The sequence below is a fragment of the Cricetulus griseus genome (assembly GCF_003668045.3).
Source record: "Cricetulus griseus strain 17A/GY chromosome 1 unlocalized genomic scaffold, alternate assembly CriGri-PICRH-1.0 chr1_1, whole genome shotgun sequence".
Taxonomy (NCBI): domain Eukaryota; kingdom Metazoa; phylum Chordata; class Mammalia; order Rodentia; family Cricetidae; genus Cricetulus; species Cricetulus griseus.
In genome coordinates this window covers 98,456,334-98,511,222 of record NW_023276807.1, presented here as the reverse complement: position 1 = coordinate 98,511,222, position 54,889 = coordinate 98,456,334, and the positions used below count along the sequence as shown (strand labels likewise).

The window sequence follows — 54,889 nt, the reverse complement described above, 5'->3', positions numbered from 1 at the left end:
TGTTGATATAGTAAGCTTCCAGTTAGAGCAATTTTACATTAGAATTGGCTAATCGGACAGAAATGTTCTTATTTAGAATTCCTTAATCCTCCAAACTATTTCTAGGTGACTGCAGGGTCACTATGCCTCTTCTCCACACTTCCTTCTATGCCCCTGTCCTAACCTGCCATCCCAGGTTGCCATGAAGCCCTGTTAATCCACCAGGTTCCCAGGTTTATTCAGGTCCCTAACTAGCAGGTGCCTTTTTGCTGGAGTGGATGGGCTTGCCAGCCATGTCTCTCACCAACCCTTCCCTACCCCAGAGCTGGCCCCAGCTAGGCTAGTATTGTCTTGGGGACCCACAGCCTGGACAGCCTGAAAGGAGTCTCTTCCCACACCAAACCTCTGACCTGGTCAACTAGGAAACTATCCGTGGTGAAAAGTGGTCCTGGTTGTCAGATCAGTCCACCTGTGTTTGTCCTGTCCTCTGCTTTATTTCCCTAGAGCCACCTCAGCTGTTTAGTTCTGAAGGTTAGCCTTAAGAACAAGATTTAGAGCTGGGCGTTGGTGGCGCATGCCTTTAATCCCAGCACTCAGGGAGGCAGAGGCAGGTGGATCTCTGAGGCCAGCCTGTTCTCCAGAGCGAGTGCCACGACAGGCTCCAAAACTACACAGAGAAACCCTGTCTTGAAAACAAACAGAAAAAGAACAAGATTTAGATGTGGTAGCGCACACCTTTAATCTCAGCACTTGGGAGGCAAAGGCAGCTGGAGCTCTGGGAGTTTGAGGCCAGCCTGGTCTACATGATGAGTTCCAGGACAGCCAAAGTTGCATAGTGAGACCCTGTCTCATTGAAAAGAATCCTGGTTAGTTCTAGAGTTAGCAATGCCCAGAGCTTGAGAATGAATGGCAGTGTCCTGACCCATCTTGTATGTGAAAAGGCCCTTACAGATCCAAAGAAGTAGAAGCTGCACTAGGAAATGTTTGGGGTTGAGGGAGATAGGCAGGGCTTACAGATCAGGTGAAAACTTAGGGAGGGAAATAGGTGTTGGCTCATCTACCATCACATAGAATCAAGAGCAGGCCACAAGGAGTGGCAGAGGCAGATGGAAATGGCATGGAGGCCATGGACTGTGAATCTGAGTAAGGAATGTTCTTTGGGCCCTGTGAGTCATTGGGAAAGGGGTCCTGTTCCAAGGACATGGGAAAGGGAAAGATGAGGGAAAACTGGTCCTTACCACCCCCACACCAGATACAGGTGAGTTAGTTCCCCCATTACCCCACACACACACACACACACACACATACACACCTTGCTGGTCTCACTAGGATTGAATGAACTACCCTGTTACTCCTTAGTCTTCAAATTCAGCCTGGATCCTATGTTCCCTGTAGAAAGCCAATGGCTTAAGCCTCGAATGGTAGCCCACACCTTTAATTCAGCAGCTGGATCTCTGAGTTTGAGGCCAACTTGGTCTCAAGTCTTATAGGGAGTTCTAGGATAGCCAGGGCTATATAACAGATACCCTGTCTCAAAACTGCCCACCCCCAAGGAAATCCAGAGGCTTGTATCCTTAGCAATGGGTCATATGGGGAGCCCTCCTTCCCTCTCATTGGGGCTGTAGCACCCTACAGATGTGAAAAGGATGGTCTAGTACCCCCTTTGGACTTATCCACACTTACCAGGGTCCATCACCTGCAGCTTCAGCACACAGGCTACAATGACCAGCGTGAGGCACGGGTTTTCCCGACCTCTGAGATGAGTGAAGATAGTTTGTGAAACAAAACTGTGGGAAGATAGACAGCATGTTTGGGCCTGGTATCCACAAGTTTCTCAGGGCTCCTCAAGAGTTATCTAAACAGGGCCCCAGTCTTGCCTATGACAGAAGAAAATTCCTCTAGTGTATCATCAGGAGGTAATTGATGAACCTTGCTTACCACCAGATGTTGTGCACAAAAACAAGTGTGGAAGACATGCAAAAAAGGAAGGCCCTTGAAATTATAATTTTGTAAAAATAAAAAAAGGGGGGGAGGCCCAGTATGCCATAGAGCCAGAATAGCTACTTTTGGATCTCAAGGAACCACAAACACATTGATTTCTTTTTCTTTTTTTCTTTTTTTTTTTTTCTTTTTAATTTTTGCTTTTTGAGATGGTTCCTTTATGTGGCCCTGGCTGTCCTAGATCTCACTGTACACCAGGCTGGCCTCAGACTCACAGAGATTTGCCTACCACTCACTACCTGGCAAGTGCTGGGATTAAAGGTGTGCAGCACCACCCTCCAGCCATGTTGATTTCTTAGCCCTCTCCTTAGCCTCTCACCCCAGGGTGCTAGTCATCTCCGCTTTCTCACAGGTACTCTGAGCACCCTAAGGCAGGACTGACTCCACTTTTTTTGTTGTTTTCAGTTTCATTTATATGCACCTTCCATAGTGTCTGCCCTTACCTCCTGTCTCCACACCACCCCTTTCCCTCCCCACAAATCTCTCACATTCTTATCTTTTTGTTTTGTGACCCGCCATGATTAATCAGAGCCATCTCTGTGAGCATAGGTTGGAAACTACCCATTGCAACCTGGCGGATTCAGCAGAGAGGACACAAAAAAGACAGCGAGGCCTTCTCCCAGAGTCTCTCAGTAGCCAACAGTTAAGCAGTAAAGGGTAGGGTTCTTGAGTATTGATAGGGCTGGTCTTCTGTGGGCCAGGTAACAACTATGGTTGATTACAATGGTTGTGTCAAGTCTAAGGAAAGTCATTTTGTAGTTCTTTACCCTGTCTTCCAACTATTACATACTTCTTGCCCACTCCTGCAATGTTACTGCACCTTCAAGATGGTGGTATGAGTGACTTGTTTAGAGCTGGGCCCATGTCTGTTGCTTATTTTCTGCATCATGGGCAACTATGCATCTGCCTTCATTGTTCATTCACCATAGTTAGTGTAAGAAGAGGCTTCTCGGGGCCGGAGAGATGGCTCAGTAGTTAGAGCACTGACTGTTCTTCCAGAGGTCCTGAGTTCAATTCCCGGCAACCACATGGTGGCTCACAACCACCCTGAATGAGATCTGGTGCCCTCTGCTGGAGTGCAGGCAGAAGACTGTATATATAATAAAATCCTAAGAGGCTTCTCCAATTAAAGCTAGGCACCTCTTCCCCCCCCCTCCCCCCCCCCCCCCCCCCCCGCTCCCAGACAGGGTTTCTCTATATTGTTTTGGAGGTTGTCCTGGAACTCGCTCTGTAGACCAGGCGGGCCTCGAACTCACAGAAATCTGCCTGCCTCGGCCTCCCAAATGCTGGGATTAAAGGCATGCACCACCAACGCCCGCCCGGCCCCCAAATGATATCTTCATACTTCTTTTGTCCTAGTTAATCTTTCCTTCATCTACACCTCAGTACTCCTGTGTGAACTTCCCCCTATGAGATTGATGACTGACTTATACACCACCTGATAGCCCTCATCCAGCAGCTGGTGGAAGTAGAAGCAGACACCAACAACTAATCGCTGAACTGAACTGGAACCCAGATGCAGAGAAGGACTAGTGAAGAGAAAAGGGGTCCAGACCAGGCTGGTGAAACCCACAGAAACAGCTGACTTAAACATCAGAGAACTCTAGCTCCCCAGACTGATAGCTGGGATACCAGCATGGGACTGATTCTGACCCCAAGAATATGGGTTTCAGTGAGGAAACCTCGGAAATCTACAGGACCTGCTGTGGTAGTTCAGGACTTATCCCTAGCATAGGTGTGGACTCTGGGAGCCCATTCCACATAGAGGAATACTCCCTGAGCCAAGACTCACGGGGGGTGGGCCTAGGCCCTATCCCAAAGGATATGATAGACTCTGATGACACCTATGGAAGGCCTCACCATCCAGGGGGAGCAGAAAGGATATGTGATAGGTAGGGTTATAGTTGGGGGGGGTGGTAGGGGAGGAAGGGAGGGAGAAGGGAACTGGGATTGTCAAGTAAAACAATCTTGTTTCTAATTCAATTTTTTAAAAAAGCTGAAGAAGAAAAAAAAGTAAAGCAAACAAACAGAAAACAAAAGCTGTCTTTTGGCTGCCCTAATTAACATGCCCAATCAAAACGAAGCAATTCACCCACAGGGCGGTGGTGGTGCTCGCCTTTAATCCCAGCACCGGGTGGGGGTGGGGGTGGGGGCAGAAACAGAGACAGGTGGATCTCTGTGAGTTCAAGACCAGCCTGGTCTACAGGAGCTAGTTCCAGGACAGCCTCCAAAGCCACAGAGAAACCCTGTCTCGAAAGACAAAACAAAAAAATTAAGCAACTCATCCTAACACTGGGTTTCCCCCTTTTCCTTTATAAACTGCCATTTGCCTACAGATAGCATTTCTCTCTTGTCTATTGAGAGGCAGTCTTTTGTCCCTCTGGAGCAAATATTCATCTTCCTTGTTCCTTTTCCCTTCTCCCCAGTCCTCTGTCTCCTGTCTTTGTCTCTTATTCCCTGCACTTTGTCCCTCTGGGGCAAATAAATCTCCTTTGTGCTGAGAACTTGGTATTGGTCCTAGGCTAACTCTGGTCCTTTCACAGAAATGAAAGTTGATGCTCAGCTTACCTTTTCTTCTTTTGTTTTTTGCTTGTTTGGTTACTTCTGTTTTTGTTTGTTTTGTTTTTTGAGACAGGGTCTTTTTACATAGCCCTGGAGTCCTGGAACTCATTATGTAGACCAGGCTGGCCCCAGACTCAGAGATACACCTGCCTCTGCCTCCTAAGAGCTGGACTTAAAGGTATGTGTCACCACCACCCAGATACCTTTTCTTCTTTAATTTTTAAAAATTTTATTTGTTTATTTTTATTTATCTATTTTGGTGGGTTTTGTTTTCTATGTGTTTGTGTTTTCAAGACATGGTTTCTTTGTGTATCTTGGCTATCCTGGAACTCTCTTTGTAGACCAGGCAAGCCTCAAACCCAAAGAAACAACTTGCTTCTGCCTCCCAAAAGCTGGGATTAAAGGAGTGCACCACCACTGCCTGTCTTATTTTGGTTTTCTGAGAAGAGTTTTGATGGGGGAGGTCCTTCTGTGTATATGATTGCCTTATTGGTTAATAAATAAAGTACTGTTGGCCAATAGGAAAACAAGATAGGTGGGGCTAGGAGTCAAGGAGGATTCTGGGAAAGGTAGGAGAAAAAGAGGAGTCACCTTGTGAGCCTGGGAAGACAGGGCGCTTACTGCTGGCGTCCAAGGAGATAAGTCTTATAAAATATATAGATTTATGATAATTAAGATTGAGCTAGCAGATGAGAAATCCTAGTCACTGGCCAAGCAGCATTTGTACTTAATATAAGTCTCTGTATGTTACTTGGGACCTTAACGTGGCAGTGGGCGGAACTTGGGCAGCCTGGCGGAAAGCACCCACATAGCAGCAGGCAGCTTGGCAGAAAGACTTGTTGTTACAGGGTTTCTCTGTGTAGCCTTGGCTGTCCTGGAACTCACTTTGTAGACCAGGCTGGTCTCAAACTAACAAAAATCTGCCCACCTTTTGACTACTGAGATTAAAGGGAGGAGTCAGCACACTGGTCATTTTATTAATTTTTGAGACAGTCTTTTTTATTTAGTCTGACTGTCCTGAAACTCTTTATATAGACCAGCTCAGCTTTGAACTCAACTGAGACTCACATGCCTCTGCCTCCTGAGTGCTTGGAATAAAGGCATATGTCACCATAACCAGCTTTCCTTTTCATTGTGTGTGTGTGTGTGTGTGTGTGTGTGTGTGTGTGTGTGTGTGTGTGTGTGTGTGTGTATGTGTGTATACATGTCATGGCACACACATGGAAGTCAAAGGCAGCTCTGTGGAATCAATCCCAAGGATCAAGGCTCAAGTTGTCAGGCTCGCACTGTTGGGCAGCAAGCTCTTTACCTGCTGAGCTGTGTCACTGGCCCAGTTCCCACCCACATTTGTGGTTGGGTTCTTTTGGTTGTTTGTTTTGTTTTGTTTTGTTTTGAATCTAGATTCATCTTGGATAATTGTATAAGAAGTGAAGTTTAGGTTACAGTTCTTTTGTGGCCATTTGGTCTATCAGTTTCAGCACCATTTGACAAAAAGACCAAGGTTTCTGATTGAATTTGTTTTGTTCCTCAAGCTGAAAGCCAAACCAAAAGCCTTGTACTTGCTAAGTAAGTACCCACTGACCTAAATTCCCAAGCTGTAGGGGAAGCTGTAGCCACGCCTTCTTAGGGGCTGGCTACAGCTTCCCCTACACCAAGCCCTTGAATTTATTTTGTATGTTTGTAAGAAATAAACTGAGCAGCCAGGTGTGGGACTTCACACCTGTAATCCCAGTGCTCAGGAAGCAGAAATGCAAGGTTTGTCACAAGTTCAAGACTAGCCTGATCTACATAGTGAATTATGGTCCAACCTGAGCTACAAACTCCCAACCCTAAAAAACAAATCCGATGGGCATTCTCTCTTCCTTTCTTTCTTTCTTTTTCTTTCTTTCTTTCTTGCTCACCTCTGCCTCCCAAGTGCTGGGATTAAAGGCATGCGCCACCACCACCTGGCATGGACATTGTTTCTACGCGTCTATTTCTAGGTTTACTATTACTATTACTATTACTATTACTATTCTGCTCTTTGCTCTCTATTCTCTCTCTACCAGTAGTTCACTGCATTAATTACTTGTGCCATGGTTTTGATATGGCTCATTTGCCCCAAAAGGCTCAAGTATTGAAAGCTTGGTCACTGGTACAAGCAATGTTTAGAGATGGGGCTTGGTGGAAGTGACTGGATCATAGGGCTGTGTCCTCAGGAATGGACTGATCCACAGATAGATTCAAAGTGTGAATAAACTACTGAAGGTAGAGAACTGGAAGTATGGCCTTGAGACTTGTTCTGGTCCCCAGTCCTATGTTACTCTTCTTCCTGGATGCCATGCTGTTCTCCTCATCACAGGCCCACAGCAATGGGCCCAACGAAGCACCAACTGAAACACCTGAACCCATAAGCCAGAACTTGAAGCTGTTCTCTCTAGTATTTGGTCACAGGGCCAAAAGGTCTACTGGGTGTCACAGTGTGATGAATCTTGAGACCAGGAAGACTGATCTTGTATCTTTTTCAGAGGGTGTGCTATTGGACAGCAGTGACATCTTACTACACACTGGCTATCGAGGCTAAATCCCAAATACTGATATCATCAAATGAAGACAAGGGAGCAACAGGAGGGCTCATCTACTGCTTCATGGAAATGCAAGATGGCACATGTTCTCTGGAAAACAGAACAGTAGTTTCTTACCTAACTTGAGGGGGGTTCCTGCAGGAATCATAGCAGCCAGGGAAATGAACTGCAAACAGAAGAGAACAAAAACTCAATTCAGCCAGAATTAGTCTGCAAGACTGGATCACATTTTTTAAATTTACTTTCTGTGCATTGGTGTTTTGCCCGCACGTATGTCTGTGTGCGGGTGTCAGATCTTGGAGAAATAGACAGTTGTTAGCTGCCCTATGGGTGCTGGGAACCGAACCCCAGTCTCCTCTGGAAGAGCAGTTGGTACTCTTAACCGCTGAGCCATCTCTCCAGCCCCTGGATCAAACTTTTATAGAATGTCTGATGCCAGGCAGTTTATTGCCAGAACATTTAAAAAACAGTAGAATTTGGGGGGGAAGTTTCCAGGTAACAATCATTCAGGTTCCAGATACACAATAAAACTTAATGCATGACTACGTAGAAATTCCTTTGATAGCTTGGCAGTGGTGGCGCACACCTTTAATTCCAGGACTAGGGAACCAGAGGCAGTCAGATCTCGGTGAGTTTGAGGCCAGCGTAGTCTACTGAGTGAGTTCCAGGACAGACTCCAAAGCCACAGAGAAACCCTGTCTCGAAAAAAACCAAAAAATGGAAAGAAAAAAAAAGTCCTTCCCAAAATACATGTGAACATGAAGATGGGTTTTATAGCTTAAGGGCCTAGGATCTGGTATGGTTTCTGACTGGAATAGCACAGAGGTCAGCAGGCTATAAAGTACATGTGACATCTCCCCTAAGGATGGGTTCTATTCAGAGAGCTAAGGATAAAGGTCTTGAGAGGGAGAGTCTGGGGTAAACATTCCGGGGTGAGTGAGGTCTGCTTCCACAGATAGCAAAAGGGTCACCAGTCATTAACAATATTCACTCCCAGCCTTCTAGATGGAAAACAGATAATTTCTCCTTTGAGGAGCTATCCCTGTGTGATTAACACCCCTGGTTTCTCTAGTGATCTATGGGCACAAGAACCTTTGTGCCCCTAACAAAAACTAAAATCCTCTTAAAATGCAATCCATTGCCCTAGGAATTCACCCAACTGAACAGAAGACATGTCCACACAAAAACCTGGCCATAATGCTTGTGGCAGCTTTGTTCATACTTGCAAACACTTGAAGGGAAAGATGACCCTCAGTAGGTAGGTGAATGGATAAAATATATAGTAGAATATTCAACAGTTAAATAAAATAAAAGAAATAAGCTATTGAACCATAAACTGAGTTAGAGGAATCTTAAATGTACATTGATAAATGAAAAAAGCAATCTGAAAAGGACCCATAATGCATGACTCCAACTCTTAGATCTTCTAAAAAAGGCAAAAGTCTGAAGATGGTATCAATGATTACCAGAGGCCAGACAGGAAGGGGTGAACAAGGGGCCATGGGTATTTAAACACAATAAAACTACACAATAATAATATAATAGTGGACGAAAAAATTATACACTTTCCAAAATGTATATAGCCACTCAGGAGGCAGAGGCAGGTGGATCTCTGTGAGTCTGAGGCCAGCCTGGTCTACAGAGCGAGTTCCAGGACAGGCTCCAAAGCTACACAGAGAGACTCTCGAAAAAAAAAAAAAGGGGGGGGGGCTGGAGAGATGGCTCAGAGGTTAAGAGCACTGGCTGCTCTTCCAGAGGTCCTGAGTTCAATTCCCAGCAACCACATGGTGACTCACAACCATCCGTAATGAGATCTGGTGCCCTCTTCTGGTGTGCAGATATACATGAAAGCAGAATGTTGTATACATAATAAATTAATACAATCTTTAAAAAAAAACACAAAAAAACAAAAACAAACCAAAATCTGATTCAAGATTGTCTCTAGCTGGGCTTGGGATGTAGCCCAGTGATGGAGCACTTATTTAATATATGTGAAGTTTTAGGTTCAGTCCCCAGGACTGTAAACAATACAACAAACAGAAATTATTCCTAATTGCTTTGAAGCATTTTACAGTTTTTATTGGTATGTATGTGTGTATTTATGTATATATGTGTGCTACCTGTGTGCTGGTGTCTGCAGAAACAGGAAGAGGGCATTAGATCTCTTGGAGCTGGAGTGACAGGCAGTTGTGAGTCACCCAACATGGGTGCTGGTGGAAACCCAACTCAGCTCCCCTGGAGGAGCAGCAAGCATTCTTGCTGCTGAGCTGTCTCATCAGCCCCATTGCTGAAGCCCATTTCAGATAAGTGTTGCTATCTATTAATTGTCTTCACAAATTAGATTTGAGATCTTCCTGAGTCTTGGTATGATAAATGATCTTTGATCGAAAACTAAACATCTGGAGGCAGACACAGGTAGATCTCTGAGTTCTAGATCAGCCTGGTCTACATAGTGAATTCCAAGACCACCAAACTACATAGTGAGACCCAGCACTCGGGAAGTAGGGGCAGGCGGATCTCTAAGTTCAAGGCCAGCCTGCTCTTCGAATGGAGTTCCAGAATAGTCAGAACTGTAATACAAAGAAACCATCTCAAAAAAAAAAAAAAAAAAAGGAAGGAAACTAAATATTTTGTTTCGTGGGCCTCTGAAGCTGGAGAGATCTCTTGGTGTTTAGGTGCACTGGCCACTCTTGCAAAGGACCAGGGTTCCATTCCCAGCACCCACATGGCAACTGTCAACCATCTAACTCCATCTCAGCTCCAGGGGATCCAGTGCCCACTTCTGACCTCTTAAGACATAACACACAAGTGGTGCGCAAACATACATACAGACACTTATACACATAAAATTTGTAAGCCTGAAAAACAAAAGAATGCTGGAAGCTGTAAAACCCTGCATTTTAAACTGCTTGACTCTAGTCCAGCAGGATGTGCAAGTTCCTAAGCACTGCCTACTGGGCCTTTGGTGACACCTGGAGAGCAGGGCTGGGACTCCATGCTGCTGGATAGAGCAGGAGTGGTTACTGCTCAGGACCCATTGCCTCTGTCTCTGTGTTTGTGTGTGTGTACGTGTACGTGTGTGTGTGTGTGTGTGTGTGTGAGAGAGAGAGAGAGAAAGAGAAAGAGAGAGAGAGAGAGAGAGAGAGAGAGAGAGAGAGAGAGAGAGAGAGTCAGGGACAGTCACTGTCCTTACTTTCCAAGCCTCCTCTGAAACCACAGGAACAGAGGCAAACTTTGCCACATGAAGGCTGGCAGGGGTAGGAGACAGGTTCCACAGCCCTTTCTGGGTATTTGGGCTGGGATGGTGCAATTTCTGTTTAGTTGCTAACAGGCTGGCCTCAAACTCACAGAGATCTGCCTGCCTCTGCCTCCTGAGAACTGCTAATATCTCTATCTTTTCTAAGCTGCCATTTCTGGGTCCTTTGACTGAAAGCACAGGCTCTCTTGGTCTATCTACACTGTTACATTCCAGATTGTCAGCTTCTCTAGCACCTATCTTGGGATAGCTGAGGAAGGAAGGAAATGGGGGGGGTTATCCTTGGGTTCTGGGGTTTCTGCTTGGTATTGCTTCACCCCTCCATTTTTTCAGAATCTTCTTATATTTTTCCAACATAATATTTTTATTGATTTCTTGGGAATTCCATACAATGTACCACATCACCCTCGCTTCCCATTCCTCCAAGGTCCACCTTCCCACCCTCGTACCTCCCCCCAAAAAAGAAAAATACACCAAGTCCAGTCTGTGTTGCCCATATACTCATTGTGCATGGTCAAACTCCCAGTGGCCAGTCCCTTAAAGATAACTGAGTCGCTGGGTGTCGGTAGCGCACGCCTTTAATCCCAGCACTCGGGAGGCAGAGGCAGGCAAATCTCTGTGAGTTCGAAGCCAGCCTGGTCTACAGAGCAAGTGCCAAGATAGACTCCAAAGCTACATAGAGAAACCCCGTCTCGAAAAAAACAAAAAAATAAAAGAAGAAAACTGAGTCCTTCCCACCCCATCCCTGCTGGAAGCCATCAACTATGAAGAGCTACACTTCAGCAATGTTATCACACTTTTAAAGAACTTGCTTCAAAGCTTCCTGTCTGGACTGTTTCTTTTTCCTTTCTTTTTTCTGGGGGGAAAGGGCGGGATGAGGTTGCCCCAGAAGCCTCCAATGTTTCGTTCTCAGTTATGAGTCTGCAGTCATCCACACCACTGCACAAGAAGCTTCCTGACCCATAACAGCCAGTGGCAGCATGGATCTTGGCCCTCCATATGGACTCCAGGAGCAGGACAGAACACAGACCTCAACATGGCCCCCATGGCAGCATGGATGATGGACATCAACATGACTCCAGCAGAAACAGAACCAGGGAGGGACATCTACATGGTGTCTCGAGGCAGTACAAACCAGGGAGACCAGCACCCACCCCTGTCTGCAATGAGGACCATGGACACCAACATGGCCTCCTCTTCGAGTAGGCTTAATCCAGAAAATAAATGTTCTTCATGTAGGATATCTTGTTGCTCAGAGCCCAGGTGATGTGCAGCTGGGCAGAGACTTTGTGAGCTTCAGACTGCTGTGCACCACCCTGCTGACCCCACTCAGCGATGATGCTACTTTGTCCACTGTAGCCTCCTTCCCGTACCTGTCAGTGCAGCCTCTGTTCTGTCTTTCTGCACCTCACAAGCATTGCTCCGTTCCACCACCTTTCCCACCTCTCCATCACATATTCATTCACCAAAGTGGCATTGTAAACTGCTGTGTGTCACACTGTTCCCCCCCCCTAACAACTTTACATGCAAATACTTACTGCAGTGAGTCATTGGTCTGGTTCAAGGTTTCTGGTTTCTGAAGCACCATAAACACTGAGACTCATCTGGGATATCCTGTGGTTGCCCAGAGTTAGTGTGATCTTGCAGCTGGACCTCTTGATCCAGGGAAAGATCTTCATGAGGTCCAGGTCACTGCATGGGGTGTCCAGGCCACTGCAAGCCTCCCTGCCCTCAGTGGCAGCTGTCCCTCAGGCTCACCTGGCATGACCATCATGCTTGCAGCCTGCAGGCAGAACTATGACCACTTAGCTCTTCCTCCTCCACCTAGCAGGGTGAGCAGCTAGAGCTGCAGCAGTGGCAGCTTCAAGGTACAGGCCAGGACTGCTGGCCCAAGCCTCCCAGGGGGTGGAAAACATACTTGGCAACAACGTGCTCCTTTGCCTCCGTGGATAAGCTTCCATACCCATCACCAACACTGCTTCCCTCTGCCTTATGTGAAATTCTGCTCCACCATTTTTTCCCTCAATTTCATGAGACCACTTTTTAAAAGCATCTTTCCATAATACTTTCATGTTTGTTTTAGTTGTTCAGGAGATACTGGATGCTCCTCAGACTCATCCTCTACCACCGTCTCTCTGTTCAAAGCTTCCATGGGTCTCTCTGAGTGGCTTTACAGTCATGTGGATGCCTTCAGGTGCAGCCAGCTTGAATCTTTATTTTTTTTTTCTTAAATTTTATTTTGTTTTTTTTGAGACAGGGTTTATCTGTGTAGCCCTGGCTGTCCTGGAATTCTCTTTGTAGACCAGGCTAGCCTCACAGAGATCTGCCTGCCTCTGCCCCCTGAGTGCTGGGATTAGAGGTGTGTGCTACCCCTGTGTGGCTCTGAACTATATGTTCTTTCTGTCTTTTTTTTTGTGTGTGTGAGTATATGTATGTGTGTGTGATTTTGGGGTGTGTGTGTGTGTGTGTGTGTGTGTGTGTGTGTGTGTGTGTGTGTGTGTGTGTGATTTTGGTGTGTATGTGTGATTGTTTGTGTGTGTGTGTGTGTGTGTGTGTGTGTGTGTGTGTTCTGAAGGTTCTGCTGTGCCAGGTGTGGCTGTCTGGGGAAACATTTCCCAGGACTGTCAACTCTAACAGTAAAGTTCACTTCCAAGAACATGGCCATTACATGCAAAGTGTCTACCTAGTCCCCATCCCCAACCATTTCGTCTCAAACATATACCAAAAACACTCCCCCTGCCCTAAACCAGTCCAGAAGCCTACTCCTGCTACCGCCCTGCTCTGCCTCACGTTCCCGTAAAACCCCAGTAATGGCATGGGCCTGCCTTTTCCTGGGACTTCTAGCTCCTCCATGGCCCACTGCACCTCTGATTCCCAGAAAGTTAAAACATTAAACTTTTCTGTGACAGCCCTGACTCCACACTGTGTACAGATATTAAGATAATGTGAACAGATGAGCCAAGAAAGGAGATGTCGTAGGACAGGGGGCATGTGAAGTCAAAAGCCAGCAAGTTAGCCACCCATGTGACATGAAGAGGAGGGGCAAGAGCTGGGCCACCATGGAGACACTGGAAGGCCTCGAGTTCGCCTCACTATAAGGATGGGGTTCTGAGAAGGGCTCCCTTGGTATGGGTATGTAGTTTGAGTAAAAGACAGAGACAAAGAGAGTCCCTTTGCATCCTCACCAGCAAAAAAAGAGGCCAATTCCTTCCTCTCACTTAAAAAGGTTTTTGGTTTTTTTATGGAGCTGGGTGGTGGCTGGTGGCACATGCCTTTAGTCCCAGCACTCAGGAAGCAGAAGCAGGACTGCCGGGAGTTGGTGGCTTACGCCTTTAATCCCAGCACTCGGGAGGCAGTGGCAGGTGGATCTCTGTGAGTTCGAGACCAGCCTGGTCTACAAGAGCTAGTTCCAGGACAGGCTCCAAAGCCACAGAGAAACCCTGTCTCAAAAAACCAAAAAGAAGAAGAAGAAGAAGAAGAAGAAGAAGAAGAAGAAGAAGAAGAAGAAGAAGAAGAAGAAGCAGGAGGACCTCTGTGAGTTTGGGGCCAGCTTGATCTACAAAGCAAGTTCCAGGACAGCCAGGGCTGTTACACAGAGAAACCCTGTCTCCAAAAAAAAAAAAAAAAAAAAAAAAAAAAGGTTTTTTGGTTGGGTATAGTGGCTTACTCCTTTAATCCCAGCACTTGAGAAGCAGAGGCAGGCAGATCTCTGAGTTTGAAGCCAGCCTGGTCTACAGAGAGAGTTCTAGGCTAACCAGGGCTACATAGTGAGACTTTGTCTCAAAAATAACTTTTTTTTTTAAAGATTATGAATACAGTGTTCTGCCTGCAAGTATGCCTGCAGGCCAGAAGAGGGCACCAGATCTTGATGGATGGTTGTGAGCCACCGTGTGGTTTCAGGACCTGAACCCAGGTCCTCTGGAAGAGCAGCCAGTGCTGTTAATATCTGAGCCATCTCTCCAGCCCCACCCCCAACACCCCCAACACCCCCAACACCCCTCCCACAAAATAAAACAATTTTTTACATTATATTATATTGTGTGTGTTGAACATACCTTCCCCATTCTCTCCCACAAGCCTTTCCCTATCCCCTTGCTTTTAATCCCATTTGTTCCTCTAGTCAAAATCATTTCTCCTGTCATTTCATATGTACTGTGTATGTGCATATGATTTTATGTGACATTATAAAAATCTGGGAACTGCAATGTCTGAAAACCTTTAATATCTGTGTTTCTGAACCTGACTTAAGCCTTTTAACATGGGTATCACCAGTTGTGCCCATTTTCCTACAAATAACATGACTTCATTCTTCCTTTCTTTTTAAATATTTATTTAATGTGTATGAATGTTTTACCTGCATATATGTATGTGATCCATATATGTGCCTAATGCAGTAGTTCTCAACCTGAGGGTCATGGCCCTTTGGGGGTCAGGGGAAGTCGAACAACCCTTTCATAGACGTCACCTAAGACCATCAGAAAACACAGATATTTACATTATGATTCATAGCAGTAGCAAAATTACAGTTATGAAGTAGCAACAGAAATAATTTTATGGTTGGGGGTCATCACAACATGAGGAACTGTATTAAATGGTTGAAGCATTAGTAAGGTTAAGAATCACAGGCCTAGTGCCAATGTCAGAAAAAGGCATTGGATTCCCTGGAAGTAGAATTACAGACAATTGTGAGCCACCATGTGGGTGCTAGAAATTGATCCCAGGTCCTCCGGAAGAGCAGTAGTGCTCTTAATCACTGAGCCAGCTCTCCAGCCTACAACTTCATTCTTACAGCTGGAGACCTGTGTGTGTGTGTGTGTGTGTGTGTGTGTGAGAGAGAGAGAGAGAGGGGGGGGGGACTCATGTTTAGAATATATAAAGAATGACGCAAACATCCACCAACCACCATCTGAGTGACAGAGACATGAAATGTGTCATATTCATAAGATGAAACGTTTCTCAGCTACAAAAAGGTGTAAAAACAGTCCGGGCATTGGTAGCGCATGCCTTTAATCCCAACACTCGGGAGGCAGAGGCAGGTGGATCTCTGTGAGTTCCAGCCCAGCCTGATCTACAGAGTGAGTTCTAGAACAGCCAGGGCTACACAAAGAAACCCTGTCATGAAGAAAAAAAAAAAAAAAAAAAAAGTATGGGGCTCTGGCACATGCTGTCACACAGATGAGCACTGAGGAGAGGAGCCAGGTGCGAGTGGCGGTACATTGCAGGGTTGCATCTGCAATCTGTGTGTCAGGAACACAGCAAGTGAGCTGTCTGCTGTCTGCTGTCTGTGGATTTCTTTACAGGTTGATGAAAATTATCAAAAATTGTAGAACTCTTTGCTAGTTTGTTTTGGTTTTTTGAGACAGGGTTTCTCTGTGTAGCCCTAGAACTCACTCTGAGACCAGGCTGGCCTCGAACTCAGAGATTCAACTGCCTCTGCCTTTCACGTGCTGGGACTAAAGGCGTGCACCACCACCGCCCAGCTCTGAACTGCATGTTTTTTTTTTGGGTTTTTTTATGGTTTTTTGAGACAGGGCTTCTCTGTGGCTTTGGAGGCTGCCCTGGAACTAGCTCTTGTAGACCAGGCTGGCCTCGAACTCACAGAGATCCACCTGTCTCTGCCTCTGGAGCACTGGGATTAAAGGTGTGCGCCACCACCGCCTGCCTGAACTGCATGTTTTAAACAGATGAATTGTGTGGAGTAAAACTATCTCAATCTAGTTGTTATTAAGCCCTTGAAGCATGGGCTGGAGAGATGGCTCAGTGGTTAAGAGCACTGACTGTTCTTCCAGAGGTCCTGAGTTCAATTCCCAGCAACCACATGGTGTCTCACAACCACCTTAAATGAAATCTGGTGCCCTCTTCTGGCAGACAGAAGACTGTATACGAAAGAAAGAAAGAAAGAAAGAAAGCAGTAGGCAAGGTGTTGAACACATATGATCCCAGCTGAAGCAGAGCATTGTATGCTCAAGTTCTCCTGGGCCATAGGCAAGATGGTGTGTTGAAAGGCATCAGGATTTGAGTGAGGGAGGGACGAGGGAGTAGTGACCAAACATTTCAAAAATGACTGGAAGGACAAAAGTGCATTTGGCCCTGAGGTGCCACCATCATAGTGCTGGTGTGGATGTGTTGAGATCAGGTGTTATGGTGTTTTGTTGTTTTTCTTTGAGACAGAGTCTCACTCTGTAATGCTGGAACTCACTTCTTAACCCACACTGACCTCAGTTCATGGCGACTTTCCTGCCTCAGCTTCCTAAGTGTTGGGATAGTGAGCCTGAGTAATCGTGTCTGGTTTGGATCTATTGAGACTGGTATCAGCAAGTGAAGAGGGAGGTGGCAAGCACTTAAATGAGCCAGCCTTCAGGGGAGGTGTGGGGACAGCTGACCTGTGAGTGTGGGAGTCCTTTCTAGAAGATGTGACTTAAGTGGCAGGGCCACCTAAGTCCCAGGGAGGAAGTGGGGAGCTTTGAGGTTCAGACCTCAAGTGTATATGAGTCTCCAGGGAGAAGGAAAGGAGGAGAAAAATGGGACAAATGCCAGCCCCAGTCTATAGCTCTCAAACATCTCTCTGGTGTGGTTACCACAGCCTGTTATGACTTTCTTGACAAGTAAAATCGTAATGGTAGGTCCATGAGAGGCAGGCAGAACGAAAGAGAAGGACAGCCCCTGAGGGGCGGAGAAATGAGGAAGCTGCCACAACAGAAATAGATGTAGATGACAGATGGTGGCTGTGGAGGAGACGTCTGATGCCACCGGAACTGGGCACAACAGTTGCACAGAGGTTCCGACGTTCTGTGACCACCATAACAAATGACCATTTATCATGTGGCTCCAACAACAGGCAGTTCCAGGTGGTCCGGAGCACCAGAGGCTGAGTTGCAAGTGTGATCAGGCCCTGGGGGAGGTTCTGCCCTGCCTCTTTAGCTGCTGGTGGTGCTGTTGTCCCTTGATTATAGCGGAATCTATGCAGTCTTTGTCCTGCCTTCAGGTGGTCTCCAACCTGCCTCCCCCACACTCTTATAAGGTTGATTGCAAACGTGACTACTGGTCCTTCACTTAATCCCTTCTGTTTTTTTTTTTTAAAGATTTATTTATTTATTATGTATACAGTGTTCTGTCTGCATGTACCCAGGCCAGAAGAGGGCACCAGATCTCATTACAGATGGTTGTGAGCCACCATATGGTTGCTGGGAATTGAACTCAGGACCTCTGGAAGAACAACCAGTGCTCTAAACCACTGAGCCATCTCTCCAGCCCAATCCCTTCTGTTTCAGTTAGGTTTGTATTGATGTGAAGAGACACCATGACGACCACAACTCTTACAAAGGAAACATTTAATGATGGCTAGCTCACAGCTTCAGAGGTTCAGTACATTATCCTCATGGTGGAGAGCATGGCCATGGCCATGGTGGCATGCAAGCAGACATGGTGCTGGCTACATCTTCGCTTGCAGGGAACAGGAAGTCAACTGACTCACTGGGTGGTATCCTGAGCATAGGAAACCTCAAAGACTCACAATGACACACTTCTTCCAACAAGGCCATGGCCACTCCGAAGCCATACCTCCTGATAGTGCCACTCCCTATGAGATTATGGAGGCCAGTTACATTTAAACTATTACACCTTCTTTGGCTACATGTGACACTCACAGGTTCTGGGAATCAGGATGGGTGTGGACATTTTGGGGGGAAGCCCCATTCGAGCACACTATGCAGAGCAACTTCAGGAAAATGGAGCATGTCAATAGAGGAAGCAGTCTGCCACCACAGGACGTCAGACTCCCCTTAAGGCAGTGGTCAGAAAGTTAAGCCAAGGCCAGATAGGAAGACCAAGTATTTATCTGAACACTTCCATGTGATTCTGATATCTGGTGTCTGGTATGAAGAGACCAAAAGCAAGACACAAAGCAGTACAAACCTTAAGGGTCAAACACGGCTGTGACCTTGTCAGTGGCCTGGTTGTGTTCTGAGGCACTCAGCTGTAAGGACTCTGCCTCCTCTCCCTTCTCTTACACATCTGTACCTCTGTACCTCATCTAGGAAGGATGAGAGCCATTGGTGTGGGAGTACCAGTGGGGACAAGGGCCCAGGGCAGTGGAGAGCTCAGTTCCAAGTATTCTTCCCACTTTTCATTTTTGTCACTATTTTTGGGGGGTGGGGTCGGGGGGTTTGAGGCAGGGTTTCTCTGTGGCTTTGGAGGCTGTCCTGGAACTAGCTCTTGTAGACCAGGCTGGTCTCGAACTCGCAGAGATCTGCCTGCCTCTGCCTCCCCAGTGCTGGGATTAAAGGCGTGTGCACCAACGCCCGGCTTTTTGTCATTATTTTATTGTTCTTTGAGACAGACGGGGTCTTGTCTTGTAGCTCAGACTAACCTCATATTCATGGCAATCCTCCTGCTTCACCTTTCCAGGTTTAGGAATTCCAGATGTATGCATCTTAATTGAGACAGTATCTTACTGTTTCAGAGGTTCAGTCCATTGTTGTCATGGTGAGGAACATGCAGAGTGTACAGGCAGATGCAGTATTGTCTACATCTTGACCAGAAGGAAGCAGGAAGTTGACTGTCACACTGAGTGAAGCTTGAGAAAAGAGAAAAGCCCCTCCCACACACACACAGTGGCACACTTCCTCCAACAAGGTCACACCTCCTAATAGTGCCACCCCCTTTGGGGGTCATTTTCTTTCAAACCATTACAGCGTCACACCTGTTTTGTTTTGTTTTGTTTTGTTTTGTTTTGTTTTGTTTGGTCAGAGTCATACTGTACAGACCAGGCTGGCCTCAGACTCAGAATCCTCCCGCCTCAGCCTCCAGAGTCCTGTAAAACAGACATGCACAGATACAGCCAGCCAGCCATCCTTTTTTTTTGGAGCAATTAGCAGGCCTTGGGGTATTGCTAATTTGTTTTTGCCTTACAGATGTTGCCAACCTTTTTTTTTTAAGATTTTATTTATTTATTATGTATACAACATTCTGCTTCCATGTATATCTGCACACCAGAAGAGGGCACACCAGATCTCATAACGAATGGTTGTAAGCCACCATGTGGTTGCTGGGTATTGATCTCAGGACCTCTGGAAGAGCAGTCAATGCTCTTAACCTCTGAGCCATCTCTCCAGCCACTGATGTTGCCAACTTGCCTGATGGGTTTCCAGAAGTTTGGAAGCATAGCACAGTTGTACCAACTATGTGACTATCAGCTTGCAGCAGTGTAGAAAGGCAGGGAAAATGGTGATAGGAGGAGAAGGAACCCTTACCTGGGCCTCTCACCTGCAGCATACCAACAATTCCAGCACAATTAACAACTAACTGCATAGGCTTTTTTTCAACCTGCCATACACCTGCAGTTTCTAGGAATCTCATCAGAAACATGAAATAGAGTTTGAAGCTATTTTTTCTTGCCCTTGCTTTTTGGGTACTGATCTTACAGGTGGGGAGGACTAGGTCTAGTTTAAATTATTCACTTTATGAGGTTTACAGTTAATGTGTAGAAACAGACAAATGTTTGTGTTAATCATGAGAGGGAAAAAGTATAAAAAGTGCTGTTGATTAAAAGCAAGTGCTCCAGTCATGGACTCAGTGTGTAGCCTTAGGTGTCCTGGAACTCGCTCTGGAGACCAGGCTGGCCTCAAACTCAGAGATCCTCCTGCTTCTGCCTCCTGAGTGCTGGGATCAAAGATGTGTGCTGACATGCCCAGTTCTTCCAAACCTCAAAGAACTGCCAACTAGTAAAGTGAAGAAATGTTATCTTACTTGGTGTTAGAAAGGAAATTGCTATTTATTCCCCCTAGTAAATAAAAACTTCTCTAATTATATACACTGTAATCAATACAAACATTGTCTAGAGGTTGGGGTGCAGCTTACTTGGTAGGGTGTTTGCCTAGACTGCAGGAAGCCTTGGGTTTGGTGTCCCCAACACCAGACAGAAACCAGGAGTAGCACCTCCAAACACTCACAGGGCAGAGGCAGGAGGATCAGAAGTTCAAGGTCATTTTCAGTCACATAGCAAGTTCAAAGCCAGCCTGGGTTACATAGGCCCCTGCCTAAAACAAACAAACAAACAAACAAAACAAAACAAAACAAACAAACAAACAAAAAACCCCAGCCAGGTGGTGGTGGTGCACACCTCTAATCCCAGCACTTGGGAGGCAGAGGCAGGCGGATCTCTGTGAGTTTGAGGCCAGCCCGATTTACAAATCAAGTTCCAGGACAGCCAGGACTGGTTACAAACAGAAACCCTGTCTCAAAAAAACAGAGCAATGGGGCTGGAGAGATGGCTCAGAGGTTAAGAGCACTGGTTGAGTCAAGATGAGTCAAGACCCTGATGGATTTCCATTCATTGGGGTCTTTATCACCAAATAACCCTTTCATCTCCTTACCCCATCACCCCACTTGATGTTGCTTTTAACTCCTGACACTCTCCCTGATGGAGTGCCTTACTCCTGTTGAGACACTGCCTTCTGCTTCTCCCTCTAATATGCCTGTTCCAAAGACTGTGTGGGCTGGGTGCCCCTAGCCCCTAGAGCTAATGTAGCAGCTGCAGAGTCAAGACCCAAGGATGTCATGTTGCAGGACTGTCACATTAGTTGAGTGCAATATGACTTCTCTCGAGAAAGAAGGCATAAGACTCAATGAAGAAACCTCATCAAGGGCTGGAGAATGGCTCGGTGGTTAAGAGCACTGACTGTTCTAGAGGTCCTGAGTTCAATTCCCAGCAACCACATGGTGGCTCAAAACCATCTGTAATGAGATCTGGTGCCCTCTTCTGGCCTGCAGGCAGACATGCAGACAGAACACTGTAAACATAAGACTCTTTCACAGAGAAACTGTTTCTCTGTGAAACAGTCCTGGCTGTCCTGGAACTCTCTCTATAGACTAGACTGGCCTCAAACTCACAGAGATCTGCCCGCCTCTGTTTATCCATTAATGGATAAACAAAACGTGCTCTTTCCATTCAGTGGAATATTCTTCTCCAGTAAAAAGGAGGGAAACTCCAGCTGGATGTAAAGGTGCATGCCTGTAATCTCAGCACTTGAGAGGCCCAGGCAAATGGGTTGCTGCAAATTCAAGGCTAGCCTGGGTTACAGTGTGAGAACCTGTTTCAACCTCTACTTAACCAAAGGAATTCTGGGGGCTGGAGAGATGGCTCAGCGATTAAGAGCACTGACTGCTCTTCCAGAGGTCCTGAGTTCAATTCCCAGCAACCACATGGTGGCTCACAACCATCCATTATGAGATCTTGGTGCCCTCTTCTGGTGTGCAGATATACATGGAAGCAGAATGTTGTATATATAATAAATAAAATCTTTAAAAAAAAAAAAAAAAAGAAATTCTGACACACAGTTGAACCTTGAGATCACAAAGTGTGGTGAAGTAAACCAGCCATAAGAAAGCAAGCACTGATTCCACTTGTATGAGGTACTTTAGTCAAACTCAGGGACACAAGTGTAATGAAGTGACTAGGGGGTACATGGTGGTTTCATGACAATGTATGTGTTTAATATTACTGACACTCGAACACGATCAAAATGTACAGTGCATTTTGCAATAACAACAGCAATAGCAATTGTGGGTTACTGGGCTGGAGAGAAAGCTCAGCTGTTAAAGGCTAGGCTCACAACCAAAACTATGACAGAATTGTGTGTTATCAGGAAAATGTATTCTTCTGAACTTAGGGTAGAAAAAAGTAGATACCTCACAGATGGTCTCTAACCTGGTATCTGGGAGCCTGCATGCATACATGTGGAAGGTGATTCCTATGAATTTTGCTCAACAACAACAACAAAAAATTATAAACTTAAACTATTATATTTGTTGCTGATAAGTCTATTGCCTGGTTCTAGTATGAACTTTGTAGGTGACAATCCTCATGTTGCAATATCAAAAGGTTGGACAAACCTACTAGGTTTACAGAATGACAAAAGTATCTACAAGTCTATTTTGCTTGGCAAGAAAATATTTATTCATTATTTAGGTGCATGGATATTTTGCTAGCGTGTTATGTCTTTGCACCATATACGTGCCTGATGCCCATGGAGAGATCAGAAGAGAGCACAGAATCATCCGGAATTCTAATTATGGATGGTTGTGGGAATCGAACCTGGGGCCTCTGGGAGAGCAGCCAACGCTTTTAGCCACTGAACCATCTCTCCAGCCCTTAGAAATTTTTTGACAGTGATTTCAACAGAGAGGGCAGAAGGGACCATTCGGCAGTATAGAAGGCTGCTTGGGCAGGTATACGCAGTTTTCATTTGCAACGATGGGCTTCCCGGTCCCCGTCTCCTAAGACGCTGCGGGCCGCCATGAAGGTCTCAGGTTCCGGAGCGACATAGACAGTAGTACTCAGTCACGAACCGACTAGACTGCCAGGCTGTGGCCAGGCCCAGGCCCAGCCTGCCCAGCCGTGGCCCGCCCCCGCCATGGCCCCGCCCCCGCCCGGCCCCGCCCCGGTGGACAGCAGCAGGAAGCGCACAGGGCTTCTCCGCCGCCGCGTTCGCAAAGGTGCGGAGGGGGTGCGGGGTGCAGGCCGGGTACACAGAGATTCCTGCGCGGCAGCCAGTCGCTGCCCCGACCCAGCCCGGGCTCATCCCGGCCATGCAGGGCCGCACTCGCCCCTGCCCGAGCCTACGGAGCGCAGCTCGGGGCTCCGCTGCTCTGGCCTGGGGGGCGGGGCCGGCGGCGCGGCGTCATGCATATGCATGAGCAGCGCGGCGGCGGCTCCATTGTGCCCTCCGAGCGGCGGCGGCGCGATGGCGCGGGCGGGCGGCGGCCCGGGGGGCGGCGGGCGGCGCCGAGGGCGGGTTGAGCGCATGGAGCGCGCGGGCCGGGGGCCGCGGCGACGGGCCGGGCCGGGCCGGGCGGAGGTGAGAGTCTGGGTGGCGCGGGGCACCTCAGGCAAGTGCGGGCGGTGGGGCGCGCAGGTGCGGCAGGTGCGGTGGCAGGTGCGACCGGTCCCAGGCGCCGGACGAGGTTTTGGCTCGGCCCGGCTCTGCCGCCCACCTGCGGGTACTTGCCCCCCTGCGCCGTGCTGTCGAGCTCTCTCACCTATCTACTGAGCCTTTGTTGGGGCTGGCCCAGGGGTGCAAGTGGCCTTCGGGGGCCTCCTAAGCGGAGGAGGCTGATGGGCCCTCGCCCCAGCCTGTCGTTTCAGCTTCGGAGCCAGGCAGGCTCACCTTCACGGTGCGTCCCTCGGTTTCCACTTATGTGCTCACCATCTGGGTGTTGGGCGGGGGGGCGGTTGGAAGCCGTTAGTGGCCCGAGGAGAAGCTGCGCTGCTCCTAGGCTGAGGACGCTGACCTGTCAGTCAGTCCCTGGCCAGGTTTTTGACAGGAACATCCTTTTTCAAACTGAAGCTCAGGTACAAAGGTGCGCTATTCTGCCTAGGTTTTTTTTTTTTTTTTTTTTTTTTTTTTTTTTTTTGTTCTCTTTGGTACCCTGAACATCATTCCCAGGTGCCCAATGCCCGCCCCCCCCCCCAAAGTATCTCGTTCCTCAAGGTATCCTTTTGCCAGTACCCAGTGCCTTTCTTACTTCGTCACTTGCCTTACCCCCCCCCCCCCCGCGTCCTACCCCCATCCTCCCCAGGGTTCCTTTTAGTAGTTGGAGATAGTCTTTGGTGATGTCTTTAACTCGTTTGTGTTAATGGCAGAAAATTTCACAGGGACACAAATAGCGAGTGTGACCTGATCTAAGACCATGGTGGATGTGGGTAGGGTGAACACAGACTCACCACCTGGCAGTACCAAGGGCATCCCTTGACACTTGAGAGTGGTAACGAGGGAGGGAGGAAGAGTGGGTGGGGAGCTTAACCTTACTCCCCAGGACTGACTGACCTCAAGGCTCTTGATGTGCTCCCAGGGGGTGTTACTGGCTGGAGGGATAATGAGGATAAGCAGGTAGACTTGTGAGAGACAGGAGCATCATATTTAGGGAGCATCCCAATTACTAGGATTGATTTCTAAGGGCTGATGACATAAATGTGGCTGTATATCCTAGAGTGGCCTCCAGATTCCTGTTTTAAACATTGTAAACAGAAGTCAGGTTTTGGTTATCCCTTCATCCATTGGACCATTGGCAGATGCTCATTCCTGAAGTCCTTCAGCAAGTCTGCACACTGAGCTTAGGAAGTATTGTCTCACATGGAGAGCAGGCAGGACCTCTAGCCTTCTGGGCACTTACCTACTCTTCCTCTGGTACTAGAGACTGCTTCTGCCACAATTCAGACCTGTCTTATCCTCCTCCCACACCCACCACATGTCATGTGATTTTATTGTGTTGCCTCGAACTCCTAGGCTTAAATGATCTTCCTGCCCCAACCTCCTGAATAGCTGAAACTACAAGTTTACACCACTTCACACTTTCCTGAAACTGTCATTTCTTGGGAGCCTTTCATTCCCAGTTTCTTTTTGGTTGTTTTGTTGTTGTTGTTTCTCAAGACACAGTTTCTCTGAGTGGCTCTGGCTGGCATGGAACTCCCTCTGTAGACCAGGCTGACCTTGAACTCAGAAATCCACTGGCCTTTTGGGTGCTGGAATTAAAGGCATGGAACACTACCGCCTTGGCTGATCCCAATTTCTTGATTTGGGATTTGGGTTGAGTTGATTTGAGTTGAATTTCTTGAGTTGGAGCTTAACTCTGGAACTTTGGAGGCATTAAGTCCCAATTTGTGAGCTGTTGAGAAGGGTTGGCCTGGTTGCAGGAACGTTGCCTGAGAGTGGGCCCCATTACTAGGTCTTGTTCTTAGCTGCTCAGACAGGTAGAGGTCGATGGAGTCAGGAGACTTGGGGTGTAGCTTCTCTGGTACACTTGGAAAGCAAGTTCTCTGGAGCTCTGTGCCTGAAGGAAGAAGACATGACCTAACCCCCAGAAAGCCTAGACTGACTTGAAGTTAGAGCAGCTTTGTTAGGGACCTAGCTTCCAGCTGCAGGTGGCACACAGAGTTCAGGCCTCCCTCAAAGCAGCCCTGCCTTGGATGTGGTAGGAGGGTCTACATTCATAGAATGTCTCCCTGTGGTCAGGAGCAGAGGGTCCACTGGAGACCAGATCTGGAGTCTTGGGCCTTCCCACCAGACCTAAGTGTTGAGGTGTGAATTCAGGAGTTTAGCAGGAAGTCCTCCCAGCAGAGAGGCGTGCTTAGGGGGAACTGGAAATGTTTGTGGTCTCTGTCCACAGCAGAGAAGCATTGTGGGTGGAATTCCCCAGGCCCATGTGATGTAGAAGGCTCCTGTGGGTACCTCCCCCACCCCAACACCTGTCCTTCTCTCATCTCCCCAACTCTGCACTTCCCAGTTCAGAGTTTTTCAAACTGGTCATTTATTAAAAGATGCAAGGCTCAGGACCTAGCCTGCTCTGATGACCCTGGGTGGGGCCAGCAGCCTGTCACACCAGCTGACTGGGATGCTCTAGAGGTGAGTGTTTCTGGCTTATGTGACTTCAAATGAGGCTCACCTACCTGCCTCTCAGACAGCTTGGTTCCCTCCCTGTGCTTGGGACAACAGAGTGGCTCTGGCCAACCCAGCCAGCTTTGGATTACCATAGCTTTTTTGAGGGGAGGCTTGGCTGTTACTGATGTTGTAGTTTGGGTTTTTTTTGTTTTTGTTTTTTTGTTTGTTTGTCTGTTTGTTTTTCGAGACAGGGTTTCTCTGGCTTTGGAGACTGTCCTGGAACTTGCTCTGTAGACCAGGCTGGTCTTGAACTCACAGAGATCACCTGCCTCTGTTTTTGCCTCCCAAGTTCTGGGATTAAAGGCGTGTGCCACCAACGCCTGGCTGATGGTGTGGTTTTGTAATTATGGTTTGTTTGTTTTTTGAGACAGTGTCTCACTGAGTAACCTAGGCAGGTCTTGAATTCGTGGTGACCTTCTGCCTCAGTCTTCCAGTTGCTGTGATTTCCTGTAGGCACTACCACAGTAGTCTAGAACTCATTATCTAGACAAGGCTGACCTTGAACTCCTGATCCTCTTGCCTCTACCTCCCCAGTGCTAGGGTTATAGGCATGGGGCATCATGCCCTTGTTTAGCTAAAGGTTTTGATGTGAGATAATTGTAGCTATATCCAGTTGTAAGAAATAGCACAGAGAGATTCTTTGTATCTCTACCCAGTTTCCCCCAAATGGTAACATTTTGAAAAACTGTAGTACAACATCACTCTGGGACAGCACATTGCTACAGTTGGGAGGAGCCTTCCTGTTGGGGGTTTATATTCACACTCATCTTCTATAACTGAAGTTATAGACATGAGACAATTAACCCCTGGCCACTGTTAACCTGTTTACAGTTTCCCTAATTTTGGCAGATAAAGGAATCATATAATATAGCACCAGTGATTTGTTTGTTGCGCTCCACAGTTTCTGGGAGATTCATCTCAAGTAGGTTCTAGTATGTTAGCAGTAGTATGTTCCTTCTGGCACCTGGGCTGTGGGTGTCCTACACTGATGTGACTGTCCTTCACTGAGGGACACCTAGGCTGTCTCCTGTCTTTGGCTGCAACTAATAAACATTCACGTACAGGTTTTCCTATAAGCTTAAGTTGACATTTCTCTGAGCTCTGTGCCCTAAAGTAGAGTTGCTGTGTATACTGTGGTGGCTACAAGCTTGGATTTATAAGAAGTGGCCAACTTTTCCAGAGTAGCTGCACCATTTATTTTATGTTCCCATGGGCAATGTATGTGATGTCTAGTTTCTCCTTGCCAGCGTTTTGTGATGTCACTTTTTTGTTTTGTTTTGTTTTTTTGTTTTTTTGAGACAGGGTTTCTCTGTAGCTTTGCAACCTGTCCTGGAACTCGCTCTGTAGACCAGGCTGGTCTCGTACTCACAGAGATCCTCCTGCCTCTGCCTCCCAAATGCTGGGATTAAAGGCCACCAATGCCCGGTTGTGATGTTACTTTTTATCTTAGTTGTTCTTCTGGATGTACAATGATGCCTCCTTATGCTTTAATCTGTGTTTCCCTGACTTTTTCTTGGATTAATTACCATCTGTGTTTTCTTTGGAGAAGTCTATTCATGTGTTTTGCTGATTTTTCTATTTGGATTTTATTTTACTAATAATTTAAAATTTATTATATATGCTAGAAGCCACCTCATTTGGAAACAGGTGGCTTACTTTTAGCAAATCTTTCACAGGAAAGTTTTTAATTTTGATAAAGCCAAGTTTATTTTATGGATCATGCCTTGTGGTGTCAAATCTGAGCACTTTTTCCTGGCTTAGATCTTGTAGTTCCTTTTGCCTTTCTGTAACATTTTACAGTTTTTTATTTTACCTGAAAACCCAGGATCTAGTTCATTTTGGTATATAGTGTGTATTGGTTGTTTTTGTTTGTTTTTACAGTACTGAGATTCAAACCCAGCACATAGCACACACTTATGCAAGTTCTCCGCCATTGAGCTGCATCTTGAGCTGCCACCCCCATCATTTTTTGTGTCTGAAGTTCTTGTTTCCTGATAGAACTCCAGTTGTTCCTGCACCACTTGCTGTAAATGTCCTTCCTCCATTGAAGTGCTCTGGTGCCTCTGGGAGTGACTGTGTGGCTATTTTCCTGTCTCTACTCTCTTCCATTAAGTCATGCTTCTTTCTTAATTCTTTTAACCTAGATCCTAATTCCTGATTTCCAGGCCCCACATGTTAGGTCTTGGGAGTGCTTCTTGTCTGTTGACAAGTTCCTCTTCTCACCAGGTCACTCTCTCAGGATCAGGCAGTAGCATCAGGGATGCCAGCCTCTGTTGCCAAGCTGGCACATTCTGGCCTCTGCTGCCTAGGCAGGACTTGGTTTGAGAAAGGCCAGAATCAAGTCTAGTTGCCTCTGAGGGTTAGGGGGCAGACGCCCATGGGTGGCTTCTTTGCCCCTTCTCAGGGTCAAGTCACTGTCCTCTTTCCTCTCTTTCTCTTGCCTGCTCAAGGCTTTGTGTGTGTAGCTTGTGTGTATGGACCTGTAGAGCCTCTGGGTCCATTATGAGCTCTGAATGAAGACCCTGGTAACCACACAGCAATATTTGTCCCAGGGCTGAGTGGGTGCTGGGGTTATCTATCCCTTGTTCCCCTAGACAAGAGGCTTGTGAGTGCTTAGTGGCAAGAGGGAGATCACCAGATTTCAGCATGTTTCAAAAAGCACACTTGGCAGCCACACAGCCCTTACTGTGCAGAGGGGTTCAGGACAGAAGCGCCTGGCCTTCCCCAAGGGTTCCCTGAGAAGTGCACAGCCCATGGTTGCTGTGCCCCTCTTGTGAGACCAAGCAGAGGTAGGCATGCAGGTGGTTCAGGGTATGTGAGGACCTAAGGACATGAGGCTCTGGGAAGGGCAGTAGTCTGGTTCTAGAGGATGTCCGAGCCTGTTTCAGGAAGGAGCTTGCTTGTGGCAGTGTGGGAAACATGACTTCGGAAGCCTCCTGGTGCTATGGTCACTCTGTGACTCAGTAGCTACATGGGAGCACAGACGCAATTCGGTGAGCAGTAGACTTCCAGCGTTGACCACAGGTCTTACCTGCCATCGCCTCCCCTGTCCACCAGCTGCTGCTGCTGTCTGAGGATGAAACCCAGTTGGTCCTGTCTTACAGATGTGGTTTAGCATGTTCTCACTCTCGCTGAAAAGCACACACACACGCACACACACACCCCTTGCCTGTTCCCTGCAAGCCATCTGGGTCAGTTTGAAGGTCCTATGGCCTGAAGCCCTTCTGCTACCCTCTTGATAGGAAAAAGCTGCCAACCAGGAGCTGGGCTGGTGCCTGTGTCCTGCCTCAGCTGTGTTGGTACAGCCTCTCCAATGCCAAGCTGGTGGATGGATTGCTCTTCAGCATCGGTTTCCTGACCTTCCCAGCCCCTGCCTCAAAGGACACTTTGGCTCTGCTCCTTCTCAGGTCTCTGGGCTGCCCAGGGTGGGTAAGACTTTGAGAAGGTGCTACCATGATTGGCCCTCCTCTGCCCTTCACTCCAGGGACCTGCTGAGGTGTTCCTGGCTTTATATGGATATGGTGTGGGAAAGGGTGTGTGGAAAGTATTTGAGATCAGAAAGCCCTTTTCCAATGGTCCAATGGCTTAAGATGGCAGGGCCCTTGTTAGAGTTGCTTTCCACTGCATTCTGGGCTGACATCAGCCAACTCCACTGCCTGACTCTGTCCATGCTACTGTAAGGGGCTCCTGCACCTAAGCTCTTGTCTCTCCCTCCTGTCCAGCAGCCGGAGCAGCAACTCCCAGAAAAGTTTCAGCACATTGGGCCTGTAGGCTGCTCCATCACCAATGAACCCCATGAACCCCATGAAACCTGCCCTGCCCCCTGCGCCACACGGGTGAGTGTGGGCTTCTGTGGCCTGCATCTAGCAAGCCCTGGGCCTTCTGACCCTGTCTTACCAGCTACTCTCTCTGTAGTGATGGTTCATTTGCATATGAGTCTGTGCCTTGGCAACAAAGTGCCACTCAGCCAGCCGGGTCACTGTCCGTGGTCACTACTGTGTGGGGAGTTGGCAACGCAACACAGAGCCAGGTGAGTGTGCACCTGGGCTCTCCTCCCCTAGCCCTCAGGATCAAGAGCCTTGGTGGTACCTCTACCATCTTAGGAAAGAACAAAGGACCAAGGGGACTGACTGGAGCACGAGGATGGGGCTTCCTGAGGGTCTCAAGTTGCTAAGTGCCTTTCTTCTACATTATCACCGATATCTTCCCTTGGCTCCATAGACCACTCCAGTCAGAATTGTAGACAGCCACTCCTCCCCACCCCAGGTCCTCCCCCATTTGCTAGGGATCTCTTGACATCTAGCATTTCAGAGCTATGTCTTGAAGACATAGTGGTTTGGATGGTTCTCTTTGGTGACTCCCACTTCCTTGTAGGTTTTGGGGAACCCCATGGGCCCTGCAGGAAGCCCCCCTGGTGGCTCCATGATGCCTGGTGTGGCAGGTGGCAGCTCTGCCTTGACCTCCCCGCAGTGCCTGGGACAGCAGGCGTTTGCTGAAGGTGGTGCTAGCAAGGGCTACGTACAGCAAGGAGTGTATGGACGCGGAGGCTACCCTGGGGGATCCAGTTTCACCACTGGGTAAGCAGGGCCCTCACCTGGCCAGTGGCTTAACACTATTAGCCTGGCAGGAGCTGCAAAAGGGTTGGATGTTGCCTGTTGCTTCCCCACTGTCTCCATATAGCCACAGTGGAAGATCTGGAAAGAACAAAAACTGGGCTTCCCCTGACTGCTGTGTGTCTCAGAGCAAGTTTTTGTAGAGAGTGAGGTAATCCTCTATCACCTGCAGGTATGCAGGTGGCCCTGGAGGCCTGGGCCTCCCCTCGCATGCTGCACGACCCTCCACTGACTTCACACAAGCAGCAGCTGCAGCTGCTATGGCTGCTGCTGCAGCCACCGCCACCGCCACAGCCACAGCCACTGTGGCTGCCCTGCAGGAGAAACAGAGCCAGGAGCTAAGCCAATATGGAGCGGTGAGGCCCCCTCATGCTCCTTCCATGTGGTAGCAAGTATGGGTGGACTTGGTGGACTGGTAAGGCAGTGGGGACAAGTGTGGACTGTGCTGGGACCTGTTGAGGTCAGTGGAAAGGGGGAGCAGGAAAGGAGAGAGGACTGTGGGAACCACTGAGAGGGGGCTCTGAACCATCCCTCTCTTTTCTCTTTTCAGATGGGGGCTGGTCAGTCTTTTAACAGCCAGTTTCTCCAGCATGGAGGCCCCCGAGGACCCAGTGTGCCCCCTGGCATGAACCCTTCTGGCATGGGAGGAATGATGGGCCCCTCTGGCCTCTCCTCCATGGCCATGAACCCTACCCGGGCAGCAGGCATGACACCCCTGTATGCAGGACAGCGACTGCCTCAGCATGGGTACCCTGGGCCTCCTCAGGCCCAGCCACTGCCCCGACAGGGAGTCAAGAGAGCCTATTCAGAGGTGGGTGTCTTGGTTGCTCAGCCTGGGGTCCTAGATGATGATTCCCCTATCCAACTGCCCTCAGCTATGGTAAGAGTGCCTCCTGCAGTGAGAGGGTGCCTATCAGGATCATGAAGTCTCCTCTTTCTCAGACAAACACAAGCACATGGCAAATTGCTTCCCCCTGATAACTCTCTCTTTCCCTGGGTATCTGCTTCTTCTCAGGTGTACCCTGGGCAGCAGTATCTGCAAGGAGGCCAGTATGCAGCCAGCACTGCCCAGTATGCTCCTGGCCCTGGGCAGCCTCCTGGCCCTGCCTCCTCTTACCCAGGACACAGGCTACCCCTGCAGCAGGGCATGTCCCAGTCCCTGTCTGCACCTGGCTCCACAGGACTGCATTACAAGGTAGAAATGTCTCCCATGGACCTGTGCTAGGTTGAGTGTCATAGGATTCAGTGGGGACCTTTAGTCAGGCTGGCCAGGAAATTCTAATCAGTGGAAGAACAGCTCTCAGCGTGACCAACTAGTCTGGGTCTATGGTACATATGTATATATTTCTCTATGGATACTTGGTGGAGGGAGCAGCAAGCAGGTTTCTAAGCCATTCTGACAGACTTTGTGGAACTGTGCAGTCCACTCCCTTACTCCTCTACCCCACACCTGACTCCTGTCTAAGAGAAAGGCTCTTGCTGGCCATATACCCTATCTGGGCACTGGGAGCCTCGGTAGACAGAATGGCATGATGAGGTAAAGAAAGAACATTGTGTGCACCTATTTTATAGCTCTTCCAGCCGGAAGGGTCACTCCTGTTTCTGTAGCATTAACTTTTTACATTATGAAATAGTAATGCTTCTTACATATTGTGGGGAGTGTAGACAATGCACAGATCAGCACCTGGTGTGGTGCAGAGTCTAGGATTGGGCCTAGGGGGTCAGTGAGGGGCAGGTTGGAGCCCCAGGCACACTCAGTTTTCTTTCCCACAGCCCACAGAGCAGTTCAACGGGCAGGGCACCAGCTTCAACGGGGGGAGCATCAGCTACAGCCAGCCTGGCTTGAGTGGGGTACGGGGCTTGGCAGGGTGGTGGGCTGGGAGGCTCACAGGGTGGGCATATGGAAAGAGGGTACCCAGGCAGGAGGAAGTGTAGGCACCCTGCCCAGTACTCCAGGGGTGCTCCGTGAGCAGACTACCCTCCCACTCTGCCATTCTGCTTTGACTGTTTATGCTCAACCTCTACAGCCTTCCCGTTCCATCCCTGGTTACCCCAGCTCCCCACTGCCGGGGAATCCCACACCACCCATGACGCCCAGCAGCAATGTTCCCTACATGTCCCCAAGCCAGGAAGTCAAGTCTCCTTTCCTGCCTGACCTCAAGCCAGGCCTCAGCTCTTTGCACCCGTCACCCTCTGGTGAGTGTTTGAAGGACGGTGGCCGGGGTAATCAGGACTCAAGAGAGTCCTACAGACAGCTTGGAAGTCCAAGGCCCAGTTTCATACAAAGCAGAAGGGTCATAGCAGGCCCTCTCGTTTCCCTTAATGGCCCTGTCTAGCTCTCATGGAGGCTGTGGATATTCTGTCCAGAAAAATGTCTGTTCACCCAAAATGGCCCTCAGATATCCATCCTTGGCTATGAATGCCTGCAGGGAGATTCCTGCAGAAGCAGCTAAGATACTAAAACTTCAAGTTGAACCATAAGAGGATGGCAGGTGGCCCAGTCGGGATGTGCTTCCTAGGTTGGAAGCATGTCCTGTGACTATTCACAATGTGGTCCAGACTGCTGAATGACCAAGACAGGATAGAACACAGACCGTGGGCCCAAGTTCTGAGGAGAGACACTAACTGGAGCACCCATGTGTGGGTGTCTCAGCCCTCTTGAGAGTTTCTGGCAAGTGTTGGGTTAGGGTTTGGGGCTCTATGTGCAGAAGTGTTCCTTGAGGGCCAAGATTCCTTGGAAGGGTACCAAACTCATGGCCCGCATACTTCTGCCCTCAGGAAGTGGCCCTTGTGATGAGCTGCGCCTGACCTTCCCAGTTCGAGATGGGGTGGTCCTGGAGCCCTTCCGACTGCAGCACAACCTGGCTGTGAGCAACCATGTCTTCCAGCTCCGAGACTCTGTCTACAAGACCCTGATGCTGAGGTGAGTCCTGCTACCATCCTGCCCCTGGGTCCTGCCTGCACCATGTGGGCTCCTGTTATCCTCTTCCCTGCCAGGCCTGACCTGGAGCTGCAGTTCAAATGCTACCATCATGAGGACCGGCAGATGAACACCAACTGGCCAGCATCCGTGCAGGTCAGCGTCAACGCCACACCCCTCAGCATCGAGCGTGGAGACAATAAGACCTCACACAAGCCCCTCTACCTGAAGCACGTGTGCCAGCCAGGTCGAAACACCATCCAGATCACCGTTACCGCCTGCTGCTGCGTGGGTAGCCTGTGGGGCTGTGGGTAGTGTCTGCCAGGGTTCAGGCTGGGGCCAGCAGAGGCACACCCAGACCAGCAGCTCTCCTGTGGGTTTGGCAGCTTGTGGGGGAGGGTCTTTATCCTTGAAGAACAAGGTGCTGCTTCTGTTTCTATTTTAATTTGTCCTGCCTTTTCAGAAAAGAGAGGCAGTTAAATCCACTCTGTTTTCCAGTTAGATTCCATTGGACAGATTTAATGCTCATGTTAATTATGTCAGAGAGCAAGCACAGGAAGCTCATGGGAGATGTGCCACCTGCACTGGCCTGGGCCTCACGAGGTTCTGGTGGGTAGGATCCCAACTAGACCTTGAGCTGCAGGCTATCAGGAGCCACCCTGACATGATGGAGGGGCCTGGAGATAGGAAGGCTCAGATATCAAGTCATGTCAGGAGAGTGGATGTGATAAGCAGGGGACTGTGCCAGGGACTTGAGGTGATTGTGGTTTGACAGAGGAGAAAACTAGACAGTGGTTGGAGCAAAGTGCCCTGCAGAGCATGAGGTAGTGCAGTGTGGCTGAAGCTCATAGTCCCTGCCTGCCTGCCTGTGTGTCAGCACTCAGGAGGACCTAGCTGCTAGGAAGGTGGCTGGCCTGGCTTCCTTCCATGCTAACCCCAGCCCTCCCTGCCTGGTACCCCTTGAATTAACTTCTAACCCTATGTTACATTCTCCAGCCCTCCCCACTCTCCATATAACATCCCTCACTCTGTTGCAGTCCCACCTCTTCGTGCTGCAACTGGTGCACCGTCCATCTGTCCGCTCTGTGCTGCAGGGCCTCCTCAAGAAGCGCCTCTTGCCTGCTGAGCACTGCATCACCAAGAGTGAGTGGTCCCTACTCCTCAGCCATCTGGGTTGTCCCAGGCTGAACCCCACCTTGTGGCACAGAGGCCATTTCCTCTCAGACAGGTGGCTCTGGCCAAGGGGCATTGGTTACCTCCAGGCAACTCTTAAGAGACATTGATTGAGCAATGACTGGGTCCCTGGTTGGTGCACCAGTTCACAGCCTCAGAATGTTGGAGACCTTTACTCAAGTCCTTTCCCCTGTCAATGTCAGTAAAGCGGAACTTCAGTAGCGGCACCATCCCTGGCACCCCTGGGCCCAATGGAGAGGATGGGGTGGAGCAGACGGCTATCAAGGTGTCCCTGAAGTGCCCCATCACCTTCCGCAGGATCCAGCTCCCAGCCCGTGGTCACGACTGTCGCCACATACAGGTTTGTGGTCCCTGTAGACCTTTGTTGCCCTTAAAATGCTTTGAGTTTATGGAGCACCCAGAAGACTGACTCAGTATTGAGTGGAATCTAAACTAGAAACTGAGAAAACTTCTTAGTAGCATTAAAAAGAAAACACATGATCCACAAGAAGGGTTCTACTTCCAGCATTTATGCAACTAAAACATATACAGTAATGTCCATAGCTGTAACCAGTAATCACTTTAGATTGCTGGTAAAACATGTTTACCAGCAACTTAGAGAAATGTTTTGTGCCTGGTATCATAATACACACCTGTAATTCCAGAGCCCCAGGGGCTGAGGCCAAGTCTCCGATACATAGTGAGAATCTGTCTGACATTTTTTTCCCCTTGAGATAGGGTCTCATGTAGCCCAGGCAGGCCTCAGACTCACTATGTAGCTGAGAATGACCCTGAATTCCTGATCTTCCTGTCTCCACTTGCCAAGCTCCCAGGCAGACACCACTGCACTCAAGTATTGGAAAAAGGCATGTTTGGTGCTGACCCTTCAGCCTTACCCTCTTTGGCAGATGGAATCTGAGCACCTCAGCTCCTCAGACCAAAAAGGCAGACCCTCCACAGGGGCATGGCCTCCTTGCTTCCTTCCCTGAGATTATTAGTCTTGCTCCTTTGAAACAGCCATAATTTTTCCTATAAAGTATGACTGTTTGTGACATGTAGCCCTGACTGTCCTGGAAAACTCTTTTATGTAGATCAGGCTGGCCTCAAACAGAGATCTACCTGCCTTTGTCTCCCAAATGCTGGGACTAAAGGCATGCACCACCACACCCACTACAGTTTTCCCTATATTTTGCTGGTTACTGTATTCATGGGGTTCCATTTTTAAAAGGCATAAGGATATGGGTGCAGCCTTCTTCCTGCCTACCTTTAGAATTGCAGTCTACAGAAATAGCCAGTGTTAGCCAAGTACCTGCATGCTCTTTTGTCCTGAAAGCAACCTCTTTTTTTTTGGAGGTGGTGCTGGGGGTTGAACTTAGAGTTTCATGCATGCTAGACAGGCACTCTGCCACTGAACAACTTTTAACAACTGTCGTAGCTGGGCGGTGATGGAGCACACCTTTAATCCCAGCACTCAGGAGGCAGAGGCAGGCTGATCTCTGTGAGTTCCAGGCCAGTCTGGTCTACAAAAGATGCTGCCGTAGAAACCTGATACCTTAAAAATATATACCCAAACAAGGCAAACTTTCCAGAAGACATTCTGAACAGCCCTCTCCACTGACTTATGGTGAGGAATGACCTGTCTCTCTATCTCTCTGCAGTGCTTTGACCTGGAGTCATATTTACAGCTCAACTGTGAGCGGGGGACCTGGAGGTGCCCCGTGTGCAAGTGAGTCAGTCTCGTGTATGATGAGGGGAGAACTGCCGATTCCTTAGAGGGTGGAATTTGAAGTAGCATCGGAAGTGTTCCCTAGCACAAACCAGAGTAGCCCATCTCAGGGCAGAAACCTCCTACTAGGTGACTTTGCAAGCATCTCCTTACGCTGGATTACCCTAATGGTTTATTCAGGGTCACTTGACACATGATGCCATGAGCAGTTGATGCAAACACGGGGATTCCTTACGGAATCACCTCACACAGGTGGAGAACTGGAGAAATGATAGCACCTATACCCAACTGGGCTAGGCCTCCTGACCAGTTTCCTTTGCTCTTTCTACAGCAAGACAGCATTGCTGGAGGGTCTGGAGGTGGACCAGTACATGCTGGGCATCCTGATTTACATTCAGAAGTAAGTCTCTTCCTCCCACCCCTGCATCTGTGGCCACCAGAGGGTGGTCCTGGAGTAAAGCAGTCTTCGGAGCCTCTTCCCATGGTGAAGCAGCTCCACTCCAGGCCAGGACCCACCCACACACCTGCTGAGTGCCTTGAAGGTTCTGGGTAGCAGTGTTTAAGTGCAAGGTGTGGTTGGAACCCTCCTGACATCTGAGTGTGGCAGCAGGCACTGGGCGGTGACCAGTACCCATCTGTCCCTGCTTAGCTCAGACTATGAGGAGATCACCATCGACCCCACGTGCAGCTGGAAGCCAGTTCCTGTGAAGCCTGACCTTCACATCAAGGAGGAGCCCGATGGGCCAGTGCTGAAGCGCTGCCGCACTGTGAGCCCTGCCCATGTGCTCATGCCCAGTGTGATGGAGATGATTGCAGCCCTCGGCCCAGGCGCTACCCCCTTTGCCCCTTTGCAGCCCCCTTCGGCCCCTGCCCCCAGCGACTACCCCAGCCAGGGTGAGTATAACACACCCAGACTTGAACCTCAGGTGACCCTGGGCAAATGACTCATCCTCTCCAGATGAACCTCCTTGCCTGTGGCAGTGTCTTTACAAATACCATGCCAAGGATGCCTGCCCTTCATGCAGGGTAGTAAGCCTTCTGCCCTTTTCCTCTGATTTGGAGTAAGGCTTTTCCCTGAAAAACTTCCAAGGACTTGTGCTGAATGGACTGGCCCCATTTGGGGTGTCCCTCGAGGACCCCTACTGCATGTGTACTGCACTTTGTTGTAGTGGGTCTCAATCCATCACTTCTGAGGTCTCCCCTCATAGAACCACCACAGGTTCAGCCCCCTGGCAGTGAACCAGTGTTCATGGTGGGTGTATCCCACTCATGCCTTCTCCAGCCTTCCTTCCTACCTGGCACCTCTGCCAGTCTGAGCTTTCTGATCTGACTTTCTTCTTGCAGGTTCCAATTTCCTGGGGCCTGGAACCTTCCCAGAATCCTTCCCATCTGCTACACCCACCACCCCAAACCTCGCTGAGTTCACCCAGGGGCCACCCCCCATGTCCTACCAATCTGACATTCCTGGCAGCCTCCTGACTGCAGACAAGTCTGCCCCTTGCCTCCCAGGCCAGGTTAGTGGTGTGCACAGAGGTCCACAGTAGGAGTCTCTGCAGGGAGTCCTTGAGCTATTTAAACAAGTTCTTTTCTCCATCCTCAGATGGCACCAGCAGGCCACCTAGACCCAGCCCACAATCCTGGGCCACCAGGGCTGCACACCCCTAACCTTGGACCCACCCCAGGCTCCCAGCTACACCATCCAAATCCTCCCCCTCCGTCCCGGCAGCCCCTGGGCCAACCAAACACAGGGCCCATCGGCGAACTGGCCTTCAATCCTGCCACGGGCATGATGGGGCCTCCCAGCATGACTGGGGCAGGAGAGGCCTCAGAACCAGCTCTGGATGTGAGTAACCCGTCCTGTGCTGGGGGTGGGAGCCATTGGGGGCTGTCTGTGCATCGGTCCCTGGGTCTGCCCACCTTGCTTCGTAGATGGAAAGACAGTGAACCTTCAGGAGAGATTGTCAGATAATGTCACCCCAAGAGCAGCTGTTCCACACAGGTTGGATACCTGGAATAGCTATGGGGTGCCAGGTACCCATGTGTGGTTAATGACTGACCTGCCCTTAGATTAGAGACTTTTGGAGCCTGGGTGTGTAAGGCCTCCAAGGAAGCCCACAGCACTGTCCTCAAAGTCCAACTTGACCTGCCTATTTATTCAGCTCTGCATCTTGACAACACAGGCAGGGTGTGAGCACAAGCTTGAAAGACAGTGGGTTTGCCGTCTCTGGACCTTAATAGAAACTCACTGAAGTTCTACGAGGAAGATGAGGAGCAGCCCAGAGCAGAAAGCCCAGGGGCATGGAATTCTGCCATCTGCTTTAGCCCTTGGGAACGAGACTGGAGATCCCTGTTGCACAGCTGGGCCACCTCGGGTTGTACACCCTGGCTCCTGGCAGTTGAGAAGCATGTCTTGAGCTATTCTTGTCCTGTAGCAGCCGTCCATGGGGAGATATGGGCAGCTTCATACAGGCAGGTGGCTTCACTCAGGCACTCAGTGTTTGGCAGGGGAAGGGCAGTTTAGCATCCCCTACTGGGCCTAGGGCCAGGGCAGCATGGCCACTGGACATGAAGGGTCTGAGACTGAAGCTGCTAATGTGTTTACTTTGTCCTCAGCTGCTCCCAGAACTGACCAATCCTGATGAGCTGCTCTCCTACCTGGGTCCACCTGACCTCCCCACAAACAGCAGTGATGACCTGCTCTCACTCTTTGAGAACAACTGATCCTGTGTTAACCCCTGGCCTGGCGAGGACATACTCACAGATATCACCACAGCCTTCCCTTCTCACCCAGCCCCACAGGATGCCTGGTGGTTCTCCCTGAATCTCCTCATGCACACACCCTGACCTGGAGCCTGCCACTGCCCGCCCCTGATGAACTGGAAGCAGCCGTGTGCTCCAAGGGGCCCCAGGCCAGTGGTCCTCACAGCCTCCCTCTGTCAAGCTCACTGCTACAGAATGGTTCTTGCGAGGCGCCCTGCAGCCGTGTGTGCACAACCCTATCCCAGACTCATGGCCTTGCACTTGTCCTTCCACTGCCTGCTCCCACCCAGCCTGCATCCTGTCCAGCACTGACCCTTCTGTTTCTGCTTGTCCTCAGAAGAGCTGGCTGGCGAGGCTGGCTCCTACGGACTCTTGGTCTGCAGCTCCAGTGGCTTGAGCCTTGCAGTCTCAGAACCATACAGAGCACCAGACTGTGGGGGCCTGGCGCTCCCACCCAGCTGAATGTGGTCCAGGGATTCCACCCTCCACCCTGAGCTTCAGGTGGTGGCTGGGGTGGGGACAATAAAGCACAACAATGTACATAGTGTAGAAATGCTAACAGCTGGGAAAGGGAGGGGACAGCTATTTAAGTCAGCATGGTCCTCTGTGGACTGACTGGTGTGGCCTACTGAGTGCAGACAGCTCAGAGGAGGGTGGAGTGTCAGCCCCTCTAGGGGTGGGCTTTCAGACTCAGCTCTGTGTAAATTCTCCAGTGAGCTGCTCCCCCCGAGTTCCTCTTTTCTGTGAAAGTGAAGAATTAGTACAGCTGTGTTTTTTAAACCACCTCATCTCCACCCTGCGGCCCACACCCAGGTGGGGGAGGCCATTGCATCTACTGGCAAAGCGCCTGGGCCTGCAAGCAGGGCGCTAGCCTGTTGTGTCTCCTGTCTGTGCGATCTATTAAAGACTCCCTCATGGGTCTGGCTGAGTCCTTCCTTTGTGCTCAGGGGCTGTGGTCTTCCTGTTCTTAGCACCCCAAATAAAAGTAGATGTTTTCATCCAAGCTCAGGCTATCCCTGAGCTGTGGTAAATTTCCTTTGCCCTGGAATTTTCCAAGTTGGCTTTAGCAGCAGAGCTATTTTGTAAAGTGTCTCAGGCTTGCCCTGGAGACATTTGCCACCATGTCACCTTCCTTGGGTGTGCCCTAGGGCAGGGAGCCAGCTATCTGTCAAGTGACTGCAACACAACCAGGGGCCTCAGCAGCAATGAGCTGTGAGCCTGTGCTCACTGCTCTTCCTTGGCCTCAGCCCTGAGGTCCTGCCCAGACAGCCTTCCTGTGCAGCAGGAAAGGTGAGAACCAGGGAGGGGTGAGGGGAATCCTAGGCCTTGCAGCCCTGGAGGAGCTGCCTGACTGGGAGGTTTGGTAGCCCTGAGTGTCTTCACTTGAGAACATACTGGTGGCCCTATCATTACCCTAAAGAGCCCATTATCAGCTTCTCTGTTCTCTTGCTGAGGTGGGGAAGGGGGACAGGAGTGGAGAAAAGCTGCAAGAACAACTGGGCCAGGGCTAAGGGAATATAAGACAGCACAGCAGTCCTAGCTCAGCCAGCACTGGGGGAGGGGAGGAAGAGGGGCCCTCCGTGGACTGGATCAGACTGCTGGGCACACACTAAGCCTGTTGGCAAGTCTGGTGTTCCTGGTACCACACCAGGCATGATGGTGCACACCTGTAATCCCAGGCAGGATTGCTGCAAGTTCTGAGCCAGCCTGGTCTACATGGGAGGATGAGGGCTGGGAACAATCAAAGCTACAGCTATGTAAAGTAGGGGTTTCAGCGCCAGATAAAGTGAGAACATGACCACTCCAAGGTTATGGTTGAAGTTTTTATTGTAGATATGAAGGAGAGTGCAGCTAGAGGCTTTTGAAGAGCCCAGAGCAGGGAGAGAAAGTAAACTGAACACGGTTAGCGGATTGGACTGGGCTGTGAGAGAAGGACCAAGAGCTAAGAGAGCACATGGCTGAAATGGCAGGGTTGTTCTAGGAAGATGAAGCTGGGGGAAGAGAGGCCCATGAGCTAGAGAAAGTAGGGGACAGGGCTAGAAGAGCCAGGATGCCAGCATGGAGGACTCTTAGCAGGTTCTTGCAACCCAGCCTGGAGTCCAGCCTGTAATTGGACTAAGCACCATAGTTAGCCATTTATCCTGAGTTTCTTTTGGACCTGACATCCATCTAGAAGTCCAACCAACCTCAGATAATGGATACATGATTGAGGAGGACCTGCAGAGTCCCTGTGCACTATTATGAATGGGGTCAGGACCACAACAAAAGGTGGTAGAAATTCCTGCAGTTCAAGGCCATTTTTTTTATTTAGTTTTATGTGCATTGGTGTGAAGGTATCAGATTCCCTGGACCTAGAGTTACAGACAGTTGTAAGCTGCCTTGTGGGTGCTTGAATTGAACCCGGATCTTCTGGAAGATCAGCCAGTGTTCTTAACCTCTAAGTCATCTCTCCAGCACCCAATACAAGGCCATTTTTATGAAGGTCAAAGCTAATCTGAGTCTCACAGGATTTAGACATGCATGCCTGTTTACACAGCAAGGGCATGGACTTGCTCCCTGTGGAGACCCAGTAAGGGCTGGTGGTTTTATAGCTTTCCACTTCACTGCACTTGCTTTGTGATTATAATGTGTGTGTGTGTGTGTGTGTGTGTGTGTGTGTGTGTGTGTGTGTGTGTGTGCCAAATATTACATAATTTTAAGAAAGTTGACTAGACCTGACATACTGAATACACCTCAGTGCAACATGCCCCAGGACATAGCATGTCTCAGTCAGACTGGAACCTGCCATCTCTCTACAGTGGAGTCCCTGTAGACAACTAGCAGAAAGCAAGCTCAAGTAAATGTCACTTCAGGCTTTGAGAAGGGCTCCCCATGTAGCCCAGGCAGGCCTCATCTTCCTGCCTTCCCTGAGTGCTAGAATTATGTGTACATCATCAGACCTGGCTCTTAACAACTATAGGTTAAAAGTAGAAAGTACAGGTGAATGAAAACATACTGAAACTTAAAGAATACAGCAAAAGTAGAGCAAAGAAGTGCAATAGCCTTCTTTGTGTGTTTGTGTTTTGAGACAGGGTCTCTCTATGTAGCTCTGGCTGGCCTGGAACTTGCTATGTAGAATAGCAGGCTGACCTGGAACTCACAGAGATCCACCTGTCTCTGCCTCCTGAGTGTTGGGATTAAAGGCATGAACCACCAAATCCAGCCTAAAAGGTAGAATTTTTAGGGCTGGAGAGATGGCTCAGAAGTTAAGAACATTCACTGCTCTTCCAGAGGGCCTGGGTTTGATCCCCAACATTCACAGGGCAGCTCACAACCATTCGGAACACCAGTTACAAGGTATCCATTCAATATGCTCTTTTGGCTTGGGCACCAGGTTATATGTGCTGTGCAGACATATATGTACGCAAAACATCCACACACAAAAGTAGAGGCAGAAGCAGAGACTCTGTGTCAATAAGTGGAACTCTTGGGGATGGAGAGATGGCTCAGAGGTTACGAGCACTGACTGCTCTTCCAGAGGTCCCGAGTTCAATCCCAGCAACCACATGGTGGTTCACAACCATCTGTAATGAAATCTCATGCCCTCTTCTGGCCTCTGGCCTACAGGCATACATGCAGGCAGAACACTATGTACATAATAAATAAATCTTAAAAAAAAAATAAGTGGAACTCTCCAGTCAGTAGTAGCTTTACATTTAAAGGGACTAGAAGTAAGCCAAACTCAGCCTTGAGAGAACACAGGGAAGGAAAAGAAGGGTTAGGGCAGAGAAATGGGGGAAAGCTGGATAAGGGAGCTGGAGAGATGGCCAAGAAGTTAAGTGTACCTATAGCTCTTGCAAAGGTCCTGAGTTTGGTTCCCACTTTAAGAGGCTCACAACACCTGTTAGTTCCAGCTTCAGGGGATCCCATGCCACCTGTCTTTTGCAGGCACACACACACACACACACACACACACACACACACACACACCACACACACACCACACACACACACCTTAAAAAAAGTAAAAGTTTGTTCTTTTCTAGAAAATTTAATAAGCCTTATAAACTGACAACCATCCAGCACCACAGGCAGGCAGGGAAGAAGGGAGGCGGGAAAATGCTCATGCCAATCTCATGGAAATAAAGACAATAAAAACTAAAGATAATTATGTTAGCAAGTTAGATAACAGATAAAATGGACCAATTACCTGATAGAAACAATAGACAACCAAGGACCAAGATGGAGCCTACAAGACATAATTCCTCAACTGGCCTACATGAGAGTGATAGAATCAATCATTAGAGGCCTTCCCTAGAGGAGAAGCCCAGTGTCAGATGCTGAATTACATCAGATATTACAGAGGGGACACTGAGCCTCCTGAGACTGCAGACCCTCAAAAGAGGGAGCTCTTCAATGTATGTTGCCCTCTCCCACTGCCGCCATTCCCTCCCTGAAGCAACCAACCCTCTTCCCTTCCCCCTTCGAAACCATTCTAGGTCTCCTTGGTTCACGGAAGCCAAGACGTCAGTACCATCAGAGGTTTGTTAGAAACATTTCCTGTTCCCCCCCTCCAATTTTTCTTTCACCTCTATGTATGTTTGTGTACCATGTGTGTGCTTGGTGCCCCTGCAGATCAGAAGAGAGCATTGGATTCCTCTAGAACTCCTTATAATGGCTGTGAGCTACCATGTGACTGCTGGGAACTGAAACCAGGACCTCTTGAAGAGCAGCCAATGCTCTTAACCTCTGAGCCATCTCTCCATTTTCTTTACTTTTTGGGAGGTGTAGAGGGGATGCTTTTTCAAGACAGGCTTTCTCTTGTGTAACAGCCCTGGCTGTTCTGGAACTCTCTCTGTAGACCAGGCTGGCCTTGAACTCACAGAAATCTGCCTGCCTCTGCCTCCCTAGTGTTGGGACTAAAGGTCTGCGCCACCACCCAGCACTCTCATGACTTTTAATTAAAGCTCAGATTAGTCTGTGTGCAGTGGTTCATACCTGTAATCCTAGCATTTAGCAGATGGAAGCAGGGGTATGAAGAGGTCAAGATTATCCTGGGATACATAAGACCATGTCTCAAAGACAAAACAACACCAAAGGCAAGGCTCAAATTTTTATTTTCATTCTCTTGCAAGATGTCTCAGTTGTGGCCCAAGAGAATTAATGAGGCCCCTTTCTTTCCCTTCCACACCCTAGCTCTTCTCTGGCCCGGCATCCCCCTACTGAAGGCTTTCATTGTACATTAGCCAGAACTTTTCAGGGGCAGATTTGAACCGTTGTAGGAAGGAAAGAACTCAAAGTAGCATTCAAAGAGGCACCAAGGCCTCTGGCACAGCTGGGGGTGGGGGTGGGAGGCACTGTGGCTCCTTGCGAGCTTGTCTCAACCAGCTGCTTTTGTGCAGTTATGCCTGCAGCTCCTCAGCCCACTTGTCATGCCACCCCTCACTCAGGGCCTAATAATGGCTGCTCCTTCTGGGTGCCTCTGGTTGGTTTCCATATGGGCCCCACCTGCAAACTAGCTTGAAGTGGCCAGCCCTCTACAGACTCAGCAGAGTCAGAAAGAAAAGGAAGTGTATGTGGCCTCCCACGACCCTCAGTCCTAATTCCTGGCCCCTGCTTGCTCAAACCTCTCCATGCATTTCTCAGATTCTTAGCCTAGTTTGGTTTTGTCTGATCCAGGTCCTGGGGGAGGCAGCTCGCTCTAGAACAAATGGGATCTTCTACTGTAGCCTGGACTTCCTCTATGAGGTGCCTTTCCTAATCCTGAGCTCAGATAATCAATTAAAAGTAATTATTTCCCCCTTTGTTTTTATTTTTGGAGACAGGGTTTCTCTGTGTAGACCAAGTTGTTCTGGAACTCACTGTGTTTGTAGACCAGGCTGGCCTCCAACTCACAGAGATTTGCCTGCCTCTGCCTCCCAAGTTCTAGTATTTGTTGGGGAATATTATTTTAAGGTGTGTGACTTTTGTTTATGTTGCATTTGTCTAACTCTGTGAAGCTGTGTTACTGTGCCTGTCTAAAACACCTGGTGATCCTAATAAAAAGCTGAACAGCCATTATAGAGGCAGGAGCAAGGATAGGCAGGCAGGGAGGATACATAGAAGAGATCAGAAGAGAGGAGCAGCAAGAGAACAAGGAGAGGGGGTTGTCAGAGGCCAGCCAGCCTGCCAGCCACAGAGTAATAAGGAAAGAAAGATATACAGAAGTAAGAAATATAAAAGCCCAGGGGGAAAAGATAGATGGGTTAATTTAAAGGTAAGAAAAGCTGGACAGCAACAAGCCAAGCTAAGGCCAGGCACTCATAACTAAGAATAAGCCTCCATTTGTGATTTATTTGGGAGCTGGGTGGTAGGCCCCTCAAAAGGCTAAAAAGCCAAAAGAGCAAAACATCACAACAAGTAATAAAGGCTTGGGCCACCACCTCTTTTTTTTTTTTTTTTTTTTCTAAGACAGGGTTTCTCTGGCTGTTCTGGAACTAGCTCTTGTAGACCAGGCTGATCTCGAACTCACAGAGATCCGCCTGTCTCTGCCTCCTGAGTGCTGGGATGTGCCACCACCGCCCGGCAATTTTTTATTTTAAAAAGGCATTACTTGCTGGGCATTGGTGGCACACACCTTTAATCCCAGCACTTGGGAGGCAGAGGCAGGGAGATCTCTGTGAGTTTGAGGCCAGCCTGGTCTCCAGAGCGAGTGCCAGGATAGGCCCAAAGCTATACAGAGAAACCCTGTCTCGAAAAACCAAGAGAGAGAGAGAGAGAGAGAGAGAGAGAGAGAGAGAGAGAGAGAGAGAGAGAGAGAGAGAGAGAACAAAAAAGAAAAAGAAACAGCTTTAAAAAAGAAAAAAACAACAGCAACAAAAAATAATGCAAGGCCCTGGGTCCCGTCCCCAGTACTGCAGAGGGGAAAAGGTTTTAGCAAGAGAGGATCCTGCTCTTTAACTTTTCCAACTAAACTGTGAACTCTTTGGGGGGGGGGGGTCACCATCATGCTGACTGTCAAGGTGCTGGTAACAGTGAAGAAATTAAATTAACTCTGGAAGGTTCCACCTGGTGTGATTACAACTGGAGACCGCCCCAGCCCCATTCACACCCAGCTCTCAGGTCGCTACTCCTCCACCTGTGTTGGCCAGGCCAGGATGCTCACAGATGTGGGGTGGATATTTGCAGGTTCACAGGAGGAAGTGCTTGCCAGTCTGTTGTTCTAGGATTGGTGCCAGTAAGACTCAGCAGGAGTCTTGTGACCTTGTGGCTATGTCTGCATGGAATTGTCTTAACTGCTGATGTAGGAGGGCCCAGCCAACTGTGAGTTGTGCCATCCCTGGGCAGGTGGTCCTAGGTAGTATGAGAAAGCTCTCTGAGCATGGGCTAGTAAGCAGTATCCCTCCATGTTTCCTGATTTAAATTCATGTACTGACTTCCCTCAATGATGGACCTGATAATGTAAGAGTGAATAAACCCTTTCCTCCGCCTAAACTGCTTTTTGTCACAGTGTTTTCTCACAGCAACGGAAAGGAAACTAGAAAACCCATCGGGAGAGGAGTGAGGACTGGGACTCAAGTGTTCCTGCACTAATGACCACTAGCAAAGCACATGGGCTGGGCTTGGACACTGTAGGTATGTCTGAGGCTAGAGGTTGCAGCCTCAATAGGTATATTATGCTGGTAGATTCCGGTTGTGCTCTGGGTGTGAAGCCTCTAGTCCTTGTTTGTTTTCTTTTTCTGGGGGGGGGGAGGGGAGGCGGATCGAGACAGGGTTTCTCTGTGGCTTTGGAGGCTGTCCTGGAACTAGCTCTTGTAGACCAGGCTGGTCTTGAACTCACAGAGATCCACCTGCCTCTGCCTCCAGAGTGCTGGGATCAAAGGCGTGCGCCACCACCACCTGGCTTTGTTTTCTAAGCTTGAGCCTCTTATTCTAATAAATCTATTGATCTATTTAGCTAGAGGTGGTTCTGATTGTAATCCCAAACTGTGGCTGATACAGAAACCTGCCTTTGAAAAAGGACTTGTGGTGGGATGTTGTGGTACACATGGTTAATCCCAGCATTCCACTCCGGAGGCAGAGGCAGACCAGCCTGGTCTACAGAGTGAGTTCCAAGATAGCCAGGGCTAAACAGAGAAACCCTGTCTCAGGGGGAAAAAAAAAAGATGTGTGTATCCTAGTTCTGGCCATCCCAGAGTAATTGGTAGGAAATTTGCCTTCTGTTAGCCCTGTACACAGGCAACATAACTTTTAGCCACGATCAGCACAACTGTGCTCTCCGGAAGAAGTAAGGTTCCAGGTCTTCTGGAGAAGCTGGGTAGTGTGGAGTGCAGACCTCAAACAAAGGGACAGCTACAGTGAAGGAGAGTGCTGTACTTGGATGCTGCCCCCTTGGGGCTTAAGTAGCATTGCAAGCAACACCAGTGGAGAGTAGAGCCAGAGGCCACCTGCCCTTGGAAAGGACACATCCTGATTAGTGCTTTGCTTGTCACTGTCTTGAAAAATTTTAGGAACAAGGGGATCTCTACAGTTTGTCCTGGTGGAATAAGAAGCTGAGAAAAAGGCTTCTGGAGGCAGGAAACTGAGCTGAGACTTTAGAAGTGGTGCTGCCCAGGGCAGGAGTCACTCCAACCTAGCCAGAGATGAGGCTCTGGGAATGCATTGGAGAGATAACCCACATCCCAGTCACCCCAGAAGAAAGAATGTCTCTTTTCCAGTATTTAAGCAAAAGTCCCAGGGAAGGCCCTGTTTCTTGAAGAAAATACCATAATTTTCCACCCCCAGAGGTACCCAATCCTGAGATTGGGAGTGACACTGGTCCCACCTGGAACATATATTACAGGAACTCCTGGGAACAAGATAGGATGCTGCACTGGCTGGTGTCTGTCAACTTGAAACGGGTCAAGATCCTCTGGGAGAAGGTGACAGCACTCACCTGTAATCCCAGCCCCCAGGAGGCTGGGGAGGGGTAATTATATAATTTGGAGGCCAGCCTGGGCTATGTAGTAAGATCTAATCCAGCCAAAGCTATATAGCAAGATCCTGTTCTCCCCTCTCCAAAGAGTAGAGACTACAAACTAAAAGTAGCTTTGTCTGGAGAACTATGGGCTGCTTTATCTGGCAAGCTGTTAGTACCAGGGCCAACTCCTTCTAGTCTGCATGGAGAGACATCTGGACCTTGCAAGCTGTGAGATCTAGCATTCAGTTAAGAATGACATCCTCCTGGCTTGTCCTTTTCCCCACCACATGGTAATGGCTGATCTGGAGCAGTCAGTGTTGCTCCTGGGGGAACCCCAGGGCAGTTCTCCCAGGTCCCTTTGCTTCCAAAACACATGGGCCTAGTGCCTGTGTCCTTGGGAAAGCCTCAAATGCTTTGTCATGGGCTTATGTGAGTCAGGGTTAGACATGTTGCCCAATTCCCAACAGAACTCCTCTACATGGCAGATGTGTCTGGCCGGGTGTGGTTCAAGCCCATCCCTTTTAACGCTAAGCAAGTAGTGAACCATTTAGCTATACCTTGACTACCATGCTTTTCCAAGATAGAATAATAAGTATTGCTCAAGATATGGAGAAATTAGAACCCTTATGAATTGTTGGGAGAGTGTTAGTGTTTTCAAATATAAAGAGCCTTGTCTTGGGCCTGGGGTTGTAGCTCAGTTGGTAGACTGTTTGCCTAGCATGCATGAGGCCCTGGATTCTCGTCCCTGCACTGTATAAACTGGGTATGGTAGCACATATATGTAATCCTAGCACTCAAATTTATTCATTATTTGTGGGGGGTCACATTTCTCTATTTGTGTGTGTTCACATTTATTTACTTATGTGTTTGCATTTATTTATTTACTTATATAGGGACACATGTGGAGCTTAAAGAAAAACTTTTGAAAGTTGGTTCTCTTTTTGTTTTCTTTTTCTTTTTCATTTCCTTTTTTGTTTGTTTTTTGAGACAGGGTTTCTCTCTGGCTTTGGAGGCTGTCCTGGAACTTGCTTTGTAGACTAGGCTGGTCTTGAACTCACAGACCAGCCTGTTTCTGCCTCCCAAGTGCTGGGATTAAAAGTGTGTGCCACCACCACCTGGTGTGTAAGCCTCTTTAAAAAGAATATAACATATAAAAGAAAAAATAACCAGCACCAACAACAAAAGTATGTATACTTGGTGTATGTGAGATAGACTCCATGGACACTACCTGTGCACTCTTTTTTTCTTAAGACATATCTCATAGTCTAACCAGCTACAGGTAAGGAACACCTTCAACTCCTGATCCTCCTGCCTCCACCTCTCAAGTACTGAGACAGCAGATGTGTATGATCACATAGCTTCCTTTATGAGCAGCTGGGATCAAACCCAGGGCTTCGTACATGCCAGGATCAAGCACTCTACCCACTAAGCTGCATTCCAGTTTCAACCTGTGTATTCTTTATTTTTAATATTGTTTTTGGGGGGGAGGTTATTAAGACAGGTATTTTCTACATAGCCCTGGCTGTCCTGGAACTCACTAGGCAGACCAAACTAGCCTTGAACTCACAAAGATCCACTGTCTCTGCCTCCCTAGTACTGGGATTAAAGGTGTGTGCCACTATGCCGGTCACATAAGGAAAGGAAGGATTTACACTGGCCCACAGTTCCACCGTACCAGGGATAACATGCTAGCAGAATGGGGGAAACATACTATCAGCAAATTTTTATGTGTCTGCTAAGAAATTAAACCCAGAACAAGTAAAGAACTCCTAAAATTCAACTATAATAAAAGGAACCAATTAGTTTAAAATGGAAGCAATGAACCTGTGAGATGGCCAGTGCTCTTAACTGCTGAGCCATCTCTCCAGTCCCTCCAACTGTTTTTGAGAGAGGGTCTCACTACACTTGAGTTCAGTTTTGGCTAGACGGGTTGGCCAGCTAGTCTCCACTCCCTCCAAGTCCCGGCTTACAGATCCCTTCCAATGACCTGGCTTTTACATGGGTTCCGGGGATCCAAATGCAGGTCCTCATGCTTGCATAAGGGGCATTTTTGAGAAAAGCACGTTTATAGGATGCTGTATGAGTAAAAGTTACAGTGGTACACAAATTTCCAGTTTAGCAGATGAAGACTCTCTGTCATTTAGCCGAATGTGCTTTTGGTCTGATTCATCCAAATAAGGCACCGCCAGACCCACATTCCTGAGGTTCTGTTCTAAGGCCTTATAGCTTGAAGCCAACTCCCACAGACTGCTGGTGAACTACCGAGGGATCCTACACAGCACCGCCTTTCCCATCTTCATGCTTTCCTGTTCTTTGTTTTTGAGGCAGGGTCATACACAGCTCAGGCTGTCTAGAACTCAACGACCCTCCTGTCTCAGTCTACCTGGAGGTGGGATTACATGCATGTGCCTCCCTGCTTCAAAGCATTTGTATTGATACACCTTAGTTCTCATGATGAAATGAGAAAGACCCAGAACCTTGTTGTGAGGGGGTGGGGGAAAAAGAAAATAATTACAGGTAGAATCTGGCCAGGATCCTGTTTAAATGGCTTCCTCCTGGAGAAAAAGCATATTTTTAGAAAGTAGGACATTTAAAAAGTATTTCATAATCTTTCCAGTGAGGGGGCTGCTTGTGTTAGTTCCAGAGTTTAAGAGGCGCTCAAAGGAACCTAGCAGGAAGCGGTTGCCAGTGCAGGATGCCGATGCGGGTCCTGGATCTCCGCCCAGGGATGCCTGTTCTCATTTCCGCAGCGTAAGCCCCGCCGCAGGACCCCGCCCGACCTTGAAAGGCCGCTCGACCTTGAGGTCTGTGTTTGCCTCAATTACTCCCTCCGTGCAATGGGAAGATACGCGTTATCCGGGGAGATGGGGTGGCGGAGGCCCCGACGCGCTCCTAAGAACAGCCAGATTGCATGGCCACCCTCCCCAACTGCCCTCAGATCCTTCCTCCATAGACCGCGCCGCAACCACCCCGTAGGAGCCCGCGGGCGGGAACCTGCCTCCGCGCGCTACAGCGCACGCGCACCTTACTCCCCGCCCCACATCACGCCCGGGTGCGCCCATAGGCCGCCCTTACCGTCACTCCGTCTGGGAAGCAGTTGCGATTGACCAAGGTCCAGGCGCGCGACCGGTAGTGGGCGGGGCCCAGGCCGGGTATAAAGGCAGCGGGCGGACAGGCTCGTGCCGCTTTGCAGACGCCGCTGTCCCCTGTCGCCTCTTCCTGCAGCCATGGTCAACCCCACCGTGTTCTTCGACATCTCGGCCGACGGCGAGCCCTTGGGCCGCGTCTCCTTCGAGGTCGGGTGGGCGATGGTGCTCCAGGGTGGGGTCCTGGGAACGGTGCGGTGGGAGGCGCCCCCGGGCGCGGGCCCACCCTCCTGAGGAGCGAGCGAGCGCGGGCGGCGGCGCCATTTCCTGACGAGGGGCCATTTTGGGAGGCCGGCGAGGTGCGGGGAGTCTGGGAGGGCGGCGGACAAAGCCGGGCGGGGCGCGGCCGTTGGGGGAGGGGGCGTCCCCTCCCCCGCCCGCCCGCTCGCCTCGGCCTGCCCGCCGGCGCACGTGGCTGCGCCCTGTGGGGCCCTGCGCGGCCGGGCGCACGTGCTCGGCGCGCCTCTCCCATGTCGGAGCCGTTGAGCCCCGCCCTGCTGAGCCGCAGAGCCGCGGGCCTCTTTCCAACCACATTGCGGTGCCTCTGCCTTTCTGTGGGATCTGGGCAGAGACCCTGCTTCTAAGGTCTCAAGGACGAAGGCTCGATGAGCCGGGACGTGCTCTTTCGTCCCGATCAATCCAGTAGCTCCTGGGGATGTAGGGTGTGCTGGAGCGTTTCTCCATTTGGTTAGAAGCAGTAACATTTGTTTAGAGAGGCAGAGAACATCCCTCTGCACCCCCCAACCCCACGAGCGGAAACGGGAAAGGCTTGGCCTTTGCTTGTGCCCAAGGACCGCCTCCCGACGCAGTGATGGCGCAGCGGGGGAGGCGCTTTGGAACCCCTCCCGATTTCCCTCTGTGGAGCAGGCATGTTAGGACTGGCCACGCTGCAGCCCTGCATCGACCGAGGTGGATTGCCAGTGGTTAGTTACCTAATTGCTTTGGGAGGTGTTAAATGGCTGCTTAAAGATTAAATAATAATTAGTATCCTAAGCAATTGGAACGTTTCTTTTACAAAATTAAATATTCTATTCTCGTTAATTCCAGTACCAGGCCTTAGGCCATAGTGAAATAGAATGTTGCTTAGTGTCTGTCTGTTAAACTGTTTCCCCAAAACTGCCAATAGTTAGGTTTTAATGCTGTTAACTCCAAAGCTAGATTTCCCCATTGCTCACCTACCACAGCGCTCGGCACGTAGTAGGCATATAGTCTTTAGCCAGCGTTTATCTGTAGTCAGAGCTGATAGTTGATGAGGGCTCTTGTGGAAACTTGGCATAAGGTTAGTGCCTGGCAGCAGGTTAGTGTCAGGTTAACCAGAGCTTAATGGAAATGACAAGACTTGTAGGTCCAAAGGTGAGAATAGAGATGGAGCCGCCAGGAAGGGCTGTGAAGTGGTACTTGGAATAAAAGAAATGTGGGTTTGCATAGCTCTGAGAAAAGTTTAAACATTCAAAAAGAACCCACATATTTAAGCATTGAAACCATAAATATAGTTATCCAGAAGAATGTAGATGCTACACCTGATTTACTATCTTGGTAAATTGAAAAAGGATTCGTGGTTTTCAACTAGTTAGGAAAGGGTTTGTAAACATTGAGGAGAGGTTTAAAGCACCTGTTAGTGTGTAAGGGACCTGGATACCAAGAAGACCACTTACCTTCTTACCTGATGCTTAAAAGCTATGCTGGAACAGGGTAGAGGTGGTAGCATCTTCATTGCCAGTGACTAATTGTGCACTGTGTGACAGTGCTTTCAGAATTTTTGACTTTAGGTTCCAACATGGTTAGGGGAGGTGACCATGTACATTTGAGAAGACTAAAGTCCATTCAGAAGTAGGTGTGATATATTAAAAGCTCTTGAGTCACATTTAAGGAGTCTGTCGCCATTTCTAAGTCATGACCAGTTCCAGATTTTTGGCATGTTTTTGCTTCTCATGTTTCTCAACCCAACTTTTAAAAGCTTATGAGTGATTCTTGCTGGGATTTGAAGTAGTATTCTCTCCTAGTGAGAAACTGAATTTATGAAGTACAAATCCTTAAAGCTAAAGGCATTACCATATGAATATTCATCTTTGTATTAATTAGCTGTCATTTTTCCTTACAGCTATTTGCAGACAAAGTTCCAAAGACAGCAGGTTGGTTTCATATTCTAAATTTAACAAGTTTGATGAGCAAAACAATTTTAAAGAGAAAGTATGTATGTAATGTAAATACTGTGTTTTTTCTAACAGAAAACTTTCGAGCTCTGAGCACTGGAGAGAAAGGATTTGGATATAAGGGTTCCTCCTTTCACAGAATTATCCCAGGATTCATGTGCCAGGTAAGAATTGACTGAATTTTTAGTTGTCCCTTTAATTTAGGATTGAGCCAGAATGTTTCAGTTGTACACTACTTGAACTAGTATTATAGCCATTTTGTTTCCAGCTACCCTAGTTTTTTCTTATGTGTATGCACATAAGGTCAGTTCTCCATCCTCTTGTGTGTCCCGGGATTTGGGTTTTTTGTTTGTTTTTGTTTTTTTGAGACGGTTTCTCTGGCTTGAACCTGTCCTGGAACTAGTTCTTGTAGACCAGGCTGGTCTCGAACTCACAGAGATCCTCCTGCCTCTACCTCCCAAGTGCTGGGACTAAAGGCGTGTGCCACCATTGCCTGGCTGTGTCCTGGGGATTGAGTTCAGGTCTTGAAGTTGGTGGCTGATTCCAGTGAGGCATCTCATTGGCCCCCGGCACAGGTTTTTGTTTTGCCCTTATCCTCTTGCCTCTTCTGTGTACTGGGATTCCAGATGTCCTACACACCAGCTTTCTAGATAGAGTCTTGGACTAGGGTGAGCCCTGTGAAGTGCTTGTCACGCAAGGATCCCAAAACTGAGGACCTGAGACACAGAGCTTTGGTAAAAGCTGGATCTGGTGACGTATACACATGCTCTGATGCTGTCAACTAGCCTGGCCAGAACTTTAAGCCTTGGCCGATGAGAGACTTGTGTTTGCAGAATGAATGGCAGTTGATCCTGTAGCTTATATGCACACAGCAACAAAATAGAGAAATGTGTAGAGGGCTGTACCTGTATACTTTACAGTTATACTGCTGAAGTGACAGGTTTCTGTCTGTAACAGGGTGGTGACTTCACACGCCATAATGGCACTGGCGGCAGGTCCATCTACGGAGAGAAATTTGAGGATGAGAACTTCATCCTGAAGCATACAGGTCCTGGCATCTTGTCCATGGCAAATGCTGGACCAAACACAAATGGTTCCCAGTTTTTTATCTGCACCGCCAAGACTGAGTGGTAAGAAATACAGTGAATATATGTTTGAAAGAGTACAACCCTGCTGAGTGACACTTGTTTCTTGCTTTTAAATCAGTGTACCATCTTCTGCTAGTTGCTGATGGTAGTCATTCTTCTACAGGCTGGATGGCAAACATGTGGTCTTTGGGAAGGTGAAAGAAGGCATGAACATTGTGGAAGCCATGGAGCGTTTCGGGTCCAGGAATGGCAAGACCAGCAAGAAGATCACCATTTCCGACTGTGGGCAACTCTAATTCTTTTGACTTGCGGGCTTCTTACCTACCAGACCATTCCTTGTGTAGCTCAGGAGAGCATTCCCACCCCATCTGCTCGAATGCCCAGTAATCTCTGCTCTCACTGAAATTCTTTGGGTTCCATATTTTCCTCATTCCCCTCCAAGTCTAGCTGGATGGCAGAGTTAAGTTTATGATTGTGAAATAAAAACTAAGTAAGAACTATTTGTCCTTATTTTATTGAGGTCTCCCTCAGCAGCTGGTTGGGTTACTTGACTGAAAATAGCAGGACTCCAGAAGGCTTTTGTCTTCCTCGACT

At 48.8% G+C, this 54,889-nt stretch overlaps 2 protein-coding genes across 12 annotated transcripts; both read left to right on the top strand.

Annotated features, from left to right (window-relative positions):
• Window positions 1-22,790: 22,790 nt before the first annotated feature.
• On the top strand, window positions 22,791-39,912 carry Zmiz2 (zinc finger MIZ-type containing 2). 10 transcript variants are annotated; one of them, XM_027388158.1, is made up of 20 exons: window positions 22,791-22,857; window positions 29,042-29,206; window positions 29,525-29,635; window positions 29,715-29,829; window positions 30,174-30,376; window positions 30,585-30,768; window positions 30,963-31,223; window positions 31,428-31,607; window positions 32,186-32,263; window positions 32,440-32,608; window positions 33,191-33,335; window positions 33,410-33,620; window positions 34,370-34,475; window positions 34,709-34,866; window positions 36,164-36,231; window positions 36,563-36,631; window positions 36,881-37,125; window positions 37,576-37,745; window positions 37,832-38,074; window positions 38,845-39,912. In XM_027388158.1, the coding sequence occupies exons 3-20, from the start codon at window positions 29,586-29,588 to the stop codon at window positions 38,950-38,952; spliced, it is 2,763 nt and encodes a 920-aa protein (XP_027243959.1). In that variant the 5' UTR covers window positions 22,791-22,857; window positions 29,042-29,206; window positions 29,525-29,585; the 3' UTR covers window positions 38,953-39,912. The 10 variants fall into 10 exon arrangements, with proteins under 10 accessions (XP_027243959.1, XP_035308562.1, XP_035308563.1 ...); XM_035452671.1 differs by having other exon boundaries at window positions 29,522-29,635; window positions 30,270-30,376; XM_035452672.1 differs by having other exon boundaries at window positions 29,522-29,635; window positions 32,542-32,608.
• An 11,135-nt stretch (window positions 39,913-51,047) lies between these two features.
• Ppia (peptidylprolyl isomerase A) lies at window positions 51,048-54,667 on the top strand. 2 transcript variants are annotated; one of them, XM_027388157.2, is made up of 5 exons: window positions 51,048-51,204; window positions 53,156-53,186; window positions 53,283-53,371; window positions 54,165-54,337; window positions 54,459-54,667. In XM_027388157.2, exons 1-5 carry the CDS (start codon window positions 51,136-51,138, stop codon window positions 54,589-54,591), a joined length of 495 nt encoding a protein of 164 aa, XP_027243958.1. In that variant the 5' UTR covers window positions 51,048-51,135; the 3' UTR covers window positions 54,592-54,667. The 2 variants fall into 2 exon arrangements, with proteins under 2 accessions (XP_027243958.1, XP_035308584.1); XM_035452693.1 differs by lacking the exon at window positions 51,048-51,204 and adding an exon at window positions 51,876-51,977.
• Window positions 54,668-54,889: the final 222 nt, after the last annotated feature.

Excerpts from the sequence above, each read along its gene's own strand:
- Zmiz2 (XM_027388158.1), top strand. The coding sequence starts at position 29,586 with ATGAACCCCATGAACCCCATGAAACCTGCCCTGCCCCCTGCGCCACAC. Across the intron at positions 32,264-32,439 it reads GCCAGCCTGGCTTGAGTGGG|CCTTCCCGTTCCATCCCTGG; the intron begins GTACGGGGCTTG and ends CAACCTCTACAG. Across the intron at positions 37,126-37,575 it reads CAGCGACTACCCCAGCCAGG|GTTCCAATTTCCTGGGGCCT; the intron begins GTGAGTATAACA and ends TTCTTCTTGCAG.
- Ppia (XM_027388157.2), top strand. The coding sequence starts at position 51,136 with ATGGTCAACCCCACCGTGTTCTTCGACATCTCGGCCGACGGCGAGCCC. Across the intron at positions 53,187-53,282 it reads CAAAGTTCCAAAGACAGCAG|AAAACTTTCGAGCTCTGAGC; the intron begins GTTGGTTTCATA and ends TTTTTCTAACAG. Across the intron at positions 53,372-54,164 it reads TCCCAGGATTCATGTGCCAG|GGTGGTGACTTCACACGCCA; the intron begins GTAAGAATTGAC and ends TGTCTGTAACAG.